The sequence below is a fragment of the Pongo abelii genome, chromosome 14, assembly GCF_028885655.2.
Source record: "Pongo abelii isolate AG06213 chromosome 14, NHGRI_mPonAbe1-v2.0_pri, whole genome shotgun sequence".
NCBI lineage: Eukaryota > Metazoa > Chordata > Mammalia > Primates > Hominidae > Pongo > Pongo abelii.
Window position 1 is genome coordinate 2298115 of NC_071999.2, and position 72089 is coordinate 2370203.

Sequence of the window (72089 nt, forward strand, 5' to 3'; positions counted from 1 at the left end):
ATGTTATTTGCTGTGGGTTTTTATATGTGAATTTTACAAAGATGGTTTTATTTTATTCGTAATTTATTATGTTTTTATTATGAAATATTTTGAATTTTGTAAAATGCATTTTCTGTGTTAATGAGATAATGTTTTCTAAAAATTTTGTTAATGTGACATATGCATTGATTAATTTTCTTATGCTAAAACTTTTGTTAAGAAAGGCTAGCTAAGTGAACCAGTGAGACTGGAAAAAGAAGAAAGAAATCTATACTGGTTGTGATCAATTAATTGTAAACACCACTGCACTGAAACCAGACATATGCTAAAACTTCCTTACATTCCAATAATAAATTCCCCTTGGTCATGGGTTGTAATCTTGCTAGTATACTGCTGAATGTATTTAGATAGGATGTTGCTGAGTAGTTTTGCATCCGTGTTCATAAGGGATATTAGTCTACGGGTTTTTGTAGTCTCTTTGTCTGGCTTTGACATGAGCTAATGCTGGCATCATGGAATAAGTTTGGAACTGCTCTCTTCAGGCTTTTGGTAGACTTTGGAAAGGATTTTTATTCTATAAATGCTTGATCTAAATCACTAGTGAAGCCAACAAAACAAGGGCTTTTCTTCATGAAGAGGTTTTTAATTACTGATTCCATATCCTTAGTAGTTTTCTATCTATTCAGATTCTGTATTTCGTTGTAATCAAGTCTTGTATACCCAGGAATGTGCCCACTTTATCTAGGTTTTCCAATTTATCATCCTATCATAGTTCACAGTACACTTTTATGAACATTTTATTTCTTCGAATTCGTAGTAATGTCCCACTTTCATTTCTCATTTTAGTATGTGAATATGCTGTTAATTTTTTTGTGTGTAGCTGAAAGTTTGCCAATTGTTAATGTTTTGAAGAAATGAGAATGACTTTTGGTTTTTTGGAATTCTGTTGTTTGTATAACCTGTATTGCATTTATCTCTGCTAAAATCTTTAATACTTTCTTCTTTCTCTTTGCTATGCATCTAATTTGATCTTATATGTCTAATTTTCTAGGTGATAAAGTTATTATTTATTTGAAATCTTTGCTCTTTTTAAATGTATTTTAGCTGCAAACTTTTCATCTTAGCACTGTTTTTGCTGTTTCCCATAACTTTTGATATGTTTTGTTTTCATTTTTCTTCCTCTGTAAGTATGTTACTACTTCCTCTGTGATTTCTTCCTTTACTTATTGGTTATTTAAGGGTATGTTGTTTAATTTATACATTTTTTTAAACTTTCTAGCGTTTCGTCTGTTATTGATTTAATTTGAGATCTACTATACAGCCCATCCTGGAGAATTCCCCATGTGCATTTGAGAAGAGTGTGTACTCTCTTTTGTTGGATGGAGTATATTGTATATATCTGTTAGATCAATTTGGTTCATTGAGTTAGTCAAGTCCTCTATTTCCTAATTTATCATCTATCTCATTTTTCTATTCATTACTCAGAGTGGAGTATTAACATCTTCAACTATTATTTTAGAACCGCCTATTTGTCCCTTTAATTATGTCAACTTATGCTTTCTATATCTAAATGTTTTATTATTAGGTATGGGTTTAAACTATTTCTATCCTCCTGCCAAGTGGACATTCTATGACTATATGATGTCTTATTGTCTCTTGTAACTTTTTAAGTCTATTTTGTCTGCTATTAATATGGTCATCCCCAGTCTCTTTTTCATATTATTGGTATAAAATAATTTTTTTCTTCCTTTTTTTATAACCCTGAAGTCCTGTGGAAAGCCAACAGCAGCATTACTTAATTTAAAAAGCAGAGAAATCTTAAATCAATAGCTTAATGTTTGTAAAAGCATTTAAATGGAAATGAACTACCCAGTCCACCAGGAACAAAGGATATGAGTTGGGTTTAAGAATAATCATGCCAAAAAGCTCTAGGAGGAAGAGCTGCTGGGAATTAGGACTGTGATAATGGTCTTTGGGACCAAGAAGGAAATGGGGAAATGGGGATTCTTAGGGTCAGGTGCATGCTTAGCAAAAGACCCAGAAAACCCTAAGCTCTCACCTCTGTATTTTAAACTCTGCACAAGTAGAAAGTAGAGGTGCAAGGAGAGTTGTAACTTCATGCTCATTGGTAAAGGCATGCTCCAACACACATACATAGATCCCAGGTGAAAAAAAAATCAGATATTTATTTTTAGTGAAGGTTAAAAAATCTGGAGTCTTACTTTCCAATTAAGGTTCAGTGAAAATATTTGGGGAGATTTGCATTGATCAATTCATCCTGAGGTCAAGAAAATCTTGATTTTGACATTTGGAGCCTCCAGTAAAGGATTAGCCTTCACCTAGAGGTGTTCTTTGGCCTTTTGGACTCAGAGACATCTTGACAGTACTACTGGTTACACTGATTTGAAAGTCAGCTAAGAGTTTGCTAAAGAACTCCTGACAAACTAAATTTGACCTATAGAGGGCTAGGGAATCCCCAGCTAGTTGAAATTTTGTGCCTCCTTCTATCCTCTGAAACAAAGCTGCTGTCTCTGTGGGGCCCCCAATTTACTGAGTATTTCCTATATGACGGGTCCTCGTTCATAGATGAGTCAGGAAAGCTGAAATCTCATGATGTCCACTGGGCTGCTATGGCTGTTTTACCTGTGCCAGCCATACAGAACCTGAAATTTATGGTTGCTCCTCTCAAAGGTCAGAACTCAGGCTTTGGGGTAAATGCCCATATTCTATCTGTTTGGTTACCTACAATGGAAATTGTAGACTGTCTGAATATCTTTTGGGCTGCAAGCCAGAAACAATCCCAGATGCTGATCTAACTGGGTCACTCATCTAGAAGTCCATGGTAAGTGTTTTTTTCTAGAGAGTAACCACAATCAAGCTTCAGATTGAAACTAAATCTGTGTCTAACGCAGAGTCTAATACTGCAGGCCAGATTTGGGGTTGCTGGAGAAAGTTGACCTATTTGTCTCATGATTGAACAATTCCTAGACAATAACTAGCAGAATAACCAGAAGTGGACTTTTAGCCCACTTCTTGAGATATCAGTCACCACTGTTGACATCTTCAGCATAATAGTCATGTGATTCCAGCCATACCATGTGTCTCTTGAAGCTAATCTGTGCCACCTTTTAGGCTTTTGAGACCAATTGAGCTCTGAATTTTGGCATTTATCACCACATCTACTAAAACGGGCCAACTCTATGATGTTCCCTCCTGTTCCACACATGTTGGTCAATTTGTTGATTAGGTATGCTTTTCTCTATAAGGGGATTATCTCTTCCTAATTGCCTCCAAGATAAGGATGAAATGGTTGGGGTATCTAAGAATCCATTTCACAAACTTGGAATTTCATGCTAATAATTCCTGGGAGAAATTTCTTTCTTTCCCATAACTGCAATTCTAGGCCAGCCTGGCTTGTGTACCCTCTGAGTTGCATCCCAGCCTAGTAGCAGTTATAGGACTCCAACTTAGTTCTAGTTAAGTTTTATGTAAATATTCTTGTCTCTATTTTACCTGGCTCTACTAGATAAAATGTCTAGAAAAAAGTAGAGGGCGACTAGAATAAAGGTGAGATTATAGGTACCGGAATGAGACACACTGATTCTGTGGAGGTAGAGGGAGAACAACAACCTGTAACTGGGGAATGAACAACTTAGATCTCGGAAGCTACGGGGAATGGTGGGACATCAACAACTTGTTTTTCTTTCTGAATAACCCCTGGTGCAGCCCACCAAAGAGTCTGAAATACTATTAGACCAGACGGTAAGGCAGAGGCTGTGGATTCATCTCCTTTTTGTCCCCCACATTACTCTTAAGAATCCTTTGAGACTACTCTATCTCTCTGTGATGTAGGCATGAAACTGTAGTAGGCAGTGTGCACTCTCAGTGCCCATGGTTCAAGGCCATAGTTTTTCAGATGATGGACAACCATTGCTTTTTCCTGAAGAGACTTAGTACCCTGTGGCTGAGCTTAAGCGGGACTCTAGACAGCATTGATTGCATTTTCTTCTTCCTCTATGAACTGGGATTTCTCCTTCTGTTTTTCTACTACCTAGAGATGTATCTGTATTTGTCAATATTTAGGTAAATTAGAGACATAAATCACGTAAGGAACCCTAGACACAGCTTCTAGCATAGGTGGACTCACCTATTTCTCTTCTCACTTTATGATATCAATTATATTGGCACAGGGAGAGATACCCTTCGATGGGGTCTCTCAGGAGCCATTAGAGAAGCATACTTCTAGAGAAGTTGGTAGGACAGGGCAGGAGGACCAGTGAGGATAAAAGCTTCTGTCCAAATTTTTGAGCCTAGATGTGTGTGGCAGATGAATCCAGGAAAGATCCCAGATCCCTGGAAGGGATTATTAGGAGAGGATCCATTAGATTAGAACGCGAGAGTGGGTGTTCATCCGTCACCTTCTGAGTCAGATTTTCAGGGTTAAGTCTGTGGTAGGGCTGCAGAGAAATGCTCGCCTGGGAAAGCCGTTGATCACGTGCAACATAGGTGGCTCCAGCACAGGGAGAAGTCCTCTATTTGAGAAACATCATACGTGTGTGGATGTATCTGTGCTCTTCCTCAGCAAAGCACCTTTGACTGAATGATTCTTTGAGAATTATGCGTAAAGAGCTCTATATTATTTTGAATTTAGTAAACATTGGAACAGAAACAAACAATATTATCTACTTTCAAATTGAATAACAGCATGAGCAACTTCCACGAAAATGTCACATGAGGAAATTCCGGGGCCTTGCTCATCCCCGGAAACCTTGAACATCGTGATGCAACCTGTAGGGTTAAACTTATGAACACTTAGTTTTTTAGCATATAGATTTTTCTTTATAAAAAAAGATTTCTTTGGACCTTTATTTTGTTATATGTCATGAAGAATAAATCATTTATTTCCTTTGTGATAAGAACATCACATTTTTACACCTCAAGTATTAATGATGCCATCCTCCATGTAGTTTTGTTGCTATGGCCTGAATGTTTATGTTGCCATTCAAATTCATATGTGGATAATTTTAGGCATGTGGCCTTGGGGAAGTGGTGAAGCCAAGAGTTCTTCATCTTCATGAATGGAATCAGTGCTCTTTCAAAGGAAGTTGAAGGGAATGCCCTTGTTCCGTGTGCAAGATGGTACCATCTATGGGGAACAGAGCTCTCACCATATACTAAATTTGCTGCTGCCTTGATCTTGCATTTCCAGCCTCTATAACTGTGAAAAATACATTTCTGTTGTTTGTCCTGTACCCAGTCTAAGGCATTTTGTTACAGCAGCCCGGATGCCCTATGACACTTTCTTAGGCACTTTGGTCTATTTCTGAATTTTTAGTTTCAGTGACCTATGAGTTTTTTAGTCAATGAAGATTTTTCAAAGGGCTTGCCAGTCTTGTTTTAATTTTTTCTCAGAGTTTTCTTGTCTATTCTTATTTGTGTTTTCATCTATATAATATTTTATATTAACGTGAACTTCCAATATTTAATGGTATCAGTATAGGAACAAAATTGAATTTATAAATAACCTTAAGGACAATTGATGTTGACAATATTGAGTTTTCTGCCTAAGAATACGATACAAACTGTCTCTTTGCTTATGTCTACTTTCATATATTTCATAAACTTTGTTTTTTCTCATATTGTGTACATATTATTGTAATATTTATTCCAGGTTATTTTATTCTGCTAAAAAGTAATTTGAGACACAATGAAATTGTAAAATGTTTATTTGAGAAAGACCAATTGATAAATTATAAAATATCAGACCAAAAGATATTTAGTGCTTCACTGACTGTGTAAGAAGCAAGTATTTATTGGAAAAATGTAGAAACAAAGAAATCATTTAATTGGTGGTAGCACAACTTTTTTTATTGTTTTCTGTTTGTCTGTTTACCTTGTTGGACAGTTTCTATTTATATAAGATTGTTGGCTACTCCTGATTTGTTGAGCTTCATTTCTCTTTTTTAAATATGCAGCTACAAGAAATAATTTAAGTTTTGCTTTTATTTGCAAATCAAGCAGGTCGAGATCACTTATGAGACCTAACTAATTTTGTCTGCTCAGAGATTATTGAGACATGATCTCCATTTTAATTTACTTTAACAAATTTTCCGTACTTTTACTTTCCATCCAAACTGTAACTTATAAATTATTGTTGTACATATGTAGGCCCATTTGTGTATGCTTTGAAGACATGTCCTCCTTTCAAACTCATTTGCATTATGTTATTGTTGATTTTGCCCCATTTATTGGAATTCTAAACTGCAATCCCCCAACTACGAGAGGTATGAGTTCTGAGGAGATCACAGTAAAGACGAATCAGAAGAGAAAACAGTTCTCCAACCCGCACATGCAGTAAAAACAAATTTCACATGGATACAATGAGTAATTATCTAAAATTTAAATACCCTGGAAACATTAATATTTATCTCATTACTATGTAATATGGAAATTACAAGACCAAAAAAACCCAAAGAATTATTTTTAAAACAGAAATGACGCTTTTTATATGATGAAACAGTCCATAATTTAAATATAGAAAGCGAATAGGAAATATATGAAATAAAATGAAATTACATGTAAAGGTGACAATGCCTGTATTAGATTTAAAAATATCTTATAATAAAATAAGTTGAAACCTACATAATAGAAGAAAGTTTAAAATTAGGCAAATGTTATGAGCCAGGTGAAGAATAAATACATATGTCTATAAGCGTTTAATGTATTTTGTCGTAGATTTTATATGAAATAATAAAAAGTAAACAAACCAATAGCATGGTAATTTCACCCTGATTGATTCAAACTGAAAAAATATTAACATTTCTCCATTAGAAGTTGGATTTATGGATTGGCTTCATGATGCATTCAAGGCACTTTGGCCAGGACCCAACACTCATTGCCAAGAGTCAGCAGGCTAGAAGTTTGCTTTTAAGATGTTCTCTGGCATGCGACCAAGGCACTTTGTCCTGATTACTTCTTCAACTCTGCCATAGGTTTTGCTGATATAAATGCAAACCCAGCTCTATACCTACCAAACATCTACGTGGCTAGGGGTGCACATTGAGCATTTAGGCACTAGGTAAGAGGTCTTCACAGGTTTCCAAACAGACTTTCCAGAATTTCCCAAAAATACTGACATTGTCTTTTTCAGACCCCATCTCCAAAAGAGAATCAGAGAGGCGGTCTGGAAGCCACTTAGAATCTCCAGCCTCCAACCTAGTAACAATGGACTTGGATACAAAAAGGCAACCCACTGATCTCAAAGACACAAGCCCAGATTCTGGGCATTAAATTCCTGCCTCCCCATGAAAGATCTCATCTGAGTCACATCAAAGCCCACACTCTTCTTCAACGTTCACCTTCCAGACACGTTCCAAAACAGCCCCTCAGAGTTGTCTTGAGATGAAACAAAAGGTGATGAAGCTCCAGGTTTGGAATACCTGCCTCATTCCTCACTCCTGAAAAGTCTACACCTGCTGGTTAGAACTCTCACACCTTAGGGAGCCCGGCCTCTCAGAATGCATCCTCTAACAGGACCTCCTGGCCTTTTCCTCCTTGGAAGAGAGTGCCCAAGAATATGGAATACATGGCCTCCACTCTCACATGACTTGACTGACTGATGAACTGATGTCTGAGGAGGAAAAATATGTAGGGAACAGCCTGGGTCTTGTGAATCCTGTTTCCCCAGCTATGATGTCTGTGCAAATGGAGGGAGAATCCCCACGTATTACTGGGTGGTAGACAGACACTGCCTAATAAAATTAAGTAAATGTAAGGTGACTTGAAGTGGAATTTATCATAAGTCATATACAAAATACTAGTTAGTGAACTTTATGTGAAAACAGTCACAATTTGTAAGAGCATTCAAATATAATTTTAATAGGAAGCTATGAAAATTATCTGCACTTGCTATGTAAATGATTGAGTTTGGGTTGACTATCTGAAGGTCATGAGGTTGGTATCTGCTACTTAATTTCATAATACATTTACTTGCAAATGGTTGTCATTTTTGCCCTCACTATATGAAAATTTTTTCTTGCAGAGAGCATTTCTATGAAAGAAGAACTAGAAATTTTGACAATTTTGGTTATTAAAACGATAAAATTGGTATGTTTGTTATTCTTAACCAAATGCTCCTACAGATAGCACGTAATACCCATGCTTTGATTGCTTTTTGTTTTTTTTTTTTTCACCTTAGGTCAATTGCCTTTCATTTTATTCATCAAACTGTATCTACTGTAGATAGATATTGCAGTTGTCATGTGACCTATGGATTTGTACTTTGTTAGAAATATGAATTCTCAGGCAGAGTATATTGGCTCATGCCTGTAATCCCAGCACTTTGGGAAGCTGAAGCGGTTGGATCACTGGAGGTTGGATCACCTGAGGTGAGGAGTTCAAGGTCAGCCTGGCCAACATGTTGAAACCCCATCTCTCTACTATTTACAGTTCACATTGTACCTTGCAATGAATATACATTTTATCCAAAAAGCCTTAAAAAAATGAAATTGGTGGGGGAATGGCTGGAAGTATAAGTGACACAAAAATGACACGTGACTAGTAGCTCTTAAAGCTGGGTGACTGGTCTGTTATACTTTTTTTGTATCGTGTATACGTTTTTAATGTTCTGTAATAAAACACTTGTACAAAATGACAAAGTTTATCTGCATTTATCTCTTAAGGTCTTGGTTACCTTTTGGAAGGAGAAAGTGTCAAGGGCATGAACAAATCTGATTCTTAGATACACAAGTGTATTTATTTTGTAATAACTCATCAAGCATTCCATAAACGTTTTGTGCCTATATTGCGGTATGCATGTTATACATCATTAAAAATTTAAATTGTACATATTTGCATAAAAATCCTAAATTAATATTTTAGAATAATAGTAATGTTTTGTTTTGTTTTAAAGTGGGGCATGTTCACTCAGGACATCATCAGGTGTATATTAATGTTCCAAGTTATTTATTTATGTTTTAACTTTTGGATGAGTCCCCTAGGTCTTTTAATTTTAACCTCAACACAGTAAGTAGCATGGTTTTAACTTTTTGGAATGCAGCTTTGTTTCCAGAAAGGTTCTCCCCGAAGAATGAAGCTCACCCAGGCCAGGGCACACAGCACAGTGACCAGTGCACAGGATTGCACTGAGCACACACGGCACTCGGTGAATCAAGAACAGAACAAGCAGCACTGCCTGGGTCTGCAAAATATACTTTGTAGGAAAAGCAAGTAAAATTGAAAGGTCACAATTCAGCAGCAAACGTTTTTACATTCATTTGAGAAATCATTTCTAACAAAGGTTGCTGGTTAAACCCATGGTTTTGTGGTGTGCCTACACATTGGAATCACCTGCACAACTTTAAACCGTATTTTTTTCAGATCCAACTGCAAGGATTCTGATTTAATTGATCGGTTACAACTTGGGTTTAAGGGATTTCGAAAGTTTTTCTCCCCGCAGGTGATTCTCTCGCGCCAGGGGTAAGAAGCACTGGGTAGGGGTGAGGGATACTTTAGCTGTGAGAGATATCCATGTACACTTCAGGATTTGCCACATCGCAAATCAGGAGTTCGCGGTTTTAGAAAACATCTTTGCCCTGTTAAAAATTAAAGGATGGCTTCAATACATACTTAGCTGTTTGGCTACATTGAAGAAAATGAAAATGCCTTTCCAGAGATCAGTTTTTTGAGACAGGGTTTTGCTCTGTCAGTGAGGCTGGAGTGCAGTGGTGATCACGGCTCATTGCAGCCTTGACCTCCCAGGCTCAAGCGATCCTCCAGCTCCAGCCTTCTCAGTAGCTGGGACCGAAGGCATGCACCACCATAACTGGCTAATTTTTCCATTTTTTTCTTTTTTTTTTTGTAGAGATGGCTTTCTCTATGTTGCCTGAGCTGGTCTCAAACTGCTGGCCTCAAGTGATTCTCCTACATCAGACTCCCTCACAGTTCGACCTACAAGCACAGGGAAGCATGCCTGGTGTATTTACTAAAATGTAGCTACTAGAATATTTAAAATTCACAAGTGCCTCACATATTATTTCTTAGAGAATTGCCTCATTTTTGAAATCTCAGGCTATCTGCTCTAAAGCCTGGATGTGCCAGGAAAGTAAAAAATCTGAAATTTTAAAATAATTGTCATTATATTGTTTCCATGTATGAATAACACATATATATTATTCATAAATAAAAATAATCTTACACACAAATGTAAATGCAAGTATTTTACAGGCAGGGCCAGTGTCCAGTGCATGGAGGAAGTCCTGCCAGAAAAGGATCCAGGAAAAACCTATAATTCTTGCTTTATTAAAGCCAATGTCAAATCACATATGTCATTCATGGCCTGAGGGGGCGGGATGGGGAATTGAACTCTATCCAATCATGGGTGCTGGAGTGGAAAGTATCTAATCAGGTGCACAGCAGGAGAAGAATGGGCAGCTTTTGGGATCTAGGGAGGTCTTTCCCTGTCTCCCCAGTAAGAACTTCAGGACACTAGAGCCACCTCAATGCAATGGCCTGTTTTTTTAGTTGTTTTAATACTCCAAAAGAGAATTAGTTTTCTCATGCATTTTCCAAATGTGTGGCAAACAGGGCCTCAAATCTACAACCATGTTACCCCAGCCTAGCTCTGGCTTGCAGTCACATTTTAAATTTCCAGTTCTTTCCTGACACTCACCAACATTAACTAAATTGTGTAACTCACAACATTATCAACTGTTCTTTATTGTACATTTTAGACACACTAGTTTAATTCTTCATTTTTTCAAAAAGCAGTCTATGACACTTAAAAAAATATTTTTCAATTGTAGACATTTTACAGGAGACGGAAGCAGATAATAATCCCCTGATGCTCCACAGTGAAAGAAAAAAAAAAAGAAAAAGAAAAAAAAAAGAAAAAGAAAAAAAAAGAAAACCTTTGTGCCCCTTTCTTTAATCTTACCTTGGCACAGACACCCCATCAGAATGTCTTTGGGTTCAGGTTTCATTTCGGAAACTTCACAGTGCAATACATCCTCAGCCATCTTGTTATTTTTTGGTTTTGAGTTTCAAAACTGTTTGAGGATTCCCCAAGATGCCAACAGTGGCCATGACTCTTGAGGTGTCTAGTAAATAGCATCCCTTGTGTCATCTCCTCTCAGGGAACAGCCCAAGGTATGGGAATGCAGTCTCTCTGTGGAGTGGTTGGATGTACTGTACCTGGAAGGAATCTCCAGGTCTACCCTTGTGCTAAAAGCAAACCCCTTAGGACATTAAGATTTTCTTACCCCAACGCTTAGTTTCCATTCCTTAGAGACACATTGCAGTCCAGGCAACTGAATGCTGATACTGAGGAAAAAATATTCTCAGATTGGTGAAGGGAGAGAAAATATTTCAAAAGACAAAGAAACCCAACCCAGTGAGGCAGTGCAAAAACCCGCAAAGTAAAATGCCCCTCACAGACACAGTGGAGCACAGCGTAGCGGCTCCTGGTGGGACGCTCATGACCCACTTCACTGAACCAGATGGGAGCAGGGAAAATATCCCAAGTCATAGAATGGCTTGACTTGACCCTTGGGTCAGATATGTCTGTGTTTCAATTGGCATTGTCACCTTCTAATTTTGTCACTTTGAAAATATTATTGTATTTATTTTCACTTCACTTTTTCATTAACTGTAAATTATGTTTTGTCAGTGGAGCTTCAAAGGTATGAAAATATTTATAAAAACATTAAGTTGGTGGATTTTGAATACAATTAAGTAGTAATATATTTCATTTGCTAAAAATTATTACTTACCGATTTCTTCAGCAGAATGAGTGTAGCACATTTCCCAGGTCTGTTTTTTATTTGTTTGAGAGGTGATTTCAAGCAGAATCTCACAGCTTACTGTTGGAAATGCTACCGGGTGTAAAGACAGGGATAGTCTCTCTTCCACTACAGTGGTAGGAAATGAATACATATCCACAAGCAAGTGAGGTAGATTAATTGTCAAATTACATAAATTTATCCCATCAGTTATTCTTTTTTTCAAAACAGAGAACTTGTGCAAGTGAATATCTCTGTTCCATATGCTGCCATCTTGGTGTCTGAGGGTGATGCTAAGTTTTAGGAGCTGAGACTTCACACCCCCTGGAAGTGTTCACATATGATTAATTGTTTATCCAAATGATTTGTTATGAACATAATTAAATTACGTGTTTATTTTCTGAAAGAGATAGACACTTTGGCTTTTCTTGATGAGTTATAAGATGTAAGCCCCTTATAATGTTCTTTTATATTTTATTTTATTTTTTACATGTAGTTTCACTCTTGTTGCCCAGGCTGGAGTGCAATGGCACGACCTCGGCTCACTGCAACCTCCACTTCCCGGGTTCAAGCGATTCTCCTGCCTCGGCCTCACGAGTAGCTGGGATTACAGGCATACACCACCACACCCGGCTAATTTTGTATTTTTAGTAGAGACGGGGTTTCTTCATGTTATTCAGGCTGGTCTCAAACTCCTGACCTCATGTCATTGGCCCGCCTCAGCCTCCCAAAATGCAGGGATTACAGGCATGAGTCACCATGCCCGGCCATAATTTCCTCTCATTTATACCTTAGATTTGAATAATTTTTGCTGGATTCTTCAAACATGAAGTATTTTTCAAATTGAAAACTAACTGAATGACTCTAACTGGTAAGTAGAGGTCTTAGACCATTGACTAAAAGCTAAGGCCCACCTTGATCCAGCAAAAGGGGACCACTTAAGGCCCAGTTGATTATTCCTGGGTGTCTGCCCTGCAGGTGTCCAAGCCTGCTCACACCAACCATGGAAGGAGCCTTTGTCACTGCCAGAAGATATAGAGCCTTGGTAAGCTGGAAGTTCACAGGCAGATGCAGTTGAGATTGAGATAGAAGAAATGTTGGGAGATTCTTTCTAGAATGGAATTGTTATTGTCCTAAGACTGTTTCTAGACTTGGCCTAAGAAGATACCTAAGAAGCATTGCAACAAAGAAAAACTACAAATGATTAGATCTTTGAGGATCTCAAAGGTTAGGTGGAAAAGGGCTTTATTTCATAGGGAGGAGAAAACAAGTTTACAAAGAAGGTAGGAAGGGAAGCACAGGATGGACGGTAGCAAAATCTGATCCCAGATAAGGTAATGTTTCACCTTGAAGTCAGCCTGTTCTTAGGAAGGGTATGTATAAATAAGGGTTGTAGGTTTGCTGAGGCTGTGGGTGAGTCAAAGTTCATGGGCTGGTTGGAAGAAGAGAAACAAGCAAAATTTTTGTAACGAGTACTTTGTTTTGACCACTGAAGACTAAATTACTGAATGATTGTTCATATTTAAAAATAGGAATTTGCAATCTGTGTCCATCTTCATGAGAGTTTAAAAAAAACAGCGGGGAGCATCCCCAAAGTCATAATGGGAAGCACGTTTCTGTTCACTAAGCTCTTCTTTGAGAAGACAAAGAATGGGGGAATTTCTTTGAATATAGCTATTTCCAGGATTACCTTCACACACAACTGTTCCTTGCCCTAGACATCTCTTCCATTTGGCTGTTTCTGAGTTATATTTTTATAATAAAGTGGTAAATATAATTATAGTTATTTGTTGATTTTTTAAGTAATTCTGTCAAATTATTTATCTTGAAAAGGGGTTTATGGGAGTCTCAGATTTATAGGAGGTAGCTCAGAAATATAGATGGGCTTCCGGGACATGTGACTGTCCTCTGCAGTGAGAGCAGTGATGTGAGACTAGCCCTGAATTTGTGGGGTCTGTGTGAACTCTAACTTGTGTCACAATTAAATTTTGGGGCAACAAATGGGTGTTGGAGAATCAGTGGGTTTTCAGGGAACTTTACACCTTCAGGATCAAAAGTGTTGTAAGAAGAAAGACAATGTGGGGGCCTCTGCTGGAGAGAGACTCCAGGTGTCTCGGGGAAGGTAGGCTCTGCTCTGCACACAGCCTGCTACACCATGCACTGCCCTGTGGTTAAAGGCATCCTCCCAGGGTGAGAAGGACCAAGGACTTTGAGGGAAGAATTTCTGAGAACAGATGCCCTCTTCCCTCCTGCCAACCTGAGGCCACCACATGTTTTTCACCCACCGAACATACGCACTACGTGTTGATGTGGTCAAGCCCCTCCCAGGACAGGTCTTCGGCATCAAGATTGTTACCACGCTACCTTTCCTCATAGACTTTCCCACCAAAAACCCACACACGTGCCTACAAGACGCCTGGCATATGCTCTACCTCAGACACCGTATCTGCAGTGGCAACCTGGTTTTTTCACCATCCCAGGTCTCTGTGCCACCTGATCACAATCTCACCTTCCTGCATGAACATAGAAATAAGTCAGAACAAAGTTTCACCTGGGTCAGTATCTGTACCATGAACCAGTCCTTCCACCAACCCTGTACTGTCTCCCAATTGTGGGTTCTTAATAGCACTTTCCCCTCTTTTACCTTCTAGTTCACCTCAAACCTTTTTTTTATATGCACAGAGTGTGCCCAAGGCCACCCTTCAGTTGCCTGAATCCAGCACGTACTAAAATTCAGATGTCCAATAGTTCAAGACCATGGACCTAGACCAACTTTCTGCAGAAGGAAATACAAGTTAGAAATGAGAGGCTCTATTCTCCCATTTGAAAATAAAAACAATATAGTTTTTCCTTTTCCCTTTTCTTAAACAATGTAATTTAGAAAACTTTTATTATTAATTTTTTGAGACAGAATCTTACTCTTTTACTTAGTCTAAAGTGCAATGGCATAATCATAGCTCACTATAACCTTAAACTTTTGGGTTTGAGCAGTCCTCCTGCGTCAACCTCTTAATTACCTAGGACTATAGGCATGCACCACCATGCCTGGCTAACTTTATTTATTTTTGTTTTTTTTTTCAAGACAGTGTCTTGCTCTGTGGGCCAGGCTAGAGTGTAGTGGCATGATCTTAGCTCAATGCAACTTCCGCCTCCCGGGTTCAAGCAATTCTCCTGCCTCAACCTTTTGAGTAGCTGGGATTACAGGTGCAAACCACCATGCCTGGTTTACTTTTTATTGTTATTATTTTTAGGAGAGAAAAGGTTTCACCATTTTGGCCAGGCTGGTCTCTAACCCCTGACCTCATTATCCACCTGCCTCCGACTCCCAAAGTGCTGGGATTACAAACGTGAGCCAACATGCCCAGCCATATTTATTTTATTTTATTTTTTTATGGTGACAGAATTTCACCATGTTGCCTGCACTGGACTCAAATATTTGGCTTCAAGAGATCCTCCTGCCTTGGCCTCCCCAAATGTTGGGATTACAGGCATGAACCACCTTGTCTGGCCTGGTAAACTTTTATATGTACCTTTTTTTCTCTGCTTTTTGAAATATAAGCAAATCATTTTAACAGCTAAATAAGCCTTTTGCCATTCTTCGTGACACAGAATTGTCTTTATCTAAGACCTGGAAACTATTGTTTTATTTTTTAATTTGGCAAAGATTTATCTATTTTTTTATTTTCTGTCTTTTGAAGTAGGCACAGCTCAGTACAGTGGCTCATGTTTTTAATCTCAGTGCTTTGGGAGGCTGAGATGAGGGAATTGCTTGGGCCAAGGAGTTTGAGACCAGCCTGGGCAGCATAATGAGATTCCTTCTTTATAAATAATTAAAATAAACTAGCAGGCCATGGTGGCACAGGAGGCTCAGGTGAGAGAATCACTACAGCCTAAGAGTTGGAGGCTTCAATGAGCCATGATCACACCACTCTACCACTATGCTCCAGCTTGGGCGACAGAGGGAGACCTTGTCTCTAAATAAATAAGTATATTAAAAAATGTGTTTTTCCATACATAAAAATAAATAAGTAAACAGATAAATAAAATAGACATGGATTTGCTTAGAATAAAGCTAACTATAAGATAACAGAAAAGTGAGCACCAAAGATGGGCTTCACCCTAGCAAATGATTCCAGCCTATTAGGACACTCACAGACTATTCCCTGCAGCATGACGGACATGAAAGTAGAATGTCATCATGTCAGGCTGCACCAGCATCGGAAGACTAAATGCTGTGGGGAAGAACCTCCCTTATAGAATATTATCAAAAGGTGAGAGCCCAGCTCCTGCCCTGATGGGCTACAGACATGAGTTCTTGAGATAATACATTGCAGAAACATGCATAGAGTAGTTTAACCTTTGTTGTGTGTAACACTTTCTCCATTTTCCTGCGAAATCCTCCCTAGTAATACTGTTAGCTTTTAAGTTTTGAGAGTCTGGTAGGACTGAAGCTGCATTCTGCAGGAGATAACTGGGGCAGGAAACTAACACAAACTGCAGCCACAGGCGTAAATACTCATGGCATAATGCAAAATGAAAACAACACAAAAGTCTTTACTGTTATTCACACAAGTGTGTGAACAGAAACTTTCCACATAACCAATTGCCACTGAGACTGATGAAGGCCAGATTCCACTGAAACAAGACTATGAGTTACTCATGGGAAGGCCATAGGACAAAGCCCAGAAATTTTTCATATTTGAGTCTGGGTCTTGGGTCTGTCCCGGTCTTCTCGGGTTTCTGTCTGTAGAGACTCCTATGTGGCTTCTCTCAGCACAGCCCGGTGCTGGCTGTGGTTGTTGGTTTAGTGCACCTGATCTTTTTCCAAAGAGAGGGAGGAGTTGGTCACATCAAACAGCTCCTCATCAATCTGAATGCATCTTTGTAAAAAGTGCCTAGAAACAACGCAAAGAAAAGTCAGTGGTCTGCCTTGTTTTCACCGTATGTGACACCTCCATTAGAAATTCTGCTTTTCTCTACACTCCAGCCAGGGTGACAGAAGGAGAATTCATCAAAAGAAAGAGTGAGAGAGAGAAGGAAAGAAAGAAAGAGAAAGAAAGAAAGAAAGAGAAAGAAAGAAAGAAGAAAGAAAGAAAGAGAAAGAAAGAAAGAAAAAGAGAAGAGAAGAAAGGAGAAAAGAAAAGGAAAGAAAAGAAAAGGAAAGAAAAAAGAAAAGGAAAGAAAAGAAAAGAAAAGAAAAGAAATTCTGCTCTTCAGATTAGGCACTTAAGGAGAATCTGTATAAATCTCCATCAAGGAAGGAAACCAGAGGACAAGTTAAAGTCTTGGAATTCACATCTGAGTACACAGACTCGTTCTCCAACGCTCTTCTATTTATTCTGCCAGCTATGGCCTGGGTATGAACACGACAGATACACAAGGGTTCCAACACCTGACAATCTGCTTCAGTCCAAGAAGAGTGCGCGCCCTCTTGTTCCCCCTACAGCTCATGGTACCAAGAAGTGGTGTGGGACTGCCCAGATGAGTTGACAAGAGAGGTCTGGTGTGGAGGGGCCTGTCTTGGGCTGCCCTGTCTTATTTGTAGGTGCACCCGGCCAATAGCCAGGGGCATGAGGGATGAAGGCTGACTTGACATCCGTGCTATCAGATAAGACTTTTACCTTGAGCCTTTGTAAGGCCAAAACTCAGAAATTTCAGGGCACAGTGAAAGAACATCTCACACTCTTGAGCATCTCTCACCACCAGAGGTGGATAAAGAGCTGTCTCAAGAATGGGGATTCCTGGTTTCTTAACTGCTGTTGGGTTCTGTCACCAAGAAAGTGTGTTAAACTCTTCAAGATTCCATCTACTGGGACCCTTGTTTCTGTAAGACCTACCCAAAGGCCCCACTGTGCTACTGATGGCTCAGTCTCCTCTTACATGTCAACTCTTTATTTGTCCACAATTAGGCAAACACAACTTCCTCTTAATTCCCTGGAAAGAACTAAATGCAGCCTGGGTTCCAGGATAGAAGACATAGCGGGAAAATAACCTTGTTTACCTTACCATCTCTGGGACCCAATAAAAGTCACTGTGTATTCGAGGCTTCCCCAGCCTCCTAGCATGCACAGTGGGGATGATGCTAACATCTACTTCCTATGCAATGTATTAGGTGTATATAAGATAAGACATAAAAATAATGAGGTGATGTCACCTGTAGATGATGCACCCACGTAGAGATGGAAGCATTAGGAGAATAGGTGGGAGGTAACATGGGCCACAACTCAAACAGGCTTGGGGTCTGGCAGGGTGATCCTGGGAATGTCACTCCTCCACTGGGCCTCACTTTCATTCTGCTCCAGTATGAAGTTGAAATTAAATGTAGATATTGTCCTCTGGTATTCATATGGTTTAGCTGCTTGTCCCCACCCAAACCTCATTGTGTATTATAACCCCCAGGTGTTAAGGGAAAAACCTGAGGGGAGTTGATTGGATTATGGGGACGGGTTTTCCTCGTGCTGTTCTTGTGATAGTGAGTTCCCACGAGATCTGATAGTTTCATAAGCATCTGGTATGTCCCCTGCTCTCACTCACTTCACTTGTCAGCCACTGTAATTGGAAGGTTTCTGAGGTGCCCCCCCCAATTGTGTGGAACAGTGAGTCAATTAAACTCTTTTTTATGTTACCCAGTCTCAGGTGCTTCATCATTGCAGTATGAGAATGGACTAATACAGGAATTCAACTTTACAGTGCTTTCTCTTTATATTTAGAATCATATCCATGTGCCTTATCACGCCAATGACAGGGGAAGTCTTCACAAAGTCTCCCAGTACTAGATGGTTAGTGACTCAGTTTTTTATCGAATAAAATGGCCTACTGCCTGACGCCAGTAGTATGGCCCTTCGGGTTTGAGGAAAATATCATCTTGTAGGTTGGCCAACAAGGAGATAGGAGTCCAGCTCAAATTTGTTTTGTGATACTGGCTTTAAGGCAGTGATTAGAAAAGGCCTAAGAAGCGGGTTCTGTAGGGGATTGCTGGAAGGAAAGCAGGAATTTGGAAAGTCATGAGACATACACAGTCATCTCTTCTTGCTTCCTCACAGGTCACATGCAAATTCAGGGAGAGTTAGTATGAAACACACAACGGAAATTTGGGCTCTAACATCTGCAAACTGATTCTTCATGGACTTCTGTTGGCCATATTGGTTCCAACAATTTCAGCCAATGTTTAAAACCTCATAAGCAGATACAATGTTAGTGTTTCAACAAGCCTTTTCCTATCTTTCATTCTGAAGATCCGTTTTTTAAGTCATTTTTTTTAACAGTGTAGGGAGCACAAATTCATCTTCTGTCCAATGAATTACAGAAAAGGATTTCACTTTTGTATTAGTTCAGGATGCTATGCCAAAGAACCATAGATAGGCAGCTTATAGACAACAGGACTTAATTTCTCATACTTCCAGAGGTTCAAATTTGAGATCAGGGTGTCAGCATGGTTGAGCTCTGGTGATGACTCGCTTCTGAATTTCAGGCTGCACACTTCAGGTTTTATCCTCATTTTGTAGAAGGAGGATGAGAGCCCTCTGCAGTTTCTTGTATAAAGCCAGTAATCTCTATATGAAGGTCCCACCCTCAGGGGTTAATTACATCCTACCTCCTTATAGCATTACACCGGGGGTTACAATTTTAACACAAATATAGAAGAAAAATTATTGTAACTCTCAAGTCTTTTTTTCTCTCTTTTTTTTTTTTGTATTTGTTTTTGTTTTTGAGACACAGTTTCCCTCTTGTATCCCAGGCTGGAGTGCAGTGGTGCAATCTCGGCTTATTGGAACCTTCTCCTCTCAGGTTCAAGTGATTCTCCTGCCTCAGTCTCCCAAGTAGCTGGGATTACAGGCATGTGCCACCACACCTGGCTCATTTTGTATTTTTAGAAGAGACGGTGGTTTCACCATGTTGTCCAGGCTGGTTTCAAACAGCTGACCTCAGGCGATCCGCCCGTCTCAGCATCCCAAAGTGCTGGGATTACAGGTGTGAGCCACGGCACGCTGTCAAGATTTTTTTAAAGCCCTCATTTTTCTCCTACTGGGTTTTTCCTGTTTGCGCCCTCGATCTTTCTCTCTGTCTCTTTTTGTGTAAACCTTTTTGTCTAATTCTCTGTCTCTATTGTATTCCTCAAACACAGAAAGCAAGCTCCAATGTTATGAGATGCTCCATGTAGAGACCCACATAACAAAGACCTTAGGGGGTGCTCAGACCAGTAGAGAGAAGGAAAGTCAGGCTCTCTGTCCACACTAAACCCTGCCAATTTTCACATGAGTCAGCTTAAAGGCTTATACATTCCCAGTCCAGCTTCAGTTAAGACCACAGCCCCAGTCTCATAAAAGACCTGAAGGCAGAGGTAGCCAGCTGAACTGTGTCCAGATTCTGGTCCACACAAATTATGAGATATTATATGTCGTTGAAAAGTCCCGAGTTTTAGGGCAATGTTGTCAGAAAGGAGCAGATATCTAACCTCATCTCCCAGGTCCTAGGATTCTCCATTCCTCTGCTTATATCTTCCTCAGGCTGTCTGCAGCCAAACTAGTTCCTTTGTAACCTCTGTCAAACTCACACCTATGAGTCTCTTCACTAAGGGTGGCTTCTCCCTGACACATGCTTGTGCAGATGCCTTCCTGTTGTCATCCTCATCATGGATTAAAAGTCACCCCAGTGAGGCCTGAGGTCCTCCCATGCAATAATTTTCCAGCTTTTCTTCTCAACAATCTACTTTATATTATAGCCCTTGCTCTTTTCTTTCACATATACTTGCTTTAGTGCTTTTGTCCAGCTGTCCTCAGACTGTTTGGTCCTGGGTTGGGGGGTGCAGGCATGATGTAATAATTTTCTGTACCACATGTTGGACCGGTTATCTGGCAAAGGGTGAGTGCAAGGGAAAACAGACTGGCTGTGGTTATATGGGGGATCTCTAATATCTCTTCCTCTTTTCACCACATGATAATGTGGAGATCACTCATAACAACATGAGGTGTGTGACTCTTACTTGTTCCAGCTGCTCCAGTAAAGCTCAGTGGGCACCAGAAACAGCAGGCTGTAACCACCTCCAGGTCATCACTAATACTACAGCCCCATGAAGGAGCACTACGGAACAAATCAGGTACATTGACGTTTCTGTCCTCAAGACACTGGTTCTTCAAGGTCCTAGGGGATAAAGTAGCAGGATCTGAAGGTCCCAAGTATAATGAGTGACCTAGGAATCCCCTTTTGCCCTCTCTTTGCCTCCACCTTTTCGGTTGTGCTATTTACTCATGAAGTATCCTCCCCTTATCCAGTGAAATCATTTTCTACCACTTTCAAATGAGGACCTTAAGAATCCAACAGTAGCTGGGAATTTCGTGGACTTCAGCCTCGGAGTCCAATGCTCTGGCACATTTAACTCTGTCTCATCTTCATCTACCCAAGAAGCCTCTCAAGTGGCCATGCGTCTGATTTGAAGGACCTGCTGAGAGTGGATGCATTTTTGCAGTCTCAGAGCAAGAATGCAGGCAGGCAGACACTTAAGAGTATGTGAAATCATCGAGGTCACCCACTTCAGGCACTCCTTTTTATGAGGAAGAAAACAGGTTTTCCTGTAGGCATTGTCTACATTAGGCTGAGGTGGAGCATAGCTCATTTTACTTCCAGGTGCCCTCAGAGCTGGATGCAGAACCCCAGTCCTGTCATCTTGAAACTGACATGGAGAGGTCCCCATGTGAAAAGAACCCTGGATCTGCTCATTTTCTTTGCCCTTGAATGTGTAGCTACAGACTCTAATTTCCAAAACAAACCTGATAGGTGGGACGGAGCCAAGGCCTAGGAAGCTGGAGCCCTCCCTAATGCTCTGGAGCCTGCCTACCTCCCGAGATCTGGACAAGTCCCTGCCCCTTTTGGGACCTCAATTTCCCAACTGTAATGAGAAATTAAATGTAAAACTGCATAAGCATATGCTCTGTGAGAATTTGGTGTCAGAGTCCTCAATACTGGATGATATATTGGGATGGGGTGGGTTTGGGCCCCATGGGTTCTCAGGCCTCCTGTCATACCCAGTGCAGTAGGTGTAGAGCTCTGGACAGCCAGGTCTTCTTTCCTGAGCCAGCTGATTACAATACAATGGACCAAGGGCTCTCATCTTAAATATGGTTTCACAGGATAACCCACATTCAGCCACCATCTGCTCTGTGCTTCCTATATTTTGGGGAGTTGATGAAAACCCCCAGAATACTGAGGGAGCCCTAGAAACTAGACTTGTGGGCTTGGAGAAAAGAAAAAAAACGCTTTTCTGTTTCTCCCATACTGTAGAATCTTTTGTGAAATATTTAATTTTGATTATATCTGACCTTGATAATATGTTCATGGTTAAACAGCTGCTTAAATTTATTTTTTCTGTGAAGTGTGGTATAATGTATTTGCCATGTTTTAAATGAACTTCTTAAAGCTCTCTTCAGAGTGGAAATATGAGCATCTTTGTGATATAAACTGCACAAATTTGTTGCCAGTTTGTTATTTTTGTTTTTGTTAAAATGTTTTGTTTTATTCTGGTTTGGATGTCTTTTGGGGTTTTGTTTTGTGGCTATTTATTAGTACAGTGTAATTTCTCCTCTAATTGACTGACAGGTTTGTACATTCTCAATAAAATATTTTGGTAAAATCTTTGTAAATACTGTGTAGTCAATTTTACATTACAGAAACACAAAACAGTCAAGACTATTATGATGAAAAAGAAAGACTGAGGGCTTAAAAATAAAATATGACACAGCTAAAGTAGTGTGTAAAGGGAAACTTATAGCACTAAATGCCCACAAGAGAAAGCAGACAAGGTCTAAAATAGACACCATAACATCACAATTAAAAATACTAGGGAAACAAGAGCAAACAAATTCAAAAGATAGCAGAAGACAAGATTTAAGATCAGAGCAGAACTGAAGGAGATAGAGACACAAAAAGCCCATCAAAAAAATCAATGAATCCAGGAGCTGGTTTTTTGAAAAGATCAAGAAAATAAATAAACTTCTAGCCAGACTAATAAGGAAGAAGAGAATAATCAAATACATGATAAAGGGGATATAACCATTGATCTCACAGAAATAAAAAGTATCATTAAAGAATATTATAAATACCTCTTTGCAAATTAACTAGAAAATCTAGACGAAATGGATAAATTCCTGGACACATATACCCTCTGAAGTCCAAACCAGTAAGAAGTCGAATCCCTGAATAGGCCAATAACAAGTTCTAAATTTGAGACAGTAATTACTAGCCTACCAACCAAAAGAAGTCCAGGACCAGACGGATTCACACCCGAATTCCACAAAAGGTACAAGGAGGAGCTGGTACCATTCCTTCTGAAACTATTTCAAACAATAGAAAAAGGGGTACTCCTCCCTCACTCATTTTATGTGGCCAGCATCATCCTGAAACCAAAACCTGGCAAAGGCGCAACAAAAAAAGAAAATTTCAGGCCCGTATCCCTAATGAACACCGACGTGAAAATCCTCAATAAAATACTGACAAACCGAATCCAGCAGCACATCAAAAAGGTTATCCACCACTATCTAGTCAGCTTAATCCCTGGGATGCAAAGCTGATTCAACATATGCAAATCAATAAATGTAATCCATTACATAAACAGAACAAATGACAAAAACCTCATGATTATCGCAATAGATGCAAAAAAGACCTTCAATAAAATTCCACACCTCGTCATGGTAAAAACTCTCAATGAATTATGTATTGATGGAACGTATCTCAACATAATAAGAGTTATTCATGACAAATGCAGAGCCAATATCATACTGAATGGGCAAAAACTGGAAGCATTCCCTTTGAAAACCTGCACAAGGCAAGAACACCTGCTCTCCCCACTCCTATTCAATATAGTACTGAAACTTCTGGCAAGCAGCCAAAGAAAGAAAGAAATAAAGCATATTCAAATAGGAAGTCAAATTGTCTCTGTTTGCAGATGACAGGATTGTATATCTAGAAAACCCCATCATCTCAGCCCAAAATCTCCTTAAACTGATAAGCAACTTCAGCAAAGTCTCAGGATACAAAATCAATGTTCAAAAATCACAAGCATTCCTATACGCAATAATAGGCAAACAGAGAGCCAAATCATGTGTGAACTCTCATTCGCAGTTGCTACAAAGGGAATAAAATACCTAGGAATCCAACTTAAAAGGGATGTAACGGACTTCTTCAAGGAGAACTACAAACCACTGCTCAAGGAAATGAAAGAGGACACAAACAAATGGAAAACAATCCGTGCTCATGGATAGGAAGAATCAATATTGTGAAAATGGCCATATTGCACAAAGAAATTTATAAATTCAGTGCTATCCCCATCAAGCTGCTGTTGACTTTCTTTACAGAATTAGAAAAAAAAAACTACTTTAAATTTCATATGGAATCAAAAAAGATCCTGCGAAGACAAGACAACCCTAAGTAAAAAGAACAAAGTTGGAGGCATCATGCTAGCTGTCTTCAAACTATACTAAAAGGCCACAGTAGCCAAGACAGGATGGTACTAGTGACAAAACACAGGATCTTACTCTATCTCCTGGGACAGAGTGCAGTGGTGCAATCACAGCTCACTGTATCCTCAAATTTCTGAAGTCAAGCAGTCATGCCACCTATGTATCCTGAGTAAATATGACCACAGTTGTGCACACAACCACTCCTGTATAGTTTCTTTAAAAAAAACTTGTACAAACAGAATGTTGCTATATTGCCTCGGCTGGTCTCAAACTCGTGGCCTCAGGCAATCCTATTGCCTCGGCTTGTCTCAAACTCGTGGTCTCAAGCAATCCTACTGCCTCAGTCTGAAAGTGCTGGCATGAGCCACCATACCTGGAATTTTTTCTCTTTTAAGAAAAAAGGACTTTAAATAATTCATAGTAAAATAAAACAAAGAAAAGTATTGCATAACGATAAAGAGTTCTATTCAACAAGAAGTCTTATTTATCCTAAATGTAGATGCACCCAACTTTGGGGAACATAGAGTTATACGACAAGTACTGCTAGACCTACAATAAGACTCAAGTAGACACACAATAATAGTAGGGGAATGCAACTCCCCACTAAGTGTTTGACAGATTATCTAGGCAGAAACTTAACGAAGAAATTCTGGAGTTTGATTTGACACATGATCAATTGAAACTAATAGACATTTAGAGTATACGCCACACATCATATATGGAAAGTAAATTCTTCTCATCTGCTCACAGAATATAAGCTAGGATTGACCACTTCCTAGCCATAAAGCAATTATCCATACATTTTTTAAAAATTAAAATTATACCAACCATACTGTCAGGCCACAATGGAACAAAGACAAAAATCAATGCCAAGAAAGTCTCACAAAATCACAGAATGATACTGAAATTAAACAACTTGCTCCTGAATGAATTTTGGGTAAACAAGAAAATTGAGGCAGAAAATTAAAAAAATTTTGAAATAGATGAAGAGACACAATATAACAAAATGTCTGGGATGTAGGAAAAGCACTGTTAAGAGGAAAGTTGAGAGTGCTAAATACCTACATCAAGAAGTTAGAAAGATCTCAAACTAACAATTTAAAATCACACTTAGAGAAACTAGAAAACTAAAATCAAACTAACCCCAAAGCTAGCAGAACGGGAAAAATATTCACAAACTATGAACCTGACAAAATCTAATACTCAGAACCTATAAGAAACTTAAAGAATTCACAAGCAAAAAATTACCCCATAAAAAAGTGGGCAATAACAGACACTGTTCAAAAGAATACATACAAGTGGCCAAATAACATGAAAAATGCTCATCATCACTAACCATCAAGGAAATGTAAATAAAAACCACAATACGACACCATCGTACACCAGTTAGAATGGATTTTGTTCAAACGTAAAATGATAATAGATGTTGAAGAGGTTTTAGAGGGAAAAATATCACTTATACACTGTTTATAGGGATACAAATTAGTTCAGCCACTGTGGAGAGCAGCTTGGAGCCTTTCCAAATAACTGAGAGTTAAACTATGATTCAACCCAGCAATTTCACCGCTGGGTATATACCCAGAAGAGAATAAATTATTCTACCAAAATAGCACATGCACTTGTTGTTTCATCACTACACTATCTATAAGAGGAAAGACAAGATTCAACCTAGGTGCCTATTAATGGTAATTTTTTTTTTTTTTTGAGATGAAATCTCACTCTGTTGCCCAGGCTGGAGTGCAGTAGCACGATCACAGCTCTCTACAACCTTCGTCTCCCAGGTTCAAGCAATTCTCCTGCCTCAGCCACCCAAGTAGCTGGGACTAAAGGCGCATGCCACCACGCCCGGCTAACTTTTATATTTTCAGTAGAGACGGGGTTTCATTATGTTGTCCAGGATGATCTCGATCTCCTGACCTCATGATCCACCCACATCAGCCTCCCAAAGTGCTGGGATTACAGGCGTCAGCCACCGTGTCCAGCCTATTAATGGTAAATTGAATATAAAAAGTGTCACATGTACACCAATACTACTTAGCAAAAAAAAAAAACAAAAAACAAACAAAAAAAAACTTGTACTTTGCAGCAACGTTAATAGAACTAAAGGCCATTATACACAGCAAATGAATGCAGAAATGGAAAACGAAAATACTGCATGTTCTCACTTATAAATGGAAATTAACACCGGGTACAAATGGACATAAAAATAAAAGTAATAGACAACTCTTAGAGGGTGGAGAGAGGGAGGAACCAAGAACTGAAAAACTGTATACTTAGTACTATGTTCACTGCCTGGGTGATGGAATTCCTCACATTTCAAACCTCAGCATTATAAAAAATACCCATGTAAAAAACCTGTGTAGGTACCTCCTAAATCTAAAATAAATTTGAAATTCTAAAAAGAGGTCTTACTCTCTCACCCAGACAGGAATACAATACCATGATTATAGCTCAATGCAGTCTCATATTCCTGGGGAACTCAAGCAATAGTCTTACATCAGCCTTCAACTTTCTGAGACTACAGGAACATTCCGCCATGCATGACTAATCTGTAGAAATATTTTTTACATACAGCTTCTCACAATATTGCCCAGGGTGGTCTCAAACTCCTGGCCTTAAGTAATTGATATTGTTTGGCTCTGTGTCCCCGACCAAATCTCACCTTGAATTGTAATAATCCCCACGTGTCCTGGGAGGGACCCAGTAGGAGGTAATTGAATCATGGGGGTGGGATTTTCCCGTGCTGTTCTTTCAATAATGGTGAGACCTACCTAACCATGTGAAACTGGAGACCATTAAACCTTTTTTCATGATAAATTACCTAGTCTTGTTTTTGTCCTTATTAGCAGCATGAGAATGGTTTAATACAGTAGTCCTCTTGCCTTAGCTTTCAAAGTAGCTGGAATTACATGCACATGTCACTGTGCCTGGCTAAAACACCTAGCTTAAAGATGCTCAGTCAGCTAAAGAAGAACATAGAAAACTAAACAGAAAAATAAAACAATGCATGAAGATAATGAGATTACCAACGAAGTGATTAAAAGTACAAAATAGAAACATAAATTGTAGAGCTGAAAAGTAAAATACCTGAATTTAGAGATTCACTAGAAGGTCCAGCAACAGGTTTGATCTAGCAGGAAAAAATCCATCATGCTTGATAAGAAGTCATTTGAAATTATAGGCTGTGGAGGCTAAAAATAATTTTAAAAATTAAGAGAGCCTAAGGGACTTATTGGATACCATTAAAATGGCCAATATACTTATAATGGGAATTCTAAAATAAAAAGAGAGAAAAGAGACTTTAAAATCTCAAAATAAATACACTTATAATCTAATTTAAAAAATGCAAAAGATCTTAACAGACGTTTGTCAAAAAAAGATACAAAAATGGCTAACTGGAACATAAAAAGATGTTCTACATTACTAATCACCAAGGAAATGCAAATCCAAACCGCAATGAGGTACCACCTCACTCCCATTAGAATGGCTATAATAAAAATAAATAAATAAATAAAAAGTACTAATGAGTATATAAAAACTAGTGAATGTATGCATTGTTGGTGGAATTGTAAATTAGTATGGCCATTATAGAAAATAGTATGGAGGTTTCAGAAAGAAATTGAAAATAAATCTATTATATGATCCAGCAATTTTACTCCTGGCTGTATATCCAAAAGAAAGGCTATCACTGTGTCGAAAAGGTATTTGCATGCTCATGTTAATTACAGAACTATTCATAATAGCTTACATATGGAATCAATTCAAATGTACAGCAACAGATAAATGGATAAGAAAAATGTAATTTATATACACAGTGAAATCCTATTCAGCCATAAGAAGGGATAAAATTCTGTCAGTTAATAGAGCATGGATGAACCTTGAGCATAGCATGTTAAGTAAAATAAGCCACAGAGAGAAACACAAGTGCTTTATGATCTTATTATCTCACTCATTTGTGTAACCTGAAAAAAAGGGTTGATATAAGCAAACAGTACAACGCGGGTTGTACTGAATAGGAGGACTGAAATAGGAGGATGGGAAAAGGCTGCTTAACAAGTATTGTGTTACAATTAGACAGGAGAAACAAGGTTTTGTTTTTTATTACACAGTAGAATAATAATAATTAATGAAAAGGTATCACATATTACAAAATAGCTGAAAGGGACCAGTTGTGGCACATTCCTGCAATCCATACATTTTGGGAGACTGAGGTGGGACAATCACTTGAACACAGAAGTTCAAGATGAGCCTGGACAACATAGTGTGACCCTGTCTCTATGAAAAATTAAAACATTATCCAGGCATGGTGGCAGGTTCCTGTGGTCTCAGCTAATTGGGAAGCTGAGGTTAGAAGATTGTTTGAGGTTACTGTGAGCTAGGATTGCACCACTGCACTCCAGTCTGGGTGTTAGAGCAATATCCTGTCCCTAAAAAAAGTTAATACATAAAGATAAAATGAAATAGCTAGAGAAGAAGCTTTTGAATGTTCTCACCACAAAAATAACACAAGCATGAGGCAATAAATATACTAAGTACTCTGATTTTTATTGGTATACAACATATATACATAATTGTTTCCCCAAAATATGTACTATTACATGTGTCAATTTTAAGAAATGAAGACTATAATGTAAAACCTATAGCTGTAAAATTCCTAGCACAATACAGAAGGGTGAAGCTTCATGACAATTGGTCTTGGCAATAATTTGGGGGATGTAACATCAACGGATCAGACAACAAAAGCAAGGGAATACACATGGTACTAAATCAGTGTGAGAAAAATATCCCAAACAGGCAAAGCAGAACATGGAATAGATATATGCACAATTATGTACATTGTAGTATTACTCACAAACATACTACCTGGAAGCAAATGTACCTTTAAGGATGAGTAGATTCAACAAACAAGGCACGTATATTCACTGGGATAGCATTCAGCCTTAAAAATAAGGAAATCTTGAAAAGTACTACAATAAGGACAAATCTTGAAAACATTTGGTAAAGTAAAACAAGACAGTCAAAAAGGAAAACCGTATAATTACACTTATATAAAATATTTAGTCAGTCAAACTCATAGAAACTAAGTGTTGTAGTCTCAGCAGTGCACCAAGATGTAACAGTATCTCTAGTCTGAGATCACACCCAGAGTTCTTTTTTCTACCTCTAAGGAGATTAAGGAGAGTGAACACAAAGGTGAGGTTGGAGTGAAAGTTTGATAAGCAAGAGAAAAAAGCTCTTTGCCAGCAGAGATAGGCGTCTGAACGGGGTGCCCTCTATGAGGCTGGGGTCCAGGGTTTTTATGGACTTGGAAGGGAAGGGAAGGGAATGTGCCTAGTTCACAGGCTGTCTTGAAAAACGTGTGGCTCAGCTTGGTCCATGACTTTGGCCCGGTACTAATCAGGAGCTGAAGGGATGATTCACAGATGCTACTTAGCTTGGCCCAGGACTTATCAGAAGATAAGGTGAAAGATTGGCCAAGCAGCTTGGCCCGGGAGCAATTAGGGGCTGAAGTAATTATTCGTAGAGATCAGACTTACACTTCAAATAAAGGAGAGTATCGACGGGAATGCACATGAGAACACTGTGCTTATTTCCTGGGAGCCCACTGACTGTACAAAGGGCAAAGGCGTTTCTTTTTTTCTTTTTCTGTTCTTTCTTTCATTTTTTTTTTCTTTTTGAGACTTACTTTCTTCTTCTTATTTATTTATTTATTTATTTATTTTGAGCTGTAGTTTTGCTCTTGTTGCCCAGGCTGGAGTGCAATGGTGCGATCTCGGCTCACAGCAACTTCCGCCATCTGGGTTCAAGAGATTCTCCTGCCTCAGCTTCCCAAGTAGCTGGGATTACAGGCATGCGACAGCATGCCCGGCTAATTTTGTATTCTTAGTAGAGACGGAGTTTCTCCATGTTGGTCACGCTGGTCTCGAACTCCCGACCTCAGGTGATCCGCCCGCCTCTGCCTCCCAAATTGCTGGGATTACAGGCATGAGCCAACGTGCCTGGACAAACAAAGGCATTTCTATGCCAGTTCGGTCTTGTTCCCTTAACTAAGTGGGCTGGAGGTTTCTACAAGTTTCTATCCAAATGGGCCAGAGGTTTTTCCATCTGTGCAGCCATGGGCAGGTCTCCATGCACAACACCAAGTGCTAGTTCCCTTCTTGGTGTCTGCAGCTTGATTTTTTCCAGGATTCATTTTATATTATGCAGGGATGAGACACTGACCCAAGGTCCAGGGACTTTCCAGGGACCCTTCTGTTGCTACCTACATAAAGCAAGCTAACTAATTTCTTTCACAAGTAATGAGTATTCACTTTTACTTTTGTAAGACAAAAATTATCTAAAACCTACTGCAAAACAATAGAACTATACTTACCACTTCTAAACCATATACTTAAAATGTTAGAAAGTGACAATGGCATGATTTTAACGACAATTAGAAACTTAAGACTACCTAAAAGGCACAGTTACAAAATCTTCAAACATCCCCTTCAAATAATAAAGGGTTCTTCCCACATAATTGTTTAGATTTAACTACAAGTTGATTGTGAATTTACGATTATTTTTCCCTGACTACTCATCAAGATAGAATAAAATAATCACTAGAAACCAAGAAAAGAGGGAAATTTATAGCAGTAATGTCCACATCAGAAAGCTAGAAAGGGCCGGGCATGGTACCTCATGCCTGTAATTCCAGCACTTTGGGAGGCTGGGGCAGACAGATCACTCGAGGCCAGCTGTTCAAGACCTGCCTGGCCAACACAGCAAAACCCCATCTCTGCAAAAAAATACAAAAATTAACTGAGTGTGATGATGCACATCTCTAATCCCAGCTACTCAGGAGGCTGAGACAGCAGAAATGACTTAAAACTGAGAAGTGGAGGTTGCAGTGAGCCGAGATCATGCCACTGTACTACAGCCTGGGCAACAGAGTGAGACTCTCCCACAAGAAAAAAAAAAAAAAATTCCTAGAAAGATCTAAAGTTAACAGACTAACATCTTGATTAAAAGAACAAGAAGACCAAGTGAAAAAGAAACTGAAAGCTAGCAGAAAACAAGAAATAACCAAGATGAGAATAGAGCTGAAGGAGATAGAGACACTGAAAACTCTTCCAAAAAAAATAAACTCAACCAATCCAGGAGCTGTTTTTATGAAAACAATTTATAAACTAGATGGAACACTAGCTAGACAAATAAGAAAAGAAAGAACCAAACACAATGAGAAATAACAAGGCAGACATCATCACTGATCCCATGGAATTAAGAACAACCAAAAGAGAATACTGTAAACACCTCTATGCACATAAACCAGAAAATCTAGAAGAAATGGACAATTTATTGCAAAAAAAACCCTCCACAAGACTGAATCCTGAATAGATCAATAATGTGTTCTGAAATTGAGGCAGTAAAAACTAGCCTACCAAGCAAGCTGAATTTGACCAGAGGTACAAAGGGGACATGGTACCTTTTCTCCTAAAACTACCAAAAAAAAATTGAAGACAAAGACGTTCTCTCTAACTCATTCTATTAGACCAGCATCATCATGATACCAAATCCTAATATAGATACAACATCAACAACAACAAAACATCATGCTAACGGCTTTGATGAACACTGTGCAAAAATTCTCAATAAAATACTTGCAAACCAAATCCAGCAGCACGTTAAAAAGTGCATCCAACACAATGGAATTGGCTTTGTCCCCAGGATGCAAGGTTGGTTCAACATATGCAAATCAATAAATGTGACACGTCACATAAAGAGAACTAAATAGAAAAACCACATGATTATCTCAATAGATGCAGAAAAATTATGCAATAAAATTCAACATTCCCTCACGTTTAAAATTCTCAATAAACTAGGAACTGAAGAAACATACCTCAAAATAATAAGCGCCATATACAACAAACCCACAGACAATATCATACTGAATGTGCAAAAGCTGGAAACATTCCCCCTGAAAACTGGCACAAGAAAAGTATGTCTTCTCTCACCACTCTCATTCGACACAGTATCGGAAACCTTGGCCAGGAAAATCAGGACAGAGGAAGAAATAAAGAGTATTCTAATAGAAAGAGAGGAAGTCAAATTATCTTTGTTTGCAGATGACCTGATCATATATCTAGAAAGCCTCATCTTCTTAGCCCCAAAGCTTCTTAAGGTGATAAGCAACAGTAGCAAAATCTCAGGATATAAAATCAATGTGCAAAAGTAGCTAGCATTCCCATACACAAACAACAGGCAAGAAGGGAGACAAATAATGAATGAACTTTCATTCACGTTTGCTACAAAGAGAAAAAAATACCGAGGAATACAGCTAAGAAGGAAAGTGAAGGACTTCTTCAAGGAGAACTACAAACAACTGCTTACAGAAATCAGAGTGGACACAAAACAAATGTAGAAACATTTCATGCTCATGGAGAGGAAGAATAAGTATCATGAATATGAGTGCATTGCCCTAAGTAATTTATAGATTCAATGCTATTCCCATTGGACTACTGACATTCTTCAGAGAATTAGAAAAAAAAAACTTTTAAAATTCATAGGGAACCAAAAAAGAGCCAAAACAGCCAAGCCAACCTTAAGGAAAAAAACAAAAAAACAAAAAAAAAAAACTGAAAGCGTCACTGCCTAACTTCAAACTATACTAGAAGAGTACAGTAACCAAAACAGCATGGTACTGGTATAGAAACAGACACATAGACAAATGAAACAAAATACAGAGCCTAGAAATAAAGCCAAAAACCTACAACAACCTGATCTTTGACAAAGTCAACAAAAACAAGGAATTAGGGAAAGATCTCCCTATTCAATAAATTGTGCTAGGAGAACTGGCTAGTCATATGCAGAAAATTAAAACTGGAACCCTTCCTAACACCATAGACAAAAATTAACTCAATATGGAATAAAGACTTAAATGTACAACCTAAAACTATAAAAACCTTAGAAGAAAAAATCTAGATAATACCATTCAAGATATAGGCAGGAGGAAAGATTTGATGACAAAAAGGCCAAAAGCAATAGCAACAAAAACAAAAATTGACTAATGGGGTCTAATTAAATTAACAGCTTCCGCAGAGCCAAAGAAACTCTCATCAGAGCAGAGAACCTAGAGAATGGGAGAAAAATTTTGCAACCTATCCATCTGACAAACGTCCAATACCCAGAATCTACGAGGGACTTGAAATTTACAAGAGAAAAACAAACAACCCCATTAAAAAGTGGTCAAAGGACATGAACAGACATATCTCAAAAGAAGACATACATGTGCCCAACAAACATGAAAAGCTCAACATCACCGATAACTGGATAAACACACATCAAAACAACAATGAGATACCATATCACACCAATTACATGGCTATTAATAAAAAGTAAAAAAAAATAAAAACACATGCTGGTGAGGTTGTGGAGAAAAGGAAACACTTTTACACTGTTGGTGAGAGGGTAAATTATTTCAAGCATTGTGGAAGAGATTGGGGAGACTCCTCAAAGACCTAGAAGCAGAAATACCGTTTGACCCAGCAATGCTATTACTGGGTATACACCCAAAGGAATAGAAATCTATTTTAAATATACATGTATGCATATGTTCATTGTAGCACTATTTACAATAGCAACGTCATATAATCAATCTACATGCCCATCAATGATAGACTGGATAAAGAAAATGTGGTACACCTACACCATGGAACACTATAAAGCCATAAAATGTAATGAGATGATGTCCCTTGCAGGGACATGGTTGGAGTTTGAAGCCATTAATCCCAGCAAACTAATGCAGGAACTGAAAACCAAACACCACCTATTATTATTCTAACTTACTAGCGGAAGCAGATCAATTAGAACACATGGACACACTAGGAAGAACAACACACACTGGACACCTGTTTCATGGCATGGGGGAGGGGAAGGAGAGCATCAGGAAGAATAGCTGCGGATGCTGGCCTTAGTATCTGGGTGATGAGATGATCTGTGCAGTAAAGCACAATGGCACACGTTTATCTATGTAAAAGACCTGCATATCCTGCACATGGACCCCTAAACTTAAAATAAAAGTTTAAAAAAATGTTTATCACATATGGACCCCTGAACTTAAAATAAAAGTTGAAAAAAAATGCGTATCTGGTGGATTCTCTATGTTAGAAACAAACTGAGGATCCTGAAGCTCCCGCTGGGAGAATCGGGGCTGGGGGCACCCTGGGGAGCCGCTGCCAAGGCCGTCCACCATCCCTACAGGCCGCCTCCCTTCCCGGCCAGTGATGGAAAGAAGAATAGGTATGTGAACAGCTGTGGAAGTCAGACTCTCGGGAACTGAATCAGGCCCCTGGCCATGACCCCCAACCCAGTCCAGCCAGCGTGCCCACCAGTCTTCCCACCCAGTCAGCCCAGCCCTCAGGATTGTTAGATGGAACAAGTCTCCATCATCACCCAGGCATGGAGGGAAGACAGAGAAAAATCAAGGAAGGATCTGTATGGGCACTGACTTGGATGAAACCCTTGTGCCTAGCTCCTTGAAGGCATTCAGCAATGCTGACTGCCTAATGCCTGTAGAGATTGAGGATACCAGGCACCAGATCCATTTGCTCATGAGGCCTTATATGGATGAGTTCCTGAGATGACAGGAGGAACTGCTTAAATGTGTTTTTTTCATTGCTGTATTCATTCCAGCCTGAACAAGTATGCAGATCCTGTTAAGAGGTGACAGTGTGCTGGCAGTCCTCATAGCCCTTGCTCGCTCTCAGGGCCTCCTCTGCCAGGGCTCCCACTTTGGCGGCACTTGAGGAGCCCTTCAGCACACTGCTGCAGTGTGGGAACCCCTTTCTGGGCTGGCCAAGGCCAGAGCTGGCTCCCTCAGTTTGCGAGGAGTTGTGGACGGAGAGGTGCGGGCGGGAACCGTGGCTGCGCACAGTGCTTGTGGGCCAGCGCGAGTTCCGGGTGGGTGTGGGCTCGGTGGACCCCGCACTCAGAGTGGCCGGCCTGCCTCACCGGCCCTAGGCAGTGAGGGGCTTAGAACCTGGGCCAGCAGTTGGTGTGCTCAATTTCTCACTGGGCCTTAGATGCCTTCCCACGGGGCAGGGCTCTGGACCTGCAGCCCGCCATGCCTGACCGTCCCCCCACCTCCTTCGGCTCCTGTGCGACCAGAGCCTCCCCGACAAGCCCCACACCCTGCTCCACAGCACCCAATCCCATCAACCACCCAAGGGCTGAGGAGTGCAGGCACACGGCGCAGGACTGGCAGGCAGCTCCACCTGCAGACCCGGTGCAGAATCCAGTGGGTGAAGCCAGCTAGGCTCCTGAGTCTGGTGGGGACGTGGAGAAACTTTATGTCTAGCTAAGGGATTGTAAATACACCAATCAGCACTGTGTATCTAGCTCAAGGTTTGTAAACACACCAATCAGCACCCTGTTTCTAGCTCAGGGTTTGTGAATGAACCAATCAACAATCTGTATCTAGGTACTCTGGTGGGGACATGGAGAACCTTTATCTAGCTCAGGGATTGTAAACACACCAATCAACGGCCTGCTAAAACAGACCACTTGGCTCTACCAATCAGCAGGATGTGGGTGGGGCCAGATAAGGGAATAAAAGCAGGCTGCCCGAGCCAGCAGTGGCAACCCACTCGAGTCCCCTTCCACATTGTGGAAGCTTTGTTCTTTTGCTCTTTGCAATAAATCTTGCTGCTGCTCACTCTTTGGGTCCACAATGCCTTTATGAACTGTAACACTCACCGTGAAGGTCTGCAACTTCACTCCTGAAGCCAGCGAGACCACAAACCCACTGGGAGGAATGAGCAACTCCAGACGCGCCACCGTAAGAGCTGTAACACTCACCACGAACATCTGCAGCTTCATTCCTGAGCCAGCGAGACCACAAACCCACCAGAAGGAGGAAACTCTGAACACATCCGAATGTCAGAAGGAACAAACTCCAGACATGCCCCCTTTAAGAACTGTAACACTCATCGTGAGGGTCTGCAGCTTCATTCTTGAAGTCAGTGAGAACAAGAACCCACCAATTCGAAACACAGTGTGAAGGGTGTGCTGGACCAGTGTGGGGTGTTCTGGGGTTGCCTAGCCCATGAGTCGTGTTTGTTCCACCAGGGCTGCTATATCAAGGAACTCAGCCATCTGGGCACGGACCTGAGGAAAACTCTCATCCTGGACAACTCGCCTGCTTCTTAAATCTTCCACACAGAGAATGCAGTGCCTGTGCAGTCCTGGTTTGATAACATTCCAGACAGCAGCTGCTGCACCTGATATCAATCTTTGAGGAGACGAGTGGAGCAGATGGTGTCTACACCAGCCTTGGGCAGCAGTGGGCCCTTAGCCTTCCCTGCTTCCCAGCAATGGCCACCACAGTAGGGGATTTTCCCACACTGTGCCTTTATGATCAGCCTGAAAGAGTGAAGGCTGGAACACCTACCCACATGGGCCTGGAAAGAGTAAGAAATGATTGAAAAGAGCTTTAGGACAGCTTAGATGCCCAGTGAGTGAATGCCAGACCAAAGATACCCAGAGCTACCTGCCATCAAGTTGTTGGGTTTCCGAGATGTAGGTGTGAGAGAAAGAAAGAGAGCATGTATGTTTTGCCATGAACTGTGGCCCCAATATATAGTGTTTCAGTGGGGGAGAAGCTGAAGGACGAATACTTCCCAAGTTAGCTTGTCTCCTCTCCTGTCACCCTATGAGCCCCTGAGCTCCATAGGGATGAAGACTCTTGAAGGCTCCATTGTAAACCTGGTGTTTCCTCAGTGCTGCAAGGCCTATGCCAAGGAGAAAGGAAAGGTATGCCTTTGGGTGCTCCAGACACATATCTTTCTGAAATATTTCTCCAGCTAGTTGTTGCAGACAAAAGACTACATTTCTGGGAAGATGGGGACTTATGTCCAGACCAGTACCCAAGCCATCAGGTCTTGTGGCCCAAAGGCTGTGCTTACTTAAGTCCAGCCAAGTGCCTGGGATGGATCTTTTCTGCATCTCCCCAAGACTCACCACTTAGCCATAGCCTCAAACCTGTGGGGAAGGAAGTTATCTCCCCACTCTGCAAGAGGAGAAATAACTGATTTTGGTTCTTTTGACTCTGTTTTAAAATTCTCTTTAAAAAAAAGCCTATCTGAAACTGAAAAAAAAAAAAAACAAACAAGGAAAAAAGATGTCAGACTTACATAGGTGAAAAACACACAGATATATCTATAAGCAACAAACACAGCTAATTCACACATATATTAAACATCACTTTGAGATAAAGTGTACTGAGCTAAAAATTATCATTCAACTCATGATATCAAGCTTTAAAAGCAAGAATACAATTAACTGATCTGACAAAACATACCCAAGAAAAGAAACGCAATAACACGCAATTGATAATAAGAAAAGAGATTTTAATACACAAAATCCTGAATACATCGTAGATTTAATAGAAAAAAAATTTTTTTTTTTTTTTTTTTTTTGAGTCAGAGTCTTGCTTTGTCGCCCAGGCTGGAGTGCAGTGGCGTGATCTTGGCTCTGCCCAATGGGTTCACGCCATTCTCGCGCCTCAGCCTCCTGAGTAGCTGGGAATACAGGTGCCCGCCACTATGCCCAGCTAATTTTTTGTGTATTTAGTAGAGACGGGGTTTCACCATGTTAGTCAGGATGGTCTTGATCTCCTGACCTCGTGATCCACCCGCCTCTGCCTCCCAAAGTGCTGGGAATACAGGCATGAGTGATCACACCCGGCCAAAAAATGACTCTTTAGATATCTACAGCATTCAACTGCGTGCACTCATGAAAAGCAGACATTCTAAGTCATTGGAATTTAATAAATTGCAGTAAAATTATACAGAAAATACATTACAATCATTAATAACAGGCTCTAAAGAGATGAATTTAATTAATAATCATTAAAAAGATAGGAGAATTTAATTATGTCCTCAATATATTTCTGCTCTTCTTACCACAAAATATAATAAAACTATATGACTATAATATAGCTTTCAGGAGCTAAAAAAGCCTTATGTTTCGAAATAAAAGAACAACAAAAATTTTGCAAAATACGCTGAGCATTACTGAAGTATAAAGTAAATATCTGGAATGAAAATATACCATCATCTAGATACAGACTAAAAAAAAGAATATAAATGTTAATGATTCCTTTCTGCCTGCAGTGAGCTTGAAATTACAACCAAAAATTTTAATAAATATGTTGCACCTACAAGAAATTTTATTAATAGCTTACATAATGTGTAAATTTGAGCAATTTATTTTAGAATTTTTGAATCTAAAAATCACCAGCTTGACATTCATTTCAAAAAGTGAAATATAAACGAGAGTAACATAAGCAGCATGACAGAATGGGTGGTTCTGCGTGCACATCCCCCACAACATAATGCAGCTGCCACAGCAAACATAAGTGCTTTCATGAAAGCCTTGGAATCCAGTTCAGAGTATGTGACACCCAGCTGGAGGCAAAGACCAAGAAACACATCTTCAGAGGGTAAGCACTTGACCAAGTGGCAAGCTTGCCAATCATGGTCCTGGCTTCAAAACCGAATACTGCCACATCTTACTGTAGACTTGCCTATAACTCGTTTGGCCTTGGTCCTGCCACTGCAACTATCTGCCAAAAACACGAGAATTCATACTCACCTGAGACAGGTGACAGGCCTGTAGAACTTGGTTCTCTCTATAGTCCCTGAATCAGGCAAAACCCACCTTCTTTACTTCTCCAGCCATGGTCTAGAAGAAATCTTCACATTGATAAGATGAAATGCTAATTACCAATATGAAAAATACTAAAGTATAAATGTCACTAAAAATGGTAAATACATACCGAAATTCAGAATACTCTAAATTGTTATCATCTTAAACCAGATTATTAAAATACAAGATGTTTTATATAAGTCTCATGATAACCACTAGGAAAAAACTGTAGTAAAAAAACAGAAAGTAATTAAAGCATATACAAACAATAAAAATTACACATTGGATATGGTGGCTCCTGCTTATAATTCCAACACTTTGGGAGGCCAAGGTGGAAGAATCATAAGCTCCTTGGGTGTTGTGGTGTGTGTCTCTAGTCCAATCTACTTGGGCGGCTAAGGTGGGAGGATTGCTTGATTTCAGGAGATTGAGGCTACAGTGAGCTGTGATATGCAACTGCACTTCAGTCTGAGCAAGAAAGCATAACTTTGTCTCAACAAAAATTAACAATACCACAGGAAAGACAGAACCAGAAAAAAAGGAAGCAAATTTAAAATGGACAGAAAACCACAAATTTACAATGGTAACTGCTTACCTATCACTACCTTACAAATAAAAATATTAAATTATCTACTAAACAGATACTGCTGTAGACTGAATGTCATCTCCAAAATTTAGGATAAAATTTAATAGCCAATATGTTAGAATTAAGAGGTGGAACCTTTAAAAATTAATTAAGCTATAAGAACTCTGCCTTCATGAATGGATTAATGTTCTTATTATGGGAATGGGCTAAATATAGCAAGAATGGATCTGTTATATATTTAAAAAAAGGCTCTCTCTCCCTCACATCTTTGGCCATGTTATTATCCAGCAACTAGACCTTCAACAGATACCAGTATCATGTTGTTTTGCCTTCCCAGCCTCCAGAATTATGAGTCAAATAAAATTCTATTCTTTATTACCAGTCTGTGATATTCTGTTATAGCAGCCAAAAGAGACTAAAGCAGACAGAGTAGATAAATGAATCTTTTAAACCTGGTAATATGCTGCTTACAGGAGACTCAATTATGAATTAAGAGCATAGGCTAAAAGTGAAAGGATAGAAAATGATATTACATGCAAATAATAACCAAAGGAGTGCAATGGTAGTTATGCTTAAATTAGACAAAATAGACTTTCTAGCAATGTCTCTCACAAGCATGAAATGAGTTTACCATACAATAATAATAGAGGTTAATTTGTCAAGAGAATATAGCTATATATATTTATGTGCCCAAAAGGGAGGCTTCTAAATATAAAAAGCAAATATTGCCAGAACTGTAGGGAGAAGTAGAAAGAAATCCAATAATAGAAAGCTTTAATGAAATGTATAGTAAAGGACAAATAGTTAATAGCATTGTAAATTGGCAAGGGAAAGCTGGTCTCATGTGTTGCATTTGAGAATGCAGCAAAGAAAGTGGGACCTTATAATTTTACTGCAAGTCTGAGTTAGGCTGAAAAACAGGGTGGTCGATTAGAGGCTCCATTTGCCATACATTAAAAAAACACAGGAGAAAACCAGTCCTCCTCTGAAGTGTTAAAATAATTAAAGAGCAGAAAACTAGACTAAAGTGGCTGTAGTGCCCTGTGTTCATAGGTTAAAAAAAAAAAAAAAATCTAAAACCTAACTCAAATACATTTCCTATAAACCATTATCTTAGCCTGAAACAAAATGCAGATTTAACCAATGACAAACATGCAATTAACCTCTGAATATGTAACTAGGAAATTTCCATCTGGATAGTTCAAATAAGGAGACTACATAACTGGAAACAATTTATGAATTTGGGTTGCTTTCTCATGCATCTTATAAAAGCCTTTCCTTTATGCCCCTCGGGTGGACCACAAATCATGTCTGGGTGCTTTCCATTTCACCAGTCACTGTTTGTTCAGATAAACTGGTTAACGTTTTAACATAGACTCCCGCTAATTTTTAACAAGGGAGACTGTGGACGCCACGGGCCGCAGCTCCTCCCACGCAAACACCCAGTCTCGGTTTTTCCCTGATGACCCACCTGGCATCCCTGAACAATCTTGGAAATACTCATGGCTGTGGGCGCAGAGCAGGGCGCTGCCCAGGGACAGGACCGAATGGGCCGTGCGGGACGTGGGGGTCCTCGGTGCCGGCCCAGCGGCCATCTTGCAGCCACAGGGGACTGAGGGCCAAGCTGCGGGAGACTCGGAGCTAACCGTGGGGAGGCCGGTCCTGCCTGCTTCACAGCCTGCTCTCCCCTCTCGGGATGCCGAACCCCGCATACTCACCATTTCCCAGCTTCCAGGATGTCCTGGCACCTTAACTCTGCGTCCCCAAGGACCTACAGATCACAGTGCAACAGGGGCTGTGAGAGAGTAGCCCGGAGCTCCGAAGGTGGAGGAGACGAAAGAGGAGACGGATCCCAAGCTCCTGTGCCAGCGCCAGCGAGAGACAAAGACCCCGCCAAACGCCGGAAGCCACGCCCTCCTTTCCTCTCCTCTCCCACTGCGCGCCTGATTGGGCGGTTCCCACATCAGTGTCACTGATTGGATAAAACTCCAGGACTCACCCACCCCCGCCTGACTCCTGCCCCTACCTCAACTCCCCCTCAGCGTTAGTGCATTTTTGTTAGTTTGTTTTAATTTAACTTCTGGAATACATGTGCAGAACGTGCAGGTTTGTTACATAGTTTTACGTGTGCCATGGTTGTTTGCTGCATCTATCAACCTGCCATCTAGGTTTTAAGCCCCACATGCATTAGGGATTTGTCCTAATTTTCTCACTCCTCTTGACCTCAATCCCCTAACAGGCCCCAGTGTGTGATGTTTCGTTCCCGGTGTCCATGTGTTCTCATTGTTCAACTCCCACATATGACTGAGAACATATGGTGTTTGGTTTCATGTTCCTGTGTTAGGTTGCAAAGATAATGGTTTCCAGCATCATTCACATTCCTACAAACGACATGAACTCATTCTTTTTATGGCTGAATATTACTTCACGGTGTATATGTGCCACAGTTTCTTTTTCCAGTCTATCAATGATGGGCATTAGGGTTGGCTCCAAGTCTTTGCTATTGTAAACAGTGCTGCAGCAGACATATGAGTGCATGTGTCTTTATGCTACAATGATTTATATTCCTTTGGGTATATACCCAGTAATGAGATTGCTGAGTCAAATTGTATTTCTGGTTCTAGATCCTTGAGGAATCACCACACTGTCTTCCATAATGGTTCAACTAATTTACACTCCCTCCTGCAGTGTAAAAGCATTTCTATTTCTCCACTGCCTCACCAGCATCTGTTGTTTCCTGACTTTTTAATAACTTCCATTCCAAATGGTGTGAGATGTTATCCCATTGTGGTTTTGATTTGCATTTCTGTAATCATCAGTGATGATGAGTTTTCTCATTTTTTCTTTTTGTGTGTTTGTGGACCACATAAATGTCTTCTTGTTCTTCTTCCTCTTCTTCTTCTTTTCTTTTTATTTATTTTATTTATTATTATTGTTTTTAAGACGGAATCTTGCTCTGTTACCCAGGCTGGAGTGCAGTGGCAGGATCTTGGCTCACTGCAACATCTGCCACCCAGGTTCAAGTGATTCTCCCGCCTTAGCCTCCCGAGGAGCTGGGATTACAGGCCACCTGCCAATACACCCCGCTAATTTTTTGTGTTTTTAGTAGAGATGCAGTTTCACCATGTTGCCCAGGCTGGTCTTGAACACCTGACTTCATGGTCCACCTGTCTCCATGGCTGAAAGTGCTGGGATTACAGGCTTCATCAACCACGCCCAGCAAAATGTCTTCTTTTGAGAAGAGTCTGTTCATATTCTTTACTCACTTTTTGATGGTATTTGTGTGTGTGTCAATTTGTTTAAGTTGCTTGTAGATTCTGCATATTAGACCTCTGACACATGGTTAGATTGCAAAAATTTTCTCTCATTCTGTAGGTTGCCTGGTCACTCTGATGATAGCTTCTTTTGCTGTGCAGAAGCTCGTTAGTTTAATTATATCTCATTTGTCAATTTTAGCTTTTGCAATTTAGCGATTGCTTTTGGTATTTATTCATGAAATCTTTGCTCATGCCTATGTCTTGAATGGTTTTGCCTAGGTTTTCTTCTAGGGTTTTTATGGTTTGGTGTTTTACATTTAAGACTTTAATCCATCTTGATGTAATGTTTGTATAAGGTGTAAGGAAGGAGTCCAGTTTCTGTTTTCTGAATGTGGCTAGCCAGTTCTTTCAGCACAATTTGTTAAGTAGGAAATCTTTCCCCATTGCTTGTTTTTGTCAGGTTTGTCGGAGATCAGATGGCTGTAGATGCGCGATGTTATTTCTGAGATCTCTGTTCTGTTCCATTGGTCTATATATCTGTTTTGGTATCAGTACTGTGCTGTTTTGGTTACTGTAGCCTTGTAGTATAGTTTGAAGTCTGGCAGCAGGATGCCTCAAGCCTTGTTGTTTTTGCTTAGGATTATTTTGGGTTGACAGGCAAACAGGCTCGTATAGTTGGGGTCACATGCCCAGAGTATCACAGCTAATTAAGATGTGAGCTGAGAATTGAAATGCACATGCTCCTTCCCTTACCTGGGTCTGTTGTATAATGCAACTTAGCAGCTATTTAAGGGTAGGAATTAGAACATTTGGACTTCTTTTTAGCTACTTTTTAACCTGCATTTTGATAATGCAGGAAAGACCTTCATCCCATCCCTGAGCCCCTCTCTCAGAACCCTGAACCCCACTGCTGACCACATTGTGGGGTGGCCATTAGGAATCAGGCGGGGAGCGGGGGCCAGGAAAAAATACACATGAATTATGTTGCCCAAATTTGCTCATCTTAGAAAGTCTCCTCCACCATTCTGTGTGAACTGATTATTCCAGGGTAATTGTGCCCTGATGCACTGCATCTCAGTCTGACTTGTCTTTTTGAAAATCACTGGATTACTCTCATGAACGGGGATATTTCTCTTTCTATTTGAAAACGGCCAACTGTCCTCTGCAGGTGTCCTGATTTGCTAGTTTAGACCCTGAAGGTAGCGGTGAGAAAATATTTGGGCCACATCAGAATACCTATCCTCAGCTGCAGGATATATAGAAATTTCTTAATAATATCTAACCATTTTCTCAATAACCATTATATTTAACATTGATAGCTTGGAGGGCAGGGAAGGACACAGATAACACAATCTTGAAAGTTTAATTTGTTTATTAGGTTTTTTTGGTTCTTGTTTAGTTTTTGGATACAAGGTGTTGCTCTGGTGCCCAGGCTGGAGGGCAGTGTCATAATCATAACTCATAATTTGGTTGTAACGGTTCTTTAAAATATATTTTTGCTGAGAGTGGTAGCTCACACCTGTAATCTAAACAGTTTGGGTGGCTAAGGTGGAATTATCGCCTGATCCCAGGAGTTCAAGACGAGTCTGGGCAACATAAGTGGGCTCAGTCTCTAGAAAAAAATTTAAAAATTGGCTGGGTGTAGCTTTGCATGCCTGTAGTCCCAGCTACTTGAGAGGCTGAGGTGAAAGCATCACTGGAGCCTAAGAGTTTGAGGCTGCAATGACCCATGATTCAGCCACTGCGTGTGTGTGTGGGTGTGTGTATAAAAAATTTGTATGAAAAAAATTCAAGCACGGGAGAAAAATGAAAGCCCATGTTGGAGGATGTGGAGAAATGTGAGTATGGCTTCAGCAACTCAGTGAGACTTGGTTTTCCATCTTGAAGAATTGCCCGTCCACACTGAAACCATAGCCTAACAAATGCCCGTTCTCACACTATGCCTGCTGGGATACCAATATGTAGCCTTTTGAAAGAAATAAAATCTTTCACCTAAGAGAAGGACAAGAGAAAATGAGGGTTTCACATCTAAAGCCTTCATTTTCTTTATGAATCTACAGCAACTTGTCATTTGAGTTGTCCAAAGGCGACTGACAGCACTAATACACTTAATGAATCAACCAGGAAAAATGGGCCTCTCAGATGAGGAGGAGGCACAATGGTAAAAAAAAAAACCAATCCATTCTCAGGTTTGCATGGTGCTCGCACCTCAAGAGGTGGTTTTAGCCATGTGAACCGTGTTCAATGGACAAGGCCAGAGGAAAGATTAGTACAACACAACTATGAGGCCGCAAATCAAACTGGTAGTGGGAGCATGCATGAGGCTTCAGTGGCCGAGACGCTGGTGGCTACCCTTGGGTGTCACTTAAACCTTCGAGGTGAAGGACCTTTTTCTCCCAATTGGCTCAGAGAAACTAATAAACATTAAAATTGAGATTTGTTTTCTTTTCAAAATTTCTAAGACATAGAGGACTCTCTAACACTCCAAAAGACATTCAGCTATTCATGCAGCTGAAGACCTGCCTGCTCTTTAGAGGGATGGCAGAGCAGCAGCTACCACCTTTAGTAGGTTTAAGCTCCTCGTCTCATAGGGACAGGCCACCCCCACACAACCCCCTAACTTCATAGGCTCTGGCTGTCAGGTGCACCTGGGGGACTGTCTTCCTCCCATCTCACTATCTCTCCAAGACAGTCCAGCTCAATCTAAAACCTACCCTAGGATGGCGAGTTGAAGACTCTCTTCCATTCTCCTAGCACATTGTGACTTCTGGAGAGTGCTCCCCCATCTTCTTACCTCAACTGATGTGAAAAGAGCCGGTTCCCGGGCAATTAGATGTTCAGTGACATAAGAGGCCCAGCATGAGCAGGGCCTGGCCCCACAGTGTGGCACCTCTCCCCTACCTGCCCTTCACGCCGGCCTTTTCTCTTCTGTCACCAATGTCAGGTGATGGTCACCTGTGCCACACTCTCATGAGCTTGTTAAGTAGCAGGGGTGTAAACCCCAACCGATTTCCTGTGACTCTACCCTCTTACCTCGCACTCAAGTGACATTATAAGCATAATTTTACATTTGATCTAATTTATGCATAACTTTTTTATAACATTTCTGACAACAGCCCTCACAACCAAATGAGTCTGGGTTACAGAACACATGGGTGAAGCTGGGGTAGCAGGTTTCACTTACTTTATTCCAATGTGAAATGAAGATTGATTATTTAAAACCAAAAAAAGTTGTTTATCAGCTGTGGGGTTGCTACACTTGCTAGCTCATGCTCACTTCCTTTGAAACAAGGTACTGGACAGATCATATTCATAAGTAGCTCTTCGCAAAACCCCAGACAGAAGTTCCAGTCAGACACAGCTCCCTCAGGCTCACAGGGCGGCAACCTCCTCCTCCATTTTGGGCTCTGACAGCAGGCAAGGGAAGGAGCACAGGCAGCAGGGGACAGGGAAGGCCCGGGACTGTAGGGAACCCCAAATGCCCCAGAGCTATTCTCTGTAGAAGGGCGCACTCACGTCTCACTCTTTCAGTGCAGTGGCTGAATCATGGGTCACTGCAGCCTCAAACTCTTAGGCTCCAGTGATGCTTTCACCTCAGCCTCTCAAGTAGCTGTGTGGCAAAAAGCCTCCTATTTTTTGACTTAAAACCTGGACTTTAAGCCAGGTTGGGTCTGGAAATAGTGGCAGCAAAAGCAGCAGCCAAATATACACACTCTAGATGTCTACACTCATGGACACAGCATATTCTACACTTACTGGAGCACGAGAGGCCTGAGAGGCACCTGTTTGCCAGCTGCAAACTGATGTCCACACACCCCATTCACGTGTCTTCATTTAGGTCTCTGCATCATATATTCGCTCAGCCAGCGCAAACACATCTTCTGGGGGGCATCATGAATTGCAGCACCAGCCCCTCTTGTACGAGGAGGGAGTCAGGAGAAATCTGGTCAGCTCCTAATCCCCCAGGACAAAGGTGATGCCCTCTTTTCAGGACTTACATCCAGCAGCGCCATCTCGGGATGGGTTTTTCAAACACAAGCAGCATGAGGTAGCAAGCATGTTGTGACAGGCTCAGGGCCATGGGCAGCCGGCTGCTGGAGAAGCAGCACAGGGCAGGCACATCTGCGGGTGGCACCACGAAAAGCCAAGGCAGCCACAGCCTCTACCCCTAACAGCCCCAGCCCAGATGGCATTCAAATCTTCCCGGGTAGTATTTGGGTACCCGATGCCCATCACTCGCGGGCTCATTAGCACGGCCTTGTTGGTTACTCGGGGACTAAGAAGAGGTGTTGGGAGATGCAGATCCAGGGTGGGCACTGCCTCACGGCCAGAGTCCACCTGATTGCAGGCCAGCAAGCAAGCCCAAGCAGCTCAGCTCTAGTCACCTCTGGCGGCACTTTCTATGTATACTTTACACAAAGGGAGAAAAAGAGGTCAACATTCACTGTTGTGACATGAAAGTCTATAACCCATTAAGACCTTAAAATGCTATTTTCTTAAGCCCTCTTTAATAAAATTTATACAAATAAACACATACAAGCTGAAACTACTATAAATGAAATATTAGGATTTTTTAAACCCATAAACAGACACGAAAACAGTCACTGTTTGACTGCAGAGAAAGTGAGATTCTAAAGCAGCTGACCACAAAACAGCTCCGCCATATCCCAGGCAGGCCAGGCAGTCTCAACACTACAATGCCACGTGATGGCCACAGAGGACGACAGCTCCCATGAGTATTCTAAGGCACTGTGTTAGCTTCTCACTCACAGTCTCACAATACCCTGTGAGGGGAGGCCCCGCCTCACTACAGCACAGGAGTTTCCTGAGTTCTTCCCAGAAAACGGTCATCAAACGCTGGAGCAGGGGAAGCTCACACAGAACAAGTGAGTCCCTAGGGTCTCCTTAACCTCCCTCAGCTCCTCCACATGGGTCCCTGAGGGAAAGTGAGCAGCCTCCTAACCCCCTTGATAGGGTTCCAGTCCTGCAGGTCTGGACTCTCTCATTTTGTGCTACCATAGGGGGTGACAATGCAAACACAGGCCCCCTTATTTGCCATCTCTCAATGCCAGGCAAGGCCCAGAGCCCTTTGATGACACAGCACAGGGGATGCTCAAGGCTCACCTCCGCACAGTCACCTGTAGTGTACTGAGATGAGCAAGCAGGTGCAAGTAGACACAAATCCCCATAGGCATGGCCTCAGTCATGTTCCACAGGCTCAGGGCCTCGCTGATGAGCTCACAGCCCTCCTTCAGGAATCCTGCAGATCACACCCTCAGGGAGCAGTGCTCAGATGAGCAGGCAGGTCCCACATCCTCCACCCCATGATGCTCTGTTCCACTTTGCAGGCTTCTGCATTGGCCAGTCCGCACTGATTTCTGGTGAGATGTCCGAGTTGAAGTGAATGTTGAAGGCCACACAGCTGATGGAGCTCACTGCCTTGCCCATGTTGTACATCACCTCCTGGCTCCAAGGGTCAGCTGTGGAGACACAGCTTGATGGGAGGTAGCCCCACTCCACCATCAGTGGTGCTGTGTTGCCCTGATCTGCACCTCCCAGGTCCTTGCTGAGGCGTCGGCATGCTTCTCTAAGGGACTGGGTCACGAGGCACCCTTGGTAAGGACCAGCTGGCAGAACAGGCTGGACACTTCCTCAGCCTCCCCAGCAGCCCCGCCAGTGCTGTCATCTGTGTGATGATCTCCGTGGTAAGATTATGGGAAATTTTTTAAAGCATCATTTCCCCGTTCACTTCCCTATCTTAATAACAGCACTGATAAGTTTTAAGCCCTAGCAAGCTGAAACTGCAAGACATATGATCTTCTGCCTTAGAAGGGCCATGTTAGGGCAGTGTGTGCCCAGGTGAGAGCCCCATGGTTGTTAGTGGAAGTGGGGAGCTGGATTGGCCTGGCCTCATAGCCTAGTGAAAAGTAGGACTCTCTCTTTCCAGAATATGAAAGTCTCAGAGGCCGGGAAAAGGTGCTTGGGTGGGCTGCCAAGAAGCAGAAGGCTAGAAGGCCTGGAATGAACCCCAACAGACTTCAAGATGCCTGAGAGGGCTGGGTTCATTCCAGCTTTCTTTGCTTTCATCCTGTTAGCAAGAAAACCTGCTCGCAGATGGCAGGCGGGCCTGAGGTTGCCATTCCCTCATCAGGGGCTATAGGCACATTTAATGTGGCTCTTTCTTGAAGCAGCTGCTCAGGCCGGTTCTTGCAAAGCAATTCCCTTATCCACAGGTCCTTGTTCCATCCAGGTGTCTGCAGAGGGACTAGGGAGGGAGACAAGGGCTCAGCCTGGGTCCCACAACCTGCTCTGAGATATCTCTTTTGTTACTTCCTCACAGATAGCCTCAAACTTCCAAATGAACAGACCAGCATGGAGGCTCCAGGAAAGTGCACAGAATTCTGTCTAGTACCCAGATGGAAGGGGGTTCCAAGTCAGGGCAGGGCCAGGCTGCATGTATCTCTTCAGGAATGTTCACCTCATGGTCCAACTTCAAGGTGTCCATCCTCTGTGTGCATGCAGTCCATGGAAGGCTCTGCCTGGGGAACCGTCCAGCTGCACACCTGCAATGTGTTGATGTCCCTCTTGAATGGGTGGTTGTGGGCCCCATGGCAGGCAGCAGAGAGGGAGATGCTCAGCCCACAAAGCCCAGAGCCCTGCCACAGTCTACTGTGAAGCCTCCACCTGCTCTAGGTTCTTGCCCTGAGAGGCTGCCCTGAAGTCAAACAGAAGCAGGTGAGCCTCTCTCCAGGGCTGCTCTCTCCCCCCACTGACAGCTCCCTAGAGGGGGACTCAGATGGCGGCGACAGTTTCCTCAGGCAGAAGGACTGGAGTTTAGGCTGACCGATTCATTCCATACCCCCACGTGACATGACACAAGGCAGGGGATGTGGGACAAAGGCATTGCCTTTTCTTCTGGCATGAAGAATGGCTTAGGAAGCAGGGTCTGGTGGGGCTGGGGTTGAGCGATAGGCTGTGGGCCACAAGGAGTGGTCGAACACTGAGTAAGTGTCCTGGTTACCTGCCCACAGACCCAGAACAGGTGGCATCCCAGGAGCCTGGGAGGGGCTGGCAGAGACTTACTGTTCCCAGCAAAAGCCCCATGTGGATGCAGTAATGCTGCCTGCTTGTTGGCTGTAATTACAAACAGGTACGTGAGGTCCCCATGCATCTTGAAGCTCTCAGAGAGTGGGTTCCAGCTGCTCATGGTAGGCACTTTTAGTCACTGAACGTGCTTCAAAAATGGCCAAGCTTGACTAAGCCAGGCGTCTTGCTGTGAGATCCTCCACCCAACTGAGGACCTTTTTCTTTTTCCCCCTGGCAGTTTCACCTTACAATTCTGGTTCTGGAGACACGATGGCCCCTCTTGGACTCCCGGGAGAATGTGCTCAGGTGACACACAGTCGACAGGGCCCATTTCCATGCCATTCTTCCATTTCCCACTGTTTGAGGGGCCGAGGCCGGTGATCAGCACAGGGCCACCCAGGGCCAGCTGTCTGCAGCTAAATGTCATGCTGGTCTGGATGTCTCAGGGCCAGGAACCTCCAGGTGAGATGGTCTGGTCCTCAGCACCTGGCTTCCATGCTCCTTTTTCCTCTGTTCAATCCTGGCCCCAATGCCTCCCGCAACTTTCAGGTCACCATTGGCGAAGATGCTCAGGAAGAACAAGCAGCTGCACTCAAACCTGCTGAAGGTGGCATATGGGTCCAGGCTCTTGAGCTGATCTTGGACGTGGTACATGTAGCTGCAGGCCTTGAGCAGTGTGTGTCGCTCTTTCCGGAAGTAGGGGAAAAGGATTTTCCAGGGTCCTACGCCTTAGAATGACCCATCTAGCACAGAAAATAGTTTGTAAGGTGCTATCATGTGTGATTTTAATTTTGAGCTTTAGGCTTTCATTTTCAAATTCCACAATAAACACATAAGGTGGGGTTCTGATTTCAACACACACACACATTTTCTCTCTCTCCCTCTCTCTTAGAAACTTCCAGTGCATTCACTCTGAAAGCCAAAGTCCTCCCAGAATCTTGTGAGAATCTAAATGATCTGAATAGTTTGTCATTGCTTTTGGGGATCTGGGAAAATCTCTGCACATTTCTGGAGACCGCTGTTATGTCATTTTTTATAAATCTGTTGGGTTTCAATTCAGAAGTGTGTGAAGGGAGTTGTGGCGGAATTGGCATTTGGTTTAGAAATTCCAGGAACACCAGAGACAGATGATACTTGTTTTCAGCTTCATAACATCAAGTCTTATGAAGGCTAAAACCTAATTCTACAAAAAAATTAGACTGAAAAACTTTATAGGCAAAAATTATCTTATTAAAAAGGAAAATCTAATTATTTTATTTAAAAATTTTCTTTTTCTTGGTAGGACCTAATCATAGAAATTTGAACTCTGTATGCCAACAGCCTCTATTGTAGGATGGCTTACTGTATGTACTCATTTTACAGATTTCTTACAAAAACTTTTTCCTTAAGGGAAATTATAATACTGTTCGACATATATTGAATTCCCAATTATTACCTTATTTCTCACTTATAATTTTATGATTCTGTCTTCTTTAATATGAAGATTACTATGACTGTGTGTTCACTTTCTGAATTATCATGTGTCACATTAGTCTGTAATTTCAGTTTGAAAAGTTCTAAGATAGCATATATATTCAATATATTGCTATATATTGAATATATATTCAATATATTGCTAATATATTCAAATGAATATATTATGTATGAATTATATAATTAATAATTTATTAATATATTTAGCTTTATGTTTAACTGACTCTAGGCACTATGTTACTATTAGCATTTTCTTCCAGTTTTCCCAACTTTTATTTGACTGATAGTACAATTTATTTCCAATTTTTATTTTATATATCAATGTTTTATATTGTATTTACAATATTTATATTTTTACCATATATAAAAATGTAAGACTTTTCTATTAAAGGCTAGATTACAGCCTTACCGTTTTGTGTAAGAAAAGCAACAATGCATCAAGTAGCATAATATAAAATTTTCTCTGGTATTACTTAAAGGCTTATTCCTTAAAACTTTTGCATCACAGCTCTTTGTAATAATTATGTGTTTTCTCTGAATTGTTGTTGCCCCAACTGTATCCAAATAATTCAAAATTTATTGTTTTCATAAATTCACAGGAAGAGTTGAAAATTGTAGTTACGTAGGATTCTTTTTCAGTTGGACACTATGTTCATTCAGGATTTTATGGATTAAAGTTTTCCTTAATTAGGTTTTATAATTTTATGTTTCTGCATTTTTTAGAGTAGGCTGTCTCACATCAGTTAATTGTGTTTTTAGTTTCTACCTGTTTATTATGATTTTGAATTACATTATTCAAATAAGAATTTGGGGGTCAATGTTTCTTTTAACTTTGTTTTGCAATTTTACATTTCTGTGTTTCATGTTTTAGGGTAGGGCACCTTACATCAGTTTATTATTTTTAGTTTTAATTTATATAATGTAATTTTGTATGACAATATTCAACTCTGTACACCTTAAGACAGTGTGGTGCAAAAGTCAAATATTAACCATCCATATGTCTTTTGTTAATATAATGATTTAAGTGTTTGTTTGCTTGTATAAATATGGCCCCTATTTTGTTTATGACTTGTATATTTTCTTCTTGTTTGATGGCCAATAATTGATTCTGTATAAGTGAGTAATCATGGAAGTTGTCTTAATTTCAACATCTATTGTTTATATTATTTTAGTGTGAAAGAAAGATTTATGCGATTGGAAGATAATTTTTCAAAAGCTTTGTAACTCTGACTCTTCGGGTGTCTCTTTTTTTTTTTTTTCAGCTTTTGACAGATTCTTACCCTGTCGCCAAAGTGCAGTGGCACAATCTTGGATCACTGCAACCTCCACCTCCCAGGTTAAAGCAATTCTCCTGCTGCCGCCTCTTGAGTGGCTGGCATTAAAGCTGTGCACCGCCACACCTGGCTAATTTTTGTATTTTTCATAGAGCTGGGGCTTCACCATGTTGGCCAGGCTGGTCTTGAACTCATGGCCTCAAGTAATCTGTATGCCCCAGCCTCCCAGAGTGCTGGGATTACAGCCATGAGCCATCACTCTTGGCCCTTGAGTGTCGTTTTTAATTTAGATTGTGGAAAAAATACATAACATAAAATTTAGAATCTTTAACATTTTTCCTTATCTAGTTCAATTATGTTGTGTATTTACACTGTTATGCAACATATTTGTAAAACTTTTTTCTTTTACAAAACTAAAACTCAGTACACATGAAATGACAACTACCCATTTTCCTTACCACCTAGCTCCTGATAAAAACCATTCTATTTTCTGTTTCTAAGCTTCAATACTTTAGATGTTACATATAAGTAGAATCATAGAGCATGTGTTTTATTGTGACTAATTTTACGTAGCATCATGTTCTCAAGGTTTCTCTTTATTGTGGATGGTACAAGATTTTCTGCCTTTAAAAGCTGAGTAATAGTCCATTACTTTTATATTACAAATTGTATTTATTTATTTATTCTATCAGGAAAGTTTGTGTTGCTTTCACCTATTCGCCTCTGTGAATAATGCTGCAATGAATATGGGTGTGCAAATAACTATTTGCTCATATGTGCCAGGTTGACGTCTGTGCTATCTTCTGTTTTATTGGAAAAAGTGTCTGTCTTTATGCCAGAAACAAACTGTTTTCATTACTGTTGCTTTGTAATGTGCTTTGAAATCAAAAAAGGTGAGGTCACTAACATTGTTGTTTTTTTTAAACATTTTTGGGCTCTTTATGTTCGCTTGAGATTCCATATAATTTGTTGGTTCCTTTTTCTATTTCTAAAAAAAAAAAATTTTTAATTTAAAAGGGATTGCATTGAATCTGTAACTCGCTTTAGGCGTCATGAACATTCTTCATAATATTAAGTCTTACAACCCTTAAACATGAGCGTGCTCAAAAGTGAGTTAATTTCCATATATATGTTGCTGTTTTTGTTTTCTTCTGTTATTGATTTCTAGTTTTATTCCATTTTGATCAGAAATAATAGCCACTGAAAGGCTAAACCACTCTGGGAAGTGACCTCCATTACAGAACATTACAAAGATATGTGAGGGCACCGCTTCTGCCCTGATGGGCTACAGGGATGAATTCTCTGGGATGACACATTGCAGACAAATGCAGGGAACAATATAATCCCCTTTTCATGTAAGCTCTTCCTTATTTTTGTAGAGTATTAGTGATAGTGGTGGCTTTTAAGTCTTGGAGAATGTCTGACAGTACCATGAAGCTGCCTGCTACAGATGACACCAGGGGTGAATAATTAAAACTATACAAACTGTAGTAACATGAATAAATACAGCCTAGTGTAAAGTAAAATCAACACAAAGGCCTCCTCTGCTATTTCTACAAGAATGTAGAAAGGGACTTTACTCTTAACCCAGTTGCCATTGGGACTAGTTAAGGCTAGACATTTGGGGGGGAGATCTTTGGGTCACTCATGGAAACCCCCTACAGGAGAGCCCAGAGAAATTCCATATTTGGGTCTGGATCCTGGGCCCATCCTGGTTTTCTCAGGCCCCTCTCTGTAGAGACTCCCATGTGCCTGCTCTCACCGTAAATCACTGTATGCCATGCTTGGGGGTGTGGTGAACCTGCCAGTTGTCCGAGGTTATGGGGGAGTTGAACCCATCAAATATCTGCTCACTGATTTTTATGCAGCTCTACAAAGTGTGTTCCCAGCAGCAAAGCCGAAAAAAAAAAAAAAAGAAAAAAGAAAAAAAAAGTAGTTAATTGTCTGCTTTGTTTTTACCACCAGGTGACATCTCCATTAGAAACTCTGTTTCCTAGATCAGGAACATAGGCGTGTTCGCATAGACCCCTAGCCAATGAGGAAACCAGATGACAGCTTAAGGCCTTGGGATTCACATCTGAGTAGACACAATTGGTCCGCAACACTCAACTTTTTATTCCAACAGCCATGACTTGGGTATGAACATGACAGAACCACCAGGGTTCCAATGCCTTACAACCTGCCCCTTTGAGGAAGAGCCCCTCCTTTCCTGCTCCCCCTGCAACACATGGTAACGGTAGGCAGGGTCGTGTTGCCCAGATTAGATGACAAGGGTGGCCTGGCATGGACCGACCTGCCCTGGGCCACTCTGTGTTACCTGTGTGTGCCTCTTGTCGAATGGCCAGTGGTACCAAGGATGTGGGCTGAGCCAATACGTATATTGTCAGAAAAGACTCTCACTTTGAGCCTTTCTCATGCAAGAGCTTAAGAATATAGCATACAATGAGAATACAGTGCTCTCTCAAGCATCTCCCATGAAATTAGCGAGATACAGGGCTGCTCTAGAATATAGTTGTCTGGTTCCCAAAGTTCTAAATTCTGTTAGGTTCCGTCACAAGGGAAGTCTGTTAACTTCTTCAAGGTTGTATCCCCTGAGCCAATTTTCCTCCATAAATCTATGTGAAGGCCCTGCTGGGCTGCTGATTGCTCACCCTCCTCTCCCATGTCAACTCTTTAACTGTAAACAGTTATGCAAACACATTTATGTCCCTTACTCCCCCAAAAAGACTTAAATGCAGCCAGGGCCCCAGGTTTGAGAGAACAGAGTTGGGTCAAAATCTTCTTTTCCTTTTCATTTCTGTGACCATATAAAAATCACTGTGTGCTTTAGGTCTCCCCAGCCCTAAAGTATGCATAATGGGATTATGCTAGCATCAACTTCCAGAAACAGTCATTGGCGATATATGAGATAGAATGAATAAAACTCGGTTGGATGTTGTGGCTCTTACCTGTAATCTTAGCAGATTGGTAGACCAAGGCGGGTGGAACACTTAAGGCCAGGTGTTTGAAACCAGCCATGACCAGCATGGCAAAAACCCTTCTGTACTAAAAATGCAAAAATTAGCCAGATGTGTTGATGCATGCCTGTAATCCCAGGCACTCAGGAGGCTGAGGTGTAAGAATCACTTGGGCCGGGAAGCAGAGATTACATTGAGTCATGATGGTGCCACTGCAATCCAGCCTGGGTGACAGAGCAAGACTCTGTCTCAAGAAAATATATAAATATAATGTATATATATATTTATATTTATATATTATATATAAATATATATAATATATAAACTTATACATATATATCTTTATATATAAAAGATATATATTTTATATATATAGCCTTATTTTTCCATTCTACAGCAGAAGAAGTTGAAATCAAAAGAAAATCAAATAATGTCTTCTGGCATTAAATATTCCAGTGCTGTCCATTATATTTAGAATCATATCTGTATGCCTCATCTCAGCCTATGTGGTGGGCGCCCCCAACACACTAAGTTGTGAGTGACTCTGTTATGTAAAAACGCAGCTCACCGCTCAGTGCCTCAGAAGCCGGTACTATAACACCGGGTTTCCAACAAAGAGATGAGATTCCAGCTCAAGTCTGTTTCCCTGTGCTTACTTAAAGGTAGTAATATTCTCAGAAAGGTTTAGGAGGTGGGTTCTGGATTAGTAGGGAATTGCTGAAAGGAAAAATGTATGGAAAGTCATTGGGCATGAACAGTCATCTTTTCCTGCTACACACAGGTCATGTGTGCAAATTTGCGGAGAGTTAGTGTAAAACATATGATGGAAATTTGGGCTCTGACATCAGTGAGCTGATTTCACACAGACTCCAGTTGACCATATTGGTTCTGACCAATTTTAGCCAGTTTTTAGAAGTCTCATAAGTGGAATAAATTTCAGTCTTTCAACAAGTTGTATCTTTTCTTATCTGTCATTCTGCAAACTGAAGTAATTTCTCCTAGTCACTGGTTTAACTATTTGGGGACCTGGTTCTAGTTTCTGTCAAAGAGAATACAACAAATGTGATAGGTTATCACTTCTGACTTAGTTCAGGCTTCTATACCAAAAAACATAGACTAGGCAACTTATAAACAAAAGACTTTAGTTCCGGAGGCTAGAAATTTGAGATTGGGCTTCCAGCATGGTTGGGGTCTGGTAAGGACTCTCTTCTGAGTTTCAACCTCCAGACTTCAGGTTGTATTCTCATTTAGCAGAGAGAGGGAGAGACAGCCTTCTGTGGTTTCTTTTACAAAGCTAGTAATCTCTATCAAGAGGGCCTCACGCTTAGGACTTAATTACCTCTGACCTGCTAAGGCCATTACGCTGGGGATTAAGGTTCTGGAATGTGAATATGGTGGGGAATCACATAGTCTATTGCAACTTCCAAAGTTATACTTCTAAAACTGCTACTATCTTCCTCCTACTTGCTCTGTCCTGTGCTTCCTCTCTCAATCTCTCTGTCTCCCTTTCTCTCTTTTTCTGTGCATATGTCTGTCTATCTCTTTCATCTTCCATTTCTCTATTATATTCCTCAAGATGAGGAAACGATCTCCAGTGTCCTAAGATGCTCTAGGCACAGACCCACATGATAGAGAACTGAGGAGATTCTCAGGCCAATCGAGAGTAAGAAACTTGGGCTCTCAGTTGACACTGAATCGTGCCAATTTTCATGAGGCAGATTGGAGGCTGATCTCTCCCCAAATCCAGCTTCAGTTGAAATCACATCCCCAGCCTCGTAAGAGACCTTGAGGCAGAGGCACCCAACAAAGCAATATCGAGATTCTGCTTCACAAAAACTGTGAGATAGTATTTGTTGTCAAAACGTGCTAAAATTCAAGGCAATGTTGTCAGAGAGGGGCAAATGACTAACCTCCTCTTTCAGGCCCCAGGATCCTCCCGCCCCTCTCTTCCTGTCTTTGTCAGGCTGCCTGCAGCCACACTTGTCCCGTTATAACCTCCTCTGCTGAACTCACTTGTGCCTTAGAGTCTCTTCACAAAGAGTGACTTTTCCCTGTCACACTTTCCACATCTGCGCAGGACTGGCTCTCTGTTGTCATTCTAGTCACAGCATAATGTCACCTCGGCGAGACATTCATGTCCCCTCCACGCAACCTCTCCCCAGCCCTCCCTCACAACATTCTACTTTATTTCCGTTATAAAATGTTCTTTCCTTTCGCATGTACTTGCTTTAGTGTTTTTGTCCAGCAGTCCTCAGACTGTGAGCTCCCCGCGGGGAGGCAGGGATAACATAATCATTTTTGGTATCACATGGTGAACCTACCAAGGTAGCTGCCAGAGGGTGGGTGCTAGGGAAAGAGTTGCTGAGTAAAATAACATGGAAAATCACAAAGCCCTTCTTCCTGCTTTTGGCCACCCAATAATGTGGAGATCAAGAATGACAACAGGAGGTGCAGGACCTCAGAGTCTTAAAAATTCTTGTAGTCATTGGAATGACAAATTTTGGTGCAGGGTCAACATAATAATCTTTGGAGTTTTTAAATATTGTAAGTATTCAAATTGCGGCCATGTTTAGAAATATATGCCATATATTTTTATGGCATCCACCCCTGTGTGCCTGTGTCCCGCATCCACCTCCTTGTTCCTGCTGGCTCAGGAGACAAGTTTCTTCCTCCTTCCGCAGACTCGGATCAGGCCGTCCTCTCTCCGGCGCCTGAGGCGGGCATGGGGCCAGCCTGTCCGCGTATAGCCCGAGAACGCCCGGCCTGTGCCCTGTGCTCGGCGTGATGTCCCGGCTGGTGCCCCTCAGAGCCCCGAACAAAGCAGCGCCACAGGTGTGGAAGGACCCAGCACCAGGCAGCGGTGAGCAGATGGATGCTCCAGGGATGTGGGGCTGCTGGCAGTCAAGAACCCATTGCCAAATTCAACGGCATAATGTTGGATTTTTTCCTCTGTATTTTTGTGTAGGAGTTTTACAGCTTTCAGCCTTACATTTAGGTCTTTAATCCATTTTGAGTTTTTTAAAAAATATAGTATAAACTACAATTCTGATCTCTGTATTTTACGTGTTGATACCAAGTCTTCCCACCATTGTTTGTTAAAGGAGGCTATTCCTTCTCCACAGTTTGGCCTTTACACTCTTTTTGAAGTTCATTTTGACGGCATATACAAGGCTTTTGTGGAGAGGGGTGGTCTCTATTATTTACTATGTGTGCATGTCTTGATTTAATACATTTCTTTTCTGGTTTTCTCCTTTTCATTTTTTGAGACAGGTTCTTTGTCATCCAGGCTGCGGTGCACTGGTGCCACCATCGCTCACTGCAGCCTGATCTCCTAGGCTTAAACAATCCTCTCACCTCAGCCTCTGGAATAGCTGAGACTACAAGTTCATGTCACCATGCCTAGCTAATTTTTATTTTTATTTTTTATTTTTTGTAGAGATGGAGGTTCTCACTATGATGCCCAGTGTGTTTTGAACTCCTGGGCTCAAGCAATCCTCCTACCTCAGCCTTACAAAATGCTGAGGTTACATTTGTAAGCCATAGAACCTGGCCTCAAAATACCACATTTAAAAAGAGTTCAACAGCACTGCCACTAGTTTTTGATTTAAAAATTGTGACGGCTCCCCACTTGACATTCTGCTGCAAGTTTAATTGCCTATTTTCAGGCTTGAGATTCCATATGTTTTAGAATTTTTTATTTCTGCAAATAAATATTATTGTGATTTATATAGCTATTGCATTTAATCTGTTATTACTTTCATTAGCATAGACAAGAATTTTTCTTCTAATATGTGCATATGGGATATCAATTTTCTAATCTATAAATATAGAATATCTTCCGAAATGGTTGTGATTTTCTTCAGCAACATCTTTTAATGTCTATTATACTAGTCTTATATCTCTTTGCTTGTTTATTCCAAAGTACATTCTTTTTAATGCTATTTTCAGTGGAATTTTAAAAACTTAAATTGTGCATTGTAGTGAAGAGAAACACACTTAATTTTGTGTTCTGCAATTTTGCTAAATTCAAGTATTAGTTGTAACAGGTGTTGTGTTCAGCATTCAGGGTTTTTTATATATAACATCATATCATAAGATACAGGTAATTTTACTTCTTCCTTTAGAATGTGGATGTTTTCATTTTGTCATTGCCTAGTTGCTTTTTCCAGGACTTTCACTGCTATTTTTGAAAAGATGCATCAAAAGTGAATATCTTGCTTCCTTATTAATCTTAGAGGATAAACTTTCCGCACTTCAGATTTCAGTATAATGTTAGTGATGAGTGTTTTTTTGCTGGGACTATAGGCATGAGGTGCTGCACCCAGTTGGTGATGAGTTTTTACATGTCTTATTATGTTAAAGCAGTTTCCTTTTATTTCTAGTTTATTGAACTATTTTTAATCTTGAAAAGATGCTTAATTTTGTCAGTTGACTTTTCTGCATTATTTGAGATGATTGTGTGTTTTATATCTGTTAGTCTGTTAATGTGGTATATTAAATTGATTGACTTAAACTCCCGTTCCAAGGTGGCCATATAGAGAGAGATCTGGTCTGCAGATCCCAGTGTAATTAATGCAGAAGATGGTTGATTTCTGCATTTCCAACTGAGGTACCTGATTCATCTCATTGGGACTGGTTGGACTGTGGGTGCATCCCACAGCGGGTGAGCTGAAGCAGAACAGGACATCACCTCACCCAGGAAGTGCAAGAGGTCGGTGGATTTTCCTTTCCTAGCCAACAGAAGGAATGACAGACTGTACCTGGAAAACCAGGACACTCTCACCAAAATTCTGCACTTTTCCCAGAGTCTTAGCAACCGGCAGACCAGGAAATACTCTCCTTTGCCTGGTTTGGCGGCTCCCACACCTATAGTGCCTTGCTCACTGTTAGCGCAGCAGTCTGAGATCAACCTGCGAGGCTGCAGCTGGGCAGGTGGAGGTGCATCTGCCATTATTGAGGTTTGAGTAGGTAAACAAAGTGGCTAGGAAACTTGAGATGGTTGGAGCCACCCACAGCTCAGCAAGGCCTACTGCATGTATAAACTCCACCTCTGTTGGCAGGGCATAGCTGAATAAAAGGCAGCAGAAACTTCTGCAGACTTAAACCTCTCATCTGACAGCTCTGAAGAGAACAGTGGTTCTCATGGTATGGAGTTTGAGCTCTGAAAATGGACCTATGGCCTCCTCAAGTGGGTCCCTGAACCCCATATAGCCTAACTGAGAGACTTCTCCTAGTAAGGGCCAACAGACACTTCATGCAGGCAGGAGCCCCTCTTTGACAAAGCTTCCAGGGGAACGATCAGGCAGTAATATTTGCTGTTCTGAAATATTTGCTGATCCACAGCCTCCTCTAGTGATACCCATACAAACAGCGTCTGGAATGGACCTCCAGCAAACTCCAACAGACCTGCAGCTGAGGGACCTGACTGTTGTAAAGAAAACTAACAAACAGAAGAAAATACCATCAACATAAACGAAAAGGACATCCACACCAAAACCCCATCTGTAGGTTACCAACAACAAAGACTAAAGGTAGATAAAACCACAAAGATTGGAAGAAACCAGTGCAGAAAAGCGGAAAATCCTAAAAACCGGAGCACCTCTTTTCCTCCGAAGGATTGCAGATCCTCACCAGCAATGCAACAATCCTGGGCAGAGAATGACTTTAACGAGTTGACAGAAAGAGGCTTCAGAAGGTCGGTAATAACAAACTTCACTGATCTAAAGGAGCATGTCCGAACCTATCTCAAGGAAGCTAAAAACCTTGAAAAAAGGTTAAACGAATGGCTAACTATAATAAACAGTGTAGAGAATACCTTAAAAGACCTGACGGAGCTGATAACCAAGGCACGAGAACTTTGTGACACATGCACAAATTTCAATAGCTGATTCAATCCACTAGAAGAAAAGATACCAGTGATTGAAGATCAAATTAATAAAATAAAATGAGAAGACAAATTTAGAGTAAAAAGAGTGAAAAGAAATGAACAAAGCCTCCAAGACATATGAGACTATGTGAAAAGAACAAATCTACCTTTGTTTGGTGTACTTAAGTGTGACGTGGAGAATAGAACCCAAGTTGGAAAACACTCTTCAGGATATTATGCAGGAGAACTTCCCGAATACAGAAAGGCAGGCCAATATTCAAATTCGGGAAATACAGAGAACATCACAAAGATACTCCTCAAGAAGGGCAACTCTAAGACACATAATTATCAAAATCGCCAAAGTTGAAATGAAGGAAAAAATATTAAGGGCAGCCAGAAAGAAAAGTCGGGTTACCGGCAAGGGCAAGCTCATCAGACTAACAGCAGATCTCTCAGCAGAAAACCTACAAGCCAGAAGAGGGTGGGGACCAAGATTCAACATTCTTAAAGAAAACAATTTTCAGCCCAGAATTTCACATCCAGCCAAACTATGCTTCATAGGTGAAGGAGAAATAAGATCCTTTACAGACAAGCAAATGCTAAAAGATATTGTCACCACCAGGCCTGCCTTACAAGAGCTCCTGAAGGTAGTACAAATCATGCAAAGGAACAACCAGTACCAACCACTGCAAAAATGTCAAACTGTAAACACCATCGATGCTAGGAAGAAACTCTATCAACTAACGAGCAAAATAACCAGCTAACATCATAATGACAGGATCAAATTCACACATAACAATGTTAACCTTAAATGTAAATGGGCTAAATGTCCCAATTAAAAGACACAGACTGGCAATTTGGATAGAGAGTCAAGGCCTATCACTGTGCTGTATTCAGGAGATGCATCTCACGTGCAGAGACACACATTGGCTCAAAATCATGCGATGGAGGAAGATCTACCCAGCAAATGGAAAACAAACAAACAAAGCAGGGGTTGCAATCCTAGTCTCTGATAAAACAGGCTTTAAACCAACAAAGATCAAAAGAGACAAAAAAGGCCATTACATAATAGCAAAGGGATCAATTCAACAAGAAGAGCTAACTACCCTAAAAATATATGCACCCAATACAGTAGCACCCAGATTCATAAAGTAAGTCCTTAGATACCTACAAACAGACTTACACTCCCACACAATAATAATGGGAGACTTTAAAACCCCACTGTCAATATTACACAGATCAATGAGACAGGTTAACAAGGATATGCGTGACTTGAACTCAGCTCTGCACCAAGCAGACCTAATAGACTTCTACAGAACTCTCCACCCCGTATCAACAGAATATACATTCTTTTCAGCAACACATCACACTTATTCTAAAATTGACCACATAATTGGAGGCAAAGCACTCCTCAGCAAATCTAAAATAACAGATATCAAAACAAACTATCCCTCAGATCACAGTGCAATCAAATTAGAACTCAGGATTAATCAACTCACTCAAAACAGCACAAATACAGGGAAACTGAACAACCTTCTCTTGAATGACTAATGGGTAAATAAGGAATTGAAGACAAAAATAAAGATGTTCTTTGAAACCAATGAGAACAAAGACACAAAATACCAGAATCTCTGGGAAACACTTAAAGCACTGTGTAGAGTCAGTTTCACACCCGAATCCTACCAGAGGTACAAAAAGGAGCTAGTACCATTCCTTTTGAAACTATTCCAATCAATAGAAAAAGAGGAAATCATCCCTAACATTTTATGGGGCCAGTATCATCCTGATGCCAAAGCCTGGGAGGGACACAACAAAAAAATAATTTTAGACCAAACTCCCTGATAAACATGGATGTGAAAATCCTCAGTAAAATACTGGCAAACAGAATCTAGCAGCACAACAAAAAGCTTATCCACCACGATCAAGTAGGCTTCATCCCTGGAATGCAAAGCTGGTTCAACATACACAAATCAATAAACATAATCCATCACATAAACAGAACCGACAACAAAAACCACTTGATTATCTCCATAGATGTGGAAAAGGCCTTTGAAAAAATTCAACAGTCTTTCATGCTAAAAACTCTCAATAAACTATGTATTGATTAAATGTATCTCAAAATAATAAGAGCTATCTATGAAAAACCCACAGCCAATATACTAAATTGGTAAAAACTGGAAGCATTCTCTTTGAAAACCGGCACAAGACAAGAATGCCCTCTCTCACCTCTCCTATTCAACATAGTGTTGGAAATTCTGGCCAGGGCAATCAGACAAGAGAAAAAAAGGTATACCATTAGGAAAAGAGGAAGTCAAGTTTTCTCTGTTTGCCGATGACCTGATGTATATTTAGAAAAGCTCATTGTCTCAGTCCAAAATCTCCTTAAGTTGATAAGCAACTTTAGCAAAGTCTCAGGATATGAAATCAACGTGCAAAAATCAAAAGCATTTCTATACACCAATAACAGAAAAACAGAGAGCCAAATCATAAGTGAACTGCCATTCACAATTGCTACAAAGAGAATAAAATACCTAGGAATAAAACTGACAAGGAATGTGAAGGACCTCTTCAAGAAAAACTACAAACCAGTGCTCAATGAAATAAAAGAGGACACAAACAAATGGAAGAACATTCCATGTTCATGGATAGGAAGAATCAATATTGTGAGAATGGTCATACTACCCTAGGTAATTTACACATTCAACACCATCCCCATGAAGTCACCAATGACTTTCTACACAGAATTGCAACAATCTACTTTAAAGTTCATATGGAACAAAAAAAGAGCCAGTATTGCCAAGACAATCCTAAGCAAAAAGAACAAAGCTGGAAGCATCATGCTACCTGACTGCAATCTGTACTACAAGGCCATAGTAACCGAACAGCATGGTACTGGTATCAAAACAGATATATAGACCAATGGAACAGAACAGAGCCCTCAGAAATAACACCACACGTCTACAGCCATCTGATCTTTGACAAACCTGACAAAAATAAGCAATGGAGAAAGGATTCCCTATTTAATAAATGGTGCTTGGAAAACCGGCTAGCCACATGTATAAAGCTGAAACAGGATCCCTTCCTTACACCTTATACACAAATTAATTCAAGGTGGATTAAAGATTTAAATGTTAGGCCTAAAACCGTAAAAACCCTAGAAGAAATCCTAGGCAATACCTTTCAGGACATAGGCATGGGTAAAGACTTCATGACTAAAACACCAAAAGCAATGGCAACAAAAGTCAAAATAGAGAAATCGGATCTAATTAAACTAAAGCGTTTCTGCACAGCAAAAGAAACTACCATCAGCGTGAACAGCCAATCTACAGAATGGCAGAAAATTGTTTGCAATCTATCCATCTGACAAAGGGCTAATAGCCACAATCTACAAAAAACTCAAACAAATTTACAAGAAAAAAACAATGCCATCAAAAAGTGGGCAAAGGAAATTGACAGACACTTCTGAAAAGAAGACATCTATGCAGCCAACAGACAAATGAAAACTGCTCGTCATCACTGGTCATCAGGGAAATGCAAATCAAAACCACAGTGAGATACCATCTCACACCAGTTAGAATGGCGATTATTTGAAAGTCAGGAAACAACAGATGCTGGAGAGGATGTGGAACAATAGGAAGGAATTTACATTGTTGGTGGGATTGCAAATTAGTTCCACCATTGTGGAAGACAGTGTGGCCGTTGCTCTAGAATCTAGAACTAGAATTGCCATTTGACTCAGCCATCCCATTACTGGGTATATACCCAAAGGATTATAAATCATGCCACTATAAAGACACATGCAAACGTATGTTTATTGCAGCACTAGTCACAATAGCAAAGACTTGGAACCAACCCAAATGTCCATCAATGATAGACTGCATTAAGAAAATGAGGCACATATACAGCGTGGAATACTATGCAGCCATAAAAAAAGATGAGTTTAAGTCCTTTGCACGGACATAGATGAAGCTGGAAACCATCATTCTCAGCAAACTATCTCAAGGACAGAAAACCAAATACCACATGTTCTCACTCATAGGTTGGAACCGAACAATGAGAATACTTGGACACAGGGTGGGGAACATCACACAGCGGGGCCCGTCAGGGGCTGGGGGGCTGGAGGAGAGATAGCAGTAGGAGAAATATCTAAAATAAATGACGAGTTGATGGGTGCAGCAAAACAACATGGCACATGTATACCTATGTAACAAACCTGCACGTGGTCCAATTGTACCCTAGAACTTAAAGTATAATAAAAAATAAAAAATAAATAATTGATTTACATGTGTTGAACAATACTTATATTGGAGAGATAACTGCCTCTTTGTCATGGTGTGTAACCCTTGCAATGTGTTATTGAATTTGGTGTTCTAATGTTCCGAGGAGAATTTTTACGTCAATAGTCATCAGGAAAATTGAGTTGTGGTTATATTTTAGTGTCTTTGTGGGGTTTGGTGTTGTGTTAATGCTGGGATCATAAAATATGTTGGAAATTATTTTCTCTTTTTCATTTTTCTGAAGTAGTTTAAGAATGGTTGGTGTTAACCCTGCTTTAACATTTTGAAAAAAATTATTGAATGAAGTGAGACGGGCCTGGGCTTTTTGAGGGGAGGTTGTTGTTACTAGTTATATGCCTGTTCAGATTTTTTTATGGTTTATTTTTAGTATAATCTGTATTTCTAGACGTTTGTCTATTCCTTTTAGCTTATCACATTTTTTGGCATATACTTGGAGTTAAGCTTTTATAATCTCTTCTTTTCCTACTTTTGTGGCATCAGTAGTAATAGCTCCTCTTTTATTTCGAATTTAATTATTTGAGATACCTTCTTTTTTTCTTTTAATCTGTTTGTCCGTCTTCTTAATCTTTTCAATAAAACCAAACTTTAATTGATTTGTCTATTGTTTTTAATTGTTATTATTTTAACTGCTGAAATTTTTATTCTTTAATTATGTTTGGTTACATTTAGTAGTTGATTTAGATAGATTTTTTTAAATGTACACATTTACTACTACAATTGAATACAAGCTTTACATGCATTCAATAATTTCGTGATGCTTTTTGTCTCCAGTTATGTTGAAATTTTCACTATGATTTCTTCTTTAACCCATAATGTTTAGGAGCATGTTACTTGAATTTTATGTATTTGCAAATTTTTAAATTTTTCTTCTGGTATTCATTTCTAGTTCCGTTCCATTTTAGTTGCAAATGATACTTTGCATGAATTTAATTTTCTTGAATTGTGGTCCAATTTGTGATATAGTCTCAAGAATGTTCCACGTGCGCACCAGAAGCACGTGCAGTCTGTTGTTGAGAAGATCGTTTCTATATGTGTATTGGATTTGTTTGAATCACTGCTTGCTCAATCCTCTGTCTTCATGTTGGCCTGCCAGATTGTCCTCTCCATTATTTTAAAGTCTCCTATCATCTTGGTGGTTGTGTGTATTTCTCCCTTTATTTTTGTTTATAATTTTTTTTTTAATATACAGACAAAGTTTTGCTATCTTGCCCAGGTTAATCTCAATTCCTGGGCTCAAGTTATCCTCCTGCCTCAGCCCCCGCCAAAATGCAGGGATTACAAGCAGGCATGAGCCACTGTACTCAGCCTATTTCTCCTTTTAATTCTGTCATTATTTGTGTTATATGTTTGAAATAGTTGCTGATACATGTGCATATTTTAATTATGATATTTTCTTGGAGATTTACTTTTATTATATAATGTCCTTGTTTGTCTTTATGACAGTTTTTTCCTTAAAGTCTAATCATCTAATGTAAATGTGACCAACTTTGTTCTATTCTGGTTGCTATTTAGGATGATTTGGTCACGATATAGAATATAATTTTCCATCCCTGCACTTTCAGTCCATGTTTATCCTTAAATAAAAGGTGAGCCTCTTATAAACAGAATTTATTTGATTTTCTATTTTTATTTTTTCAGTGACCTTGTGTCTGTTACTGGAGAAATTAACATTGTTACATATAAGGTTATTATTTGCAGTTAAGGAGTCACTATTGCCATTTTGTTAATTGTATTGTGTTTCTTTTGTAGTTCTTCTATTTATTTATTTTCTTTCTTGCTGTCTTCCTTTTCATCTAATTAATTTTTGTGCTAATATGTTTCTATTTCTTTTTCTTTTCTGTATATTCTATATGTATTATTTTTGTGGCTGCTATACAGATTAAATGAAACGTCTCAAAGTCATAACAATCACTTTTAATGTGATATTATCTCCAGTAGCATATAAAAAATCCGTTGTTTTATGTGACTGTCTTTCCCAACACACACTTTGCTTTTGATGTCACAACTTAGTCCTTTTTTATGGTGTATTTAACATACACATATAATATTTTTGTATATTCTCTGTCAAATTCTGTAAAGGAATCAAAATTTCTTACCAACATCACAATAATACAGGATGCTATATTTCTGTATATGTTTACCTTACAACAGTGCTTTATAGTTTTGTATATTTTTTGGTACTCTCATTTTTTAATCTTAAGGGACTTTCTGGCATTTCTTGAAGAACAAACCTAGGGGTCATAAACTCCTTTAGCTTTAGTTTACCTGAAAAAAATCTTAATTTCACCTTCATGTTTCAATGAGAGTTTTGCCATATATAATGTTCTTGGTTGGTAATTTTTCTTTTTTTTTATACTTTAGTATATCATCCCACATTCTGAACTGCAAAATATCTTTAAACTCATCTCTTGATAGCATTAGTAGGACTAAATTGAATGTGTTTATTCTTTTTTCTGTTGAAACTTTTGAAATGTTTTCTATCAGATATTTAACAGTTTTATATTGTGTCTCACTTTGGTTTTCTTTAAATTTATGCTAGTCAAAGTCTATTAAACCTCGTGAGTTTTTTTGTCCATTTCATTTTTCAAATTTGAGCAGTTTATGTCCATTTTAAAAATTTATTTACGTATTTTGAGATGGATTCTCACTCTGTTGCCCCGGCTAGAGTGCAGTGGTGTGATCTCAGCTCATTGCAACCTCTGCCCCCCCAGGCTACAGTGATTTTCTTGCTTCAGCCTCCCAAGTAACTGGGACCAAATGTGCGTGCCACCATGATTGCCTAATTTTTTTTTTTGTGAAGACCGGGTTTCACTATATTGCCAGGCTCGTCTTGAACTCTTGACCAGAAGTGATCCACCTGCCTTTGCTCCCAAAGTGCAGGCATTACAGGTATGAGACACCGTGCATGGCCTACCTTGTTGTTGTTTTTTTTTTAACAACACACTTGGGACCTGTTATTCATTTTTTCTTGCCTTTTTCTCCCTTTGAAAGAGCAATGTCTGTCCTTTGCCTTTCCCACCGTTGTTTTTCAAGAACATGTAACATGTTAGATTTCATGGAATCACAGCTAAATAAAAATTTCCATTTGAAATAATTACACCTTGAATTTCATCCATATGAGGTTTGCACAAGACTTTGAACTTAGATTTTAACATCGGTTCTGGAATGAGCTAAGAATTATAGAACTAGTAGATAGAATGATTGTATTTTGTGTGGAAGAAAAAAATAAATTTGGCACATGAGGTATGGTTTTCTTGTTTTTGTTTCCCTTAAAAATTTATGTTGAAACTTAATCCTCACAGCAACACTATTGAGAGGTGTGGTCTTTCGGGATGTGTTTAGGTCAGGTGTGCTTTATCCTCATCAATAGATGACTGCTCTTATTAAAAAGTTTGATGAAGAAAGTTTGGTCAGTTACACATTATAGCTTCTCCCCACCTCATATTAATTAGCAGAGTGAAAAAATCTGACGAATGGATTGCCTGCTTATCTCCAGTCATTCATCTTTTTGAAAAACATTAACCTAACAGTGTACCAGGTATGCAGATAAAATGTTCATAAGTCATTGTCCATAATCTTGTGGAATTTAAGAGAAGATATACAAATTAACAACTTCTGGGACACTTGGCACTTATAATTGTTCAGAAAGTGTGAAGATAATAAAATCACAAAAAGAGGGGGCTTCAATGGCATCATTGCAGATTTGATGCTTATGGGAAGTGAAGGAAAGAGCAGGCTGGCAGGATGGTGTCCATGGGTTTGCTACGGATGACCCAGGACTTTTTGATTGAGGTAACCATGATAGTCAACACTGAGGAGAGTGGTATGACACTTATAATTGTTCAGGAAGTGTGAAGATAATAAAATCACAAAAAGAGGGGTCTTCAATGGCATCATTGCAGATTTGATGCTTATGGGAAGTGAAGGAAATAGAAGGCTGGCGGGATGATGCCCATGGGGTTGCTAGGAATGACTCAGGACTTTTTGATTGAAGTAAACATGATAGTCAACACTGAGGAGAGTGGTGGTCGTGGTTGACCTAATCACAGAGATTTCCTAAGAAGAGACTTTGTTTGTTCCTCGTTTGTTTTCCAGATATACGTTTATTTTTCTGACGAAGAGCACATATGCAAATAATAATGCCATAAAATTCCTTTTTATTCCATAGCATTGGAACCTATAACATCTTCCTTCCTGTCTTCTGGATTTTTGCATGCTTTTTGGTTGCAGCCCCAGGTCCTGTGACAAGGGCATCAGTAACTTTGTGGTCATGAACTGGGTAGATTTTCTCATCTCATGCTCATTGGCCACATTCAGGATTAATGATTCAATGCTTTTGTTGTTCCAGAAGCTGTGGTCAGTGGCTATGCAGGAGTCAGTCTTTCAGTGCTGACCTTTGCTGAGAAAATAATAGTATTGTTCAAACAGTATATAGGATTTGCACTCAATATTTAAGAATTTAGTGACAGAAATCTCTTAAATACATATTATACTGATATAAAATAAGTTCCTCATTTATTACCAAATTTACTCTTTAGTATAACCCTTGGGATAACATTTTCTTTTCTTCTTCCATAAATATGCTTCACATGGATATATCACACATTGTGTATAATTTGACACAGTGTTAATATGGTTTAGGTCTATTTAGATGTTTGCACATTTATTTTAGCTCAATGTTTGTTCTCAGGAAGAGTATTTTTCTTCATAAACTAAGTTTTCAGAAAATTTTAAATGCAAGTTTTTCCCTCAGATCTTTGAGGACCATAAGCTATTGGATTCTTGATCTTATTCACATATTGAGAAATATGTTTCTTTTCATTGCTTTATAATTAATTTGAATATTATCTTAGATTCCTTTACGTGATTTTCTCTATTTTGGTATTGTGCTTTTAGCTATTGATTTTTTTTTGATCAGTATGCCTTCAAGCTATTATAATTAATTATTTTAATAATTATATATTTTATTCCCATTCGACATTCATTCCCTTTTATTTAAACTTGTATTTAAACAATACGACTTACTCTAGATTTTTATGTATTTTAATTTTTCATATTGTTTATTGGTTTTATCCCTATTGGGACTTCTAAATATTCACTTCATCCTATCTTCTAATTCGTAATTTCTTTTTTCATTTATCTAATTTGTCTATGTATTCTATCCTTTACATTTAAAATTTTTACCTAATTATTTTGATAATATAACTTATTTTGATCTTACTTTTATACCTTTGCCCTAATATATTTAAACATTATAACTACTTATATTATTTCTATACTATATATACAATTTTGGGATTTATTAAGATCTAATGGTACAGCCACGTTTTTATTATAATTTTGTTTCTGAATAACTTTGGTCTTGATGTCTTTAACTTTGTATATTTCAGAAAGAATAGTAGACTTCATTTTATTATAAAGGACTGACCTCAATTGATGGGACCATTGAAGATTCTGGGTCGAGGTATTTTATTCCAGTGAAAAGTTATATGTAATGTTAATAATGCTCCCTTTACAGACACCTGAAAAAGATTAAATTTATTTACCTAAATTGTCCTGATTAAAACACAAGGTGTACATATGAATCAGAAACTAATATGAGGATTGGTGTTAATTTCCAAGTCAACCAAAGAAAAGAAATACCACCTCCACTAACTACTGTAACTTATTTTTCTAAACTTTTGAAAACGTAAGGATTTTAGCTTTAGATAGCATAGTCAGATCCAAATACTCCTGCATCTATTCTGCTGTGACATTATATTCACCAATCAGACATGTTGAATTCTAACAAGCTGTTCTTTCATTATTAGCAATTCCCACAGGTAGCATCAACTTCCAGTCTAATTTTTATTCTACAGCTGTGCTTCTTTCTTTCCTGAAAAATTGTTTGTGGCGGTACATGCCTTTGAAGGTTCTCAGCATATACGGTTATTTGAGGTTGAAAAGATAAGATTATTTAAACTTTTGGCAGAAATTCTGATGCCTACATTATATCTTTGAAAGCATTGGTTGTCACACTGCTGCTGACATGTGCATTTAGGAGAAGCATATAAATGTCAATGCTTTGCAGTCTCTGAGGGGTTGAAATAAACAATACCGGCCATCTTGGCCACTGAGGCTCACATGTAGTTTTCATTCCCAATCCAGGCATCTAGATTCAGGGGCACCTTCCTCAGGGGCTTTTGGTCAAGGCCTTCTTCAGAAACCTTTGCTCAGATCCCTGTTTCTGGAGAAGAAATGGAACTTTGATAATAATTTTTATACATTCCTATTAATACTCAATTCTTTTTACTTTTTAATCTTGCTCATACTTTCGCCTCTCGCTCTCCTGCCCCCTTTTTCACAAAATTGCAGGCCTGTTTTTAATGAGGGGGTCACCTAGGCAGTGAGACAGTGCCCCAT

At 40.0% G+C, this 72089-nt stretch overlaps 1 long non-coding RNA gene across 1 annotated transcript; it reads right to left on the reverse strand.

Annotated features, from left to right (window-relative positions):
* Window positions 1-10766: 10766 nt before the first annotated feature.
* Window positions 10767-31664, reverse strand: LOC134759874 (uncharacterized). Its single transcript, XR_010136720.1, has 3 exons — window positions 29088-31664; window positions 27296-27399; window positions 10767-11885 (listed from the first exon to the last, which is right to left on the reverse strand). It is a non-coding gene; the product is annotated as an uncharacterized LOC134759874 (long non-coding RNA).
* Between the last annotated feature and the right edge of the window lie 40425 nt (window positions 31665-72089).